This window comes from Vanellus vanellus (assembly GCF_965231255.1).
Source record: "Vanellus vanellus genome assembly, chromosome: 22".
Lineage (NCBI taxonomy): Eukaryota > Metazoa > Chordata > Aves > Charadriiformes > Charadriidae > Vanellus > Vanellus vanellus.
This window is the reverse complement of record NC_138927.1, coordinates 1,554,677-1,615,624: the sequence shown is the minus strand read 5'-3', so window position 1 is coordinate 1,615,624 and position 60,948 is coordinate 1,554,677. Positions and strand designations below refer to the sequence as shown.

The 60,948-nt window shown below is 47.6% G+C and overlaps 1 protein-coding gene across 1 annotated transcript; it reads left to right on the top strand.

Moving 5' to 3' along the window:
• Nucleotides 1–23,677: 23,677 nt before the first annotated feature.
• On the top strand, nucleotides 23,678–27,601 carry EDN2 (endothelin 2). The gene is made up of 5 exons (XM_082494261.1): nucleotides 23,678–23,942; nucleotides 24,224–24,356; nucleotides 25,535–25,654; nucleotides 26,450–26,554; nucleotides 27,306–27,601. Exons 1-5 carry the CDS (start codon nucleotides 23,879–23,881, stop codon nucleotides 27,415–27,417), a joined length of 534 nt encoding a protein of 177 aa, XP_082350387.1. The 5' UTR covers nucleotides 23,678–23,878; the 3' UTR covers nucleotides 27,418–27,601.
• Nucleotides 27,602–60,948: the final 33,347 nt, after the last annotated feature.

Below are 60,948 nucleotides of genomic sequence, written 5' to 3'. Positions count from 1 at the left end.
CCCATATACATACAGTGTTGTTTCTGATATTTTAAAAATATATAGCAGAATAACTGCTACACTGAATTATTCTGCCTGTTCTAGAAGTGTGGCGGATGGCTGATGTATTGTGGCTGTTGAGAGAGGTAAGAGTTGACAAAAAAGGCATTCCCCTTCCACCCCCTATTTGTGCTCATGGTCTGGTTGACCAAAGTCTGAAAAATCAGAAAAAAAACCTAATCAGTTATCAATATCTATTGTCAAATTTGACCCCAAATTTATATTTTCTTTTAAAATAAAAGAGTAAAGGTGGGGCTGTCAGAGTGGTGTTATATCTGCTACCTTTTGTGGGTCCAGTGAGTCCTTCTGTCAGGATGCCAGTCCTAGATAGCATTAATCATATTTTACTCATTCCTTAGTCAAATCACCACCCTCAAATGACTTGTCTGAGAAAAAGCTGAGTAAAGCCCTGAGAAGCTGACAGTGTAAAACGGTAGGTACCTAGCTATGTCCCTAGCTTTACCTGCTCACTCATCATCAGGATATCCGAAAAAGCCCACATCTGCATCGTCGCTACACCCAAGAATGCCTGCTTGCAGCGTCAGACCCAAGGTATGGCTGTGTGGCAACAGGGGCTGTCCATGATGTGGCTTGGTAAGGCTTTGGAGGGTTGATCCAGGTCAACACGAGTTGTCTCCTCGGTGGCATTTCACTGTTCTGCCTCCTACCCAGGATGGCCCCATGCAAGGGAGAGAGAGAGAAAGGCTTCATTGAATCTCAAACGCAGTTGGAGGTTTGGATTCCCAAATGGGATCGCTGAGCTTGGAAACATTTAGCTTGGCTCTGTTTTTTGTCTCCATACTTTTGGCTGCTAGCGGTCTCTCTTATTTGCTGTAATTCATCCACAGATAGTCCTGGTGCCTGGAGGAGCCTCGCTGTGAAAAGGCTCCGTGTTTATTCACTGGTTCAGCCTGTTGCTCCACTCAGGCAGTTCCTGCTCATGTTTCTCTTGTAGGGGAAGAAAAGAGCAGTTGTTTAATTTATTCCAAGTGAGTTCCCCTTCTCAATGAGGCTAATGATAACAACACCGTGGACCACGGCTGATAGAGGAGCACAGCCACATACTGCAGGTGTGAGTCCCCGCCAACCTACCACCACCCCTACTTTGGGACATGCTAGCGGTGTCTTAAAAGGTCGTGACCTGAAATGATTGTCTGTTCTTAAAATTACACCAGGAGCAATTGGTCAGTCGGATATCACAATCAAAGGGAATATATCCTGGCTGCTGAGATTTCTTTTGGGATTAAGGACTTCATGGTGTACTCCATCCATGGTGGGCCCAGAGCCATTGCCATGGTCCACCGTTGTCTCTCCAGGAGAGTTGGGCTCACGGGTGGGGTTTGTATTTGAGGCTGGCTCAGGCTGTTGGGCACATGCCATAACCTGACACACTGTTTATCTAAAACATATTCCAACTTGGACCAGTCTGTTCTCAAGAGACCTTGGCCACAGCCAACATGGAAGCAGCAAAGGGGCCTCTTTGGGAATTTGGCCCAAACAGAGTCAAAGCTGTTGGTGGCAATCCAAGAATTTTAATTGATTTTGCCAACACACACACACCCTCAGCACTCGAAGGGGCTCAGTGTTGGCCCGTGTGCATGAAATTTTGCCCCGGGGGCCTCCCAATGTTATGAACTGTTGGCATGCTCAGCACCCGGCACCAGGGCTTAGATGGGACCGTGGTGGAGGGGCCCTGCTTGGCACCAGCTGCCAACGACTGGTCCTGTGGGGAGACCATCCACACAGTAGAGCATCCAGACGGGATCTGCAGAGAACAGTCACAGCAAGGCCACCATTGTCTTTGCCTCTGTGCGAGTGGTGGCATGCAACCTTCGCTCACCCATGGGACCACTGGATGGGGAAAGCTGCTCCCAGACCTACAGAGAACCAAATCACCAGAAGCAGCTAATTAACATCTACAGCCCTTTTACAACAGCATTCTCAGGACCTTATGAGTGCAAATGAGTGTTGCAACTGGCATGTGCAACAGGGACCTGGTACTCTAAACTCAGCACAGGGACGCTTTGCGGCCATTTTGCATTGGCATAGATGACACAGAGAAAGATCAGCCCCCAGGCTGCCCGGTCGTCTCTCCTAATTGAGGTGGGGATGAGGGAATGGAGCACCGGGCCCAGATTTGCTATCTCTAATTAACTTCCTTGACTCATCCCTGCTTGCTGGTGTGAAGCTCCAGTTGCTGCAGCACTTGCTGCCCCTCAAAAAGTGCAGGAAGAAAGCAACTCCATCCGAGGGCTGCTTGGTTGAGGGAATAAAGCAGCTCGGAGGGAAAATAGATATTGCTAATCTGTATGAAGGGGGCATATTTATACTGGGTTGGTACAAGCAGGCTCTGTGCAGAGGATATTTTTCTCCAGTCTCCCCCGAGAGAGCTGGGATCCGGTGAGCTCGATGGTGCTATTTGAACAGCCTTTGTCATGTTGATTCTGGTGCCAGTCCAGAATGCAGAGAAATGAAAAAGAACAGGAAAACTAACCAAATTTCTGAAAAACCTCTGATTGATAGGCTTTTGCTTGACAGGGGGCACAGGCTGCTTTCCCCCAGCGCAATTTTGCCAGTCTCCCACTGCTTCTCTTCTTGCACGTGAACCACAGCTGGACCAGACAGATGGGGAAACAGCTTGGAAACTGCCCAACTTTCCATGGAGGATTGCCTGGAGCTCTGCTCCCTGTCCTGAGGCTGTGATACCCTAGAGTGTCAACGCTTCAGGTAGCTCCTAACTGGAGCCTGTAGCTCTGGCATGTTGAAGCCGTGCAGCATTGCAGCCTCTTTTAGCCTGCCTTACATCACCACGATAGGGCAAGCAAACAAAACACATGTAATCAAGAGAGGCGAACGTGACAAGAGCGATAACTCACATGCCACTCTGCTTGCTCACCCAGAGTAAGTTAGGCAGAAGCTATATATAGAAGTGAGATTGCTAATAACTGGCACGGGAAAGCCTTCAGCGTCTCCATTCAATTCATTTACACCTCCCACAAAGAAGACAAAGAAAGCCTCTTTGAAGGACTGCCAACCTGTTGCCATCTGAGTCAGTCACTCTCAGCCACAGCCTCTTGTGCAGCCTCCGCTACGCCATGTCATGCACGTCGAGGGCCGGATTCGCAGCTCGGTTACCTCCAGGCGAACTGCTGAACCAAGGTCATGCTAGTGTTGCTAAAATCAGCATCTGGCCTCTCCGACCCACCAACCCATTATCAAGACCCCCAGTTCCTCTGGCTCAGCCAGAAGCTGGCACGGGAGAAGATCATTTACCTTTGATTTTGGAGCTCCCTTTGCTGGTCAGACTTCACAGGCTTCTTGGTAAAGGTGACCAGCAGTGAGATAACCCCAGCAACAAGCTGCACATGGACTTAACGCTGAAAAGTTTTGCTGACGTCAAAAAGGGAGACATGTTTTGATCATTTGGGTATTTTCTGCATGGCAGTATTTTAATTGGTGTATAAATAATAAATGTTGTGTGTTATAATAGTTTTCTGTAGTTGATAGGTAGTAAATGAATGTTTGAGACAGGATGCTTTAAGAATAAACAGCCCCACCTGAGTTTTACCCATACACTGTCCTCCATGGGACCTCTGGAGATGTCAGTGCAAAGCTCAGGCTGGGTATTATAGAATCATAGAATCGTTGACGTTGGAAGGGACCTTTAAGATCATCAAGTCCAACCATTACCCTCCCCTGACAAAACCACTTCTAAACCATGTCCCTAAGTACCACCTCTACCCTTTTTTTAAACACCTCCAGGGATGGCGAATCCACCCCCTCCCTGGGCAGCCTCTTCCAATGTCTGATAACCCTTTCAGTGAAAAAAAATTTCCTAATATCCAATCTAAACCTCCCCTGACATAGCTTGAACCCATTTCCTCTCGTCCTATCACCTGTCACTGGTGAGAAGAGGTCAGCCCCCACCTCTCTACACCCTCCTTTCTGGTAGTTGTAGAGAGCGATAAGGTCTCCCCTCAGTCTCTTTTTCTCCAGGCTGAACACCCCCAGTTCCCTCAGTCGTTCCTCATAAGACTTGGCCTACAGACCTCTCACCAGCTTCGTTGCCCTCGTTATGTCAGGTATGTCAAAGGTTTTGCATCTTTCTGCCAATGTGTTTTTCCAGGCTCTTTGTCATGGCTTTTACTGGGACAGGAGAGCTTGGCTGAAGATGTACGGCCACCCTGTGACAGCCACGACGTGCACTGCAGTGGTGACAGGCAAACCAAGCTGCGATGCCCTGATTATGGATCAGCAGTCAGATGTGAAAAATTTTTGATCCTTAAGAACAAGGATGGGTTCAAACCTAGTGACATAAAAACAACAGGTCTATCCTGATAGCACTGCTGCAGCCACTGCCTTGCAAGGCAATAAGGAGACAAATGTGAATTATCTCTGGTGCTGCGCCTATTAGGAAGGCCATTCCCATCGGAGCTGTGAGCAGTGCTGGCCACACGTGTCCTGGTGATTTCGGGCAAGTCACACCAGACCTGAACTGCAAAGGGAACTGCAGTTTGCCCAATTCGGGCGTCTCATTCAAGTGTTATTATCTGGAAATTTTGCATGCCTGGCATCAGCGATGGTCAAGAGAGATGGATGGCCTGGAGTAACTGTGTCAGCCAGAGGAGAGGCCGTTGTCTTGGAGAATCTGCAGAAACTGAGTCAAGCAGTCCAATTCTGATATTCCTCTCTCTGTGCACAGCATATTGCCTAAGTGATTCCAGAAGTGTCCACCTCCCCACTGAGAATATAAGGATGCTACTGGAAACGACAGTTGTCTTCATCAGCTGGGAGCCAGCCTTGCTCCTGTTTGAGGACGGTGGGCGGCAGGGTGGGTGCTGGCCACCTTGTACGTCGTCATCTCTCCAGTCACACATTTGGGGGAAACCTTCTGTTGCAGCCCTTCTGCCTGCTTTTTTTTTTTTTTTTCCCTTTGCATGAAAGAAAAATAAACAAAATAAATGCATTTTCTGCAGCTGGGATTGGATGCAGCTCTGATCCCATGCAGAAGAGTGCTGTAACCACAGGGCAGCCAGAGCCCTCTCCTCCTACCCCAACACTTGCTGATGAGTTCCCAGCAGCTCAGCAACACCAGTCTGAGGGCAAATGGGGAATGCCCCCTCCGCTGGGAAAGCATGGCCTGCTGAGGAAGAGAAGGCACCTTCCTGGGGAAGTGCTCTTGTTACAGGGCTGTTACCCCAAACACTCTCCAACCGGATCCTCGGAGAAAGAAGGAACCCAACTTTCCCCACTGTATTGTCAGTGGAAAGGCAGACATCACTGGTGAGGAACCCATCACTACTTGGACATGGGGAAGCTGCAGGACATGGGGTGCCCTGGTTTCTATCCTGAACCGCTTGTTGGTTTCAGTGGGGAAGCAAGTGCTTCAATAGGAGTTCAGTGCCAATTTGTGTGGATCTGGACCATTACTTGTCACACCTTTGCTCCTCAACTACGAAATGAAGGTGTTGGGCCTGCCGTCCTTCATAGGTGTGTAAAGATAGATCCACCACAGCCCCTCAGACACACAGATACTGCAGAAAGTTTGCAGGAGTACTCTAGGCAGGTCAGCTATGATCCCCCTATGTTAAATCTTGTTAACATCTGTGGTGTGGCTTTCATTTTGTGCATCAATACAATGGGTGAGGTAGAGCTGTTCTGACCAGGCTGTGCATACGGCAGATGCCATTAGGATCTTGAATCTGTGATGGTTAATCTTCTCCAAGCAGAGCTTGTTTTCCAACTCCTACATGGAAAGACAAGGCAAGATGATGCAGTCCAACTGCAAGACAAGTCGTGGTTTAACCTCCTGAAAGGCAGCTGCCCAGGCTAGCCTGAGTCAAGGATGTGGGTGCAGTGTGCTGTGCATCTGGGACGTTGAAGACTCTTCTGCCCTACTGTCTTCCCCAATGGTCCATGGCTCCATATCACCCCAAAGGATCCTCTCTGGCTTCATTTGTGGATGCCAAGTGATGGCAAGTCAACCCTTTCCTGCAACAACATTCCAGGGATGAACTGTGCTCCCTCTAAAAGCCCTGTACCTTGTTTACAGACATGGCCATAACTTCTCTGAGGTGCTGATTTGAGGAATGGTTACAGTGCCAGCCCATGTACAGGTGAGAGGAGATGCTGATGGTGATCGATTGAGGCGATGAGGGCAATGCTGGAGAGAAGGAAGTGTTGACAAGACAAAACTGAAATTTCTCCAGAACCTAACAAAGGTGTGAGGCTGGAGCTGCTCCAAGGAGCCATGGGAGAGGCCACTGGGTTGAACATTGTTTTCTCTGACCCTTTGCCAATACATTTCCCAGATCGTGACAGATGATTTGGGTTTTTAGTTGCGGCACGCACTTTTTCTCTCCTGCCTGGTCCCTCACACTTCCACACCTGACTGACCAGACTGAGGCGAGCAGCGTGCCAATCGGTATCTTGGCAAGGCGGCTCGCTTGAGGAAAAAAGTGTGACCACATTCCAGGGCACAACGACTGTCCCAACAGCAGTCTGCAAATAGGAGCAAAGAAAACATTGGGCATGCATTTATGAGAGTCCCAGTAGGCCTTGGCCTCCTTTGGGCATCCCCTGGGGACTGATATTTATCTTCATGAGATTCCTTCAGCTATAGCTGCTGTTCTGAGCTTCTCATGACTCCAGGCATTAATGAGGCTTGGACTCAAGTGGGTCACATTTATCAGCCTCCAAAGAATTCCCCCCTACTCTAATTCAATGAGCTGAAGAGAAGTGGTGTCTCAAGAGAGCACGGCTGATTCATACCCCACAGTTTGCATTCCAGCGGCCAGGGAAGCCCCCACACAGTGCCCATGTGAGACAGGAATACCCTCAGGAAAATGGCTTTCATCTTGGGGTGAGTGTGGGAAGGAGGAAATCTGACATGTCCAGAAAGCCTGCTTGTGCCATGGCAGGAGCCCAAGCCCCATAACATTCTCCTCCCCAGCCTGGAGAGTTATCAGGTACGGGATTAATCTGCTTGAGCCTGTGTTCTCAAAAACCAGATGTCTATGCCCAAGCTAGTCAGCCTTTGTTTCAGTGGTGTGCAGGAGACATCTTCAGAGGGTGGAGGAAGGTCAGAAGCACATAGAGTCTCATGGACTCAGCAGATGTAACGGTCTGATCTCATCTAAAGGGGATAACCTAACCGGCCTTCACGTTTTGAACATTTATAATGGTGGCTGCTGCTGGACTAAGAGGACAGGAGGGCACAGGAATTCCAGGCCTGGGAACCTTCTTACCAAGGTAGAACAGGCACAGCAAAAGCAAACAGCAAAGGTGTTTTATGCACATGGCATTATCCACATTGAAAATAGGGAAAAGATGCTGGATGAGAATAAGAACCAGGTTGAGATTTGCTACTCTGTGCAAGGCTAAAGCTGGACAGTGATGATTAAAATGGTCCCTTCTGACATCAATAAATGGGAAAGGAGATCACTGTTCCCTTCCCCCCTCCACTAAACTTCTGCTGTCCATGATCATGGATAATTTATTGCTGGTTGTATTACTTTTGTGCTCCAGATCCTCATCTCCCAGGACTCTTGCACACTTTTTCACATAAATGAGCCATCTACTAAGGAGCTGAAGCCGCTACCAGAGGTAGAAATGTTCATTGGCACCCATGTATGAGAGCATGCACTGGGAGGAGGGTGGTTTTGGCTATTCCAGGCCATGTGAATGGAAGCGGGTTCGCAGATGGCTTCCAGGGGTACAAGCTGAGAGGTGAGCATCCTGATGTCCCTGCTGACACTGAGACTGATCACAACAACTAATTTTCAAAGCTCAGTGTAGGCAACAGATACAAACCCCATAAGACATGCAGGCCAATGGCCATCCCTGTTTTGGTTACATTTCCATCTGACATCCTCACCACTCTCCCTGTGCCCCGTGGGAAGGGGCAGTGCTATGATCCCCTCTTTGAAGCTGGGGATGTGGCAGACCAGAGAGGTGAAACTCAGTGCTCTGATTTCCTGGGCAATCTTTACTGATGTCAGTAGAGATAACCATGAATAAAACCCAGATATGTACATTCCCAGACCTGGAAGCTCGTTTTACAGGGACTGTAGAGAACAGACTGTGGAGCAACAGCCACAAGTGATTAATACCCGTTTAGGAAACAAGTCTGATCTGTTACTCATTCTTTGTGAGAACAGCAAACAAAACCTTTAAGTCAGGGTGATAACAATAGTGTCCTGCCTTCCAGCCTCCCGGGCACTCATTGCTGTAGGGACATGACTCTTCATGTCCTTGTGTGCTGCCCATTGCACGGCAGCGGAGGCAAGTCCTTCATGCAGTCACAGGCCTGTGTCTTCTGCAATCCACTGAGATCGTCCTGGCCTTTGAGCAGGTATTGTTCTGGCCGTGCATTCACTTTCAGTTTGAAGTATTTAGGCTAAAATCATTTCCACAGACCTCTTGATCTTTGACAGTCTCCACGGCCTGGGATGGGAGGCTCCACGTGCAATGTGGCTGCCTGACTGAAGCAAGCAGAGGGTTTTGCTTATGTATCAGTCATTCATCTGGTCATCAAAAGCAGCACTATGTCAGATAGGTGACACGGATACAATTAGTTGAACCTAATTCAGGTGCAAGTTCATTTCCATGCCTTGTTTGACAGCTCCACGCTATAACCCAACATCCCACAGCACACAGTGGTGCCATGTCACCCTCCTTCTACCTCCTTGTGACCCCACCAGGCTCTGGCATAGGCAGGTCAATGGTGGTATTTAGGCACTGTGACCACTGTGTGTTGTAACCTCAAGCATTTAGGTGCTTGGATCCTGCCATGGAGCTGAGGGGTTGAAGACTGCTTGGAGACAACCATTGGGGAAATGGAGAACGTGTCTCAACTCTTGCTGCTCACTGACCATAGGGGTGTGGGAAGGCTACATGGAAATTCCTCTTCCCAAAGGCACAGCTCTGCCCTGAAATTAGCCAGACACCGTTTATTTCAAATCTAGAACCAGGGCTGCTTTTGGACAGGACTTTGTGAAGAGCTATTTTGCAGCATTAGGAAGTAACTCAGAGCTTTGAAGACTTGCTTAAGCACTTGGTGACCAGGAGGGGAATTCACATCTCTTCCATCCCTAACAGCAGACTACAACCTGGGTTAAAACTAGGGGGCGATTCCTCCTGCACACCTCGCCTACCTGCAGACTTTGCACCTCAACAGCCTGTTTGCAAAAACCCACCTTCAGAGCCAGCCCTGCTCCTCCGAGCACCACGGAGGTGCTGAGGATCCCAGTCGAGCCCTTTGAGGGGTTTGCCTCACCGCTGCGCCGCCGTGAGCCGTGTTCAGCCAGCGTGCTGGGGAATCCACGCTGCCACAGGTGAGTGCAGCTCTGCGGGTAATCAATTATCTCAGTTGCACATTGTTTTCATTCCTTGCCTATGCGCATTTCCCAGAGAGCTGATTATGTCACTCATTAACCTTCCAGACCTCTTTATTTTCTTTATGCAAAGAGCCGGCTTTTGTCAGGCCAGCACGTTCATATTTCGGCTGAGCTTCAAGAACAAAGAGTCCCCACTAATTCCTTTCTGCTTAGTCATACCCGAGTCACGTAGAAAGCTATTACCAAAATTGGTACAGAAAGGTTGCCAACCGCAAAGCTCCAGCCCAGCTGCGTGTGGTGAGATTTGCATATCAGCGAGCTGGGGAGAAGGCTCAGTGCAGGCAGCGCTTACCGCAAAAGATGTTTTTGTTCATTTCTGTGAGTGAATGTTTGTAAAGTCAGAGCCTTTCCCAAAACAATGGCGATAATCCTCCCATCTGGCCTGTCCTCCCAGAAGCTTTTATCCTCTCTCAGCACTTATGTCAAGGCCAAACTAAGCTGGCATCTCAGTGGATTAAAATCCAGTTTTTTTGGATTGACCACATGGAGGTATTTGCTTCTTGACAGTTGAGGAACGTGGCACCGCGAAAGCATCCCACATCCCTTTTCACTCCTACGTGCTGCAAAGCATCATACTGGAACGGTGCTACTGTGCAGTTGGCTGCTCAAGATCTGCTGCATGACTGCCCAATTCTAGCCAACGTTGAGACAGGCAGCACATATTACAGCAGCACGGCAGCGGAGCTGCAAGATGGGGAGATATTCACCTCTAACAGGTCATGAACCACCCCTGCTTCATAACATATAGAGTGAATTTTCTGCAGTGGAGGTTCTAAGCCAGCAGCCACAGGTGCTCCTCGAGAAGAAAGTCAGATCACCATCTTCTCCAGGATGTATTCCCAGCCCCTCCACTAAAATCATTACAACCTCCATGTAATTAGGTTTTCCTGAGTTAGGATTTATGTTTTCCAGTTTTACCTTAGAGCTACACAGACTAAGAAAACTCCTTTCAAACCATGTAACATGAGATTCTCATGGCATCACATGACTACAGAGCCTGGGTTTTTAAGGAAGACTTCCATAAGATTTGCAATCAGACTTTTATGGCTGGTGGTAATGTATTTCTGAGGTGAGCCAGTATCCCACAAAACAGTTCCGTGCCTCAGCCTGAGCCCTTATTCTGCTTGCAGAGAGTAGCAGGTTAGTGAAGCAGAAGTGCTCCTAGTTATGCCTGATGCTGATCCAGAAGACAGTGGTGAAAAACCATGGTGACACAAGATATAACAGAGTACCGTCTCCATGACTGCAGAAATCATGACAAATGATCTCAGGGACAGAGTCACTCTCAGCCTTTGATTTGGTGGAGGGAACACATTTATGCTCCCTTAGAACATCTTGCCTTCATCACCATGTATGTAGTCTACTCTTGCTGTGGCATAACCATGGAGGAAGTACCTCCCATGGTGACATTGTGCTTGTGACTTCTGGTTGCTTTGAAATAGCCCAGGACACAAAGCACTGGGAAACAACGAAGGGCTGGGTGCAACGTGCCCTTCTCCGGCAAGCCCTTGTGCCTGTGGAAGTTTGTGCCTTAGGGTTGCTTTGCAGAGCTGGGTGGGGTACGCTCCTGGTTGCAACTTCTCCGCCTGCAGGAATGTGTGCTCTCCATGAACTGTCATCTGAATAGTTATTGTTAAAAGTGCCTAATATTAACTCAGATTTGTGTTACATCATCTGTCTGTAGCATATATACCCCTTCCTCAGGTGGCATCTGTCACCACGTAGATAAATAAGATGCCTCCCAGGGCTGCCACAACTCATAATTTTCACACCTCTCTCGTTATGCCATTAACCTAGAGCAGATCATCCTCCTAGTATTTCTGCTCATCCCTCTGACATAGCTAGACCCAAGGCTTTGCTGTATCATGTCCAGACAACCATAGCACAATGAGGCATCTGCTGCTGCGTGCAATTAGCTGTGCAAAGCAGCCCGTGTTGCTGGCACTGAATTGCAAAGGTTTGAGCCTAAAAACATGGTGATTTGAACAACTACAAAAGCAGGGCAGAGGATGGCTGAGCCAGAGCAGAGCCTCCACAGCATTTAACAGCCCCTCTCGGTTCATAACTTACCAGGGCAAATGTTAACAGCAGGTTCAAGAGCTGTTCCTGATGGACTCCTTCCCCTCTTGCTATGCACAGGCAACAGCATTAGGTCCTGCTGAGAGTGTGGTGAGAGCACGCAGAGCTCTGCTGGAAGTTGCAGGGCTATCAGTGAAAGGAATAGTTGACCTTCTGTGCTTTACATACCATGTCAGATCAAAGCGGAGTTTGGAAAGACTTTTCTGCAACTAACTTTGCACAATGGACAGATATTCAAAGGCAACAGACGTCATCCAATGTTTTGATTCTTGGGTGTCCAGTACTTTAGAGGAACATGGGTTTGGAGTGCAATGACAGATGCCTTCTAAAGGCAAGTCCCTCTAGCTCCCCACCTAGGGACACTCAAACTAATGTCAGCCAGGCTCTTCAGTCATTTTGGTGCTGTGGATAGCCTTTTGGATAGAGTCATCTTGTCCTGACTCTTGGGCCGTCTTTGACATAGGCTCTTGAGAAAGTCTTGGATTCTGAAGAGCAGCAAGCCATAACACAAATCGCTCTGTACCAGAATTTTCCCCTTCCTTTCACAGACAATACAGCTTTAGCTGACCCCAGGAACAAGATGTCCCTCACATGCCATTCCAGTGGAAGGCCTTGGCTTTTAATTTCAAAACTGTCACCTTCTGGTGGGACTGCAAAGGAGAAGATGTGCCTATCTTCCCTCCAGAAATCAACTCTAAGGAGTGGTAGCACCCAATTACCTTCATTTTGCAGTCCAACCATGCATGGCCCTCTACAAACACCAACTTCATCCTAAACATCTGATTGAGTTTTCTCGTGCATTCCCTCACAAGACTGACTTCTCCTTACTGTCTCTAACCCTGTCCCCCACAACCAACCAACCTTGCATTACACCTGCAAACACCAGCGTTCTGCTCTGTCAGCTAAAGAATTTCTTAAAGGATTTGGAAGCAAATGAGTGCTATCATGTACGGAGCTCTGTATGTGTTATGACTGTTAATGTCTACAGCGATGTTAGATTTCAATTTAGAGACACAGGCGCCAATTTATGTTCACTTCACTGCAGATTATTACAGAGGGAGCACGCGCGCGCACACACACTCACACGCTTCTCTCATGAAAACTACTTTTGTTCTTGCTTGTTTTGTTCTCTTACACAATAAAAAATCCTTCTGGCTCAAAGCACCTTTGCTCACCGTGTATAGAGAAACACACGTTTTGCCAACAACTCTCCTGAAGAGACACCCTGCAGGGATATCCTGTCTACACTTTTCCTATCATTAAGCAGAGGGTGGAAGTCTGTATTTGGGGAGCTATCAAACACCCACCCTGTTTGCCACTTTGCCAATGTTATCAGTGTTTGTCCCTTCTCTGTTATGTGTCCTTCAATGTACTGCTGAATTCCTTTCCAAAATGTCATAAAACAACGGGGACAACTCTGTTGTTTTAGGAAAGAGGAGAACAGTCTGAGCGTGGTGGAGAATGTTTACACCATGGGGATGTGCACGTACCTCGTGTAGGATGTCTGCCGCGCAGCAGCAGAAATATGAGTGTCAAAAGGCCTGGGGTGTAGACAGTTTTGTGTGCACTCCTTTGGAGGAACGTCAGCACCTAGGAACCTAAAGCACCTACAGTGTTAGGTGGCACCTCAGGTTTTAGGTTTCTCAAGGATGCCTACATGCTAGGCTTGAGCACTTAATCCCCTCTGGATTTAGCTCTTTGGACATGGTGAGCTGCTCGTGCACAAGCCCTGGAGAGACTCTTAAACTAGGCGTTCCCCACTTTCTGTTTTTTTGGCAAGACCTGATCCATTAGGCATGTGCAGAGCTTGCCAAACCCACACAAAAGACGGCAGAGACGAGCCCTCAGACATGTGTGTGTACTAGTAGACTCAAAGCCCAGTGGTTACAGCACTTTCCTGGGCAGTGGGAGAGGCCAAGTGTGAATAACTTTACCTGTTTTATACTGTGGCTATTAAAGACAGAGCCCTCGCAAGGAGACAGTGAGGTTATCCCGGATGGGATTTTCATATCGTTCCTTACATTTTTACAGCTAATTAAATACTGGCTAAACTAAAAGCTTGGATGTAAGTGGTCTGCTGGATAGAGTGAGAAGGGAGGGAAAGATCTTTTTCTTCCAGGACCTCATTTGTCATGGGAAAGACCTGACCAGTTCTTGTATTGAACTTCTGGGGAACGTTCACAGTTAACACACCTCTTGGCTGACTAACTCCCTTTGTATGTCCCGCTAATTTAGGCAGCTCTCTGCTCAGACTGGGTCTTCTCTGAGTCACGACTCCCCCTTACACATGGCAGCACTTTGTGGATTTACCATATGAGACAAAGCTCCTCTGAAAATTCATGTTTCTAAAGCATCGCCCTCTTGCCATACTGGCAGGAGAATGCCTAAAATTTTAAAATCTGTGGTTTAGCGTTTCCCAGGGCCCTAGAGGAAGCTTGCAGCAGAGAAATGGGACTGTACTCAGTTTTCCAATACAGTGAATTTGCAGTACTTCATAGTCATCAATTTAGCAAGCTTAACAACTTCTGGGGCAGACAGATGAGGATTATTGCAGAGAGGGAAATGAAGGGGTGTGGTAGCTGGAGAGGGACTTTTTACAAGGGCATGTAGTGATAGGACAAGGGGCAATGCCTTTAAATTGGAAGAGGGGAGATTTAGATTAGGTATCAGGAAGAAATGTTTCCCTGTGAGGGTGGTGAGCCCCCGGCGCAGGTTGCCCCGAGAAGCTGTGGCTGCCCCATCCCTGGAGGTGTTCAAGGCCAGGTTGGACGGGGCTTGGAGGAACCTGGGCTGGTGGAAGGTGTCCCTGCCCAGGGCAGGGGGGTTGGAATGAGATGATCTTCAAGGTCCCTTCCAACCTTTGCCTGGAAGTGGCTAAGAAGGTTTTTGGGTGTCCTTCCTCATGGTACCATGAGACCCTCTCTTCCACAGCCTCCTCGCAGGGCTGAGCTCCTCCATCAGCTGGTGAGACCCCATGACCTGCGGGTGATGCCAAGCAGGAGGAACGCGTGTCTCCACATGATTCATGCCAGAGAAAACCACCCCATAAACACAGTGGAGGCTATTTTGAGGAATTCTTGGGGTATAAATAGTAACAGCTGTGGGGGAGCTGAGTCCTCTCACCTCCTCTGCTACTCATCTGCCTTGTTTTCTCCTGGACTTTCTGTTATCTCCAGTAACAAAGGAGATGGTTTGTGGCATCCAAGGGATGTCAGACATAACTAGCGCGTGGCCTTCAGAGCAAAACCACTCAATGGCCACACTGTGCTGCACAGCTCAGCAGCTCCCGTTGGAGACCTGGCCTCTGAGCTGGGGTCAGAGAGCTCAGACCCATCACAGACAGCCAAGGAGTTTGTAGAATAAATAGACAAAACAACCAGTGGCAAGAAAAAGGACAAGATTATCTCCTCTCCTCTCCTCTCTTCTCCACCACTGAAGAATTGGGAAGCGGAGTATTAGAAATGCAAGTACTTTGGGTGAAATACAAACACAGCTAGTATTGTTAGATATCCTTTACAAATACACTGAATGTACTGAAACCACCAAATTAGCAGCAAAGCCAACAAAATTAAGCATTGTTATGAATTCACAGTGCCTCATGTCTACAGTCTTGGAATGGATTATTTTGCTATTCTGTTTAAATTTACTTTTCAAAGTGAAACCTTCGCTTTAATATACTAAAATTCTTTTTAAGAGACCAAGCAATTGTGAGTGTGTGCTCAGAATAATCTTTTTCTGCAACCTGAGATAATATTGTTTACGGGACTGTTTGTTTGTTTTTTTTTTTTTTTAAATATGAAATGCCTAACAGTTTTATGTCATTTTGGGCTGGAGAACAAAATTGCAGAATTTCTAGTGAAGCAGAAAATCTGTTTGCTACCCGCAACTCTGATCCCTCTGGACTTGCAGTCAGATACCAATAGTTATAGCATAAACCAGCCTGTAAGAATGAAGTTTCATGGCGAGCTGGTTAACCAGTAACTGAAATTATGGTTACATCTGTCCAAGGGCAGAGACATACAGCAAAAAGACACTGTTAGCAGAGACTGATCCCTTGCCAAGTTTGTGTTGTGATTCCTCAGCACCTAATTACTCCTACTTTAATTAAACTTTCTTGTAAAACTTTCGTTGTTTCCTTCCCTAAATGATCTGCTTCAGCAGACTGGAGTCTCTCATCTCCTACCAAAATTGCAAATAGAACTGGATGGAAATTATGACCTTCTTAGTTTGCTGGAAATGCTTTTGGTTGTTTTTGGTTTTTTTTGTTTTTTTGTTTTTTTTTCAAATCAAGTATTTCTGATTTCTTTTAAAAACAAGATGTTTTCAAAAGTTGCAAGTCATTAAAATGTTGCATTTTGACAGAATTTTTTTTATTACAATTTTGAGCCCTGAGTAAAGAAAATGAAATCATTTTGCAAAAAATTGCAAGACTGAGAGCTGAAATAACTTCACTGAATGTAACAAACTGTCTGATTTAAAAGCTCTGGACTTCATTTCTTACTCTACCTACAATTTTGGGGGAAAACTGAGATATTCTCAGTGTTCAAAATCTTCAGTGTTCCCACATCAGCACTTCCCATTGGAAAACATTTGTAAACTCATCAGGTACTGTCATGGATTTGTACATTGTTCAGAACAATGGGATCTGTCCTCTAGGTGGCACAAATCAATACATCAATACATCAATAAACCATATCAATAATTAATAATTAACCACATGTACAAGTGCTGGGGTTTAAAGGGCATACACTTGCATTTTCTTTGTTTTTCTTCAAACTATACTTAACTTCTGCCTTATTCTGCACGAATTTCTGTCTCTGACCGGTCTTTGCAGCTTACTTACCCCAAATACTTATCCCAAATATCTCCCCCAAAAGAATGATGTAGAAAGAGAGATCTGGAACGGACATAAGCTGCTGGCCAAATAAAAACGGGTCGCTTAAAGGGGACTTAAAGCATACGTGTCATCTGCTGGTGTCTGAACTGGCTACCGAATACTGCTGTGTCTGCAACTGGGAACACCTCGGCATTTGCAGAAAGCAGCTGCTGCAGAAAGGGATATTCGCGCCTGTCTGGGTGGTAGAAACCCCACTGAACTTGTCTCAGCTGGAAATAGTTATGTTACACAAGCTGTTCTCATGCACTTGCTGCAAAGGATTGGTATCATAAAGCCGTTAGCGATAGAAGACAGCTCCGAGGTGGTGATTAATTGCATTACACCTATTGTAATTATAAATTCCAGGTCACTCATCATTCTGGAAAGCTGAAGGAGTTCAACCATCAGGGTGGAGTAAACGCAGACATCCATACTGAAGTGTTCCAATGAACACCCAACGTACAAGGAATGTCTCCATGGGGCTGTCTAAACACACACTGCGCTTTTCTTTTCTTGCCCTTTGGGCACAGAATGTATGTAATCAGACAGGCACAAAGGACAGATTTGTAATTGTCATTCAGTTTAATGCTATAAAAAAAAACTTTCTTACCTGCAAATGTCTCCCTTCAGTGCAACTTGTCCATCCACAGAGAGAGGGTGAACATGCTTTTGCTTCCTGGGTAGTGAGGAAGAAATAGGCTGAGTTCACAGCCCTTGGACCTCTTACATTTTTTAAGGAAGAAATAGCTTGTGCTGAAGAAATGCAGCAAATTTCTTGGTGTGGGAGAGTTGCAAGTTTTCACCGGTGCCTCTCTCTGCAGCAGCTCCCACAGCAGTGTGGAAGGGAGCACATTTACTGTGACTTTAATAAAACAACGGTGAGACCAGGCTAGATCAGGTCTGTGGTCTGTGGCAGCGATCAGCAGAAGATGCTGAAGGGGAAGGTGGACAAGCCTTGCCACGAGGGATAAGGTATGGCCTGCTCCTGCTGGAGGTTTAATATAATAGGACTGCCCCGGTGCATGGAGTTGATCATCCCTCCCCAAGCTGACCACACATCCATATATTCACAATACCCCCAGTTTAGCTAGTCCCCTCCTGGATTTAATTCCAACTGGTGTCCTCTTTTATTTTACTAAAGAGCTAGTTGCTTTGCTATAAAATTAATTACACTTGTGTAACAGAGTGATACTCATCGTAGACTACAGACAGACTGCTCAGTACGTTTCAAAGGTCTCTGAGACATTCAACTCATCTTTCCCCTTTTGAAATCCCCTGAGAATCGCACTTCTCGCTCACTGCCCTTAAGTTTTCATTAACAACTTCCCGCATTGCTGCGTTGGAGGTGCCTCCTTCTGCCTGACAGACATCCCCAGGCTGTCCATCGTTGCCATAACCCCAGTGATACCAAATTTGCCCTATTCAAAGGACTTTTGAGACCTCTAGTTAAAGCACTAGAGAAGCACTGCAGAGAGGGGAACATGATTGCTCTCTTCTCACAAGTTACAACCAACAGGACAAGACGAAATAGCCTCAAGCTGCGCATGGGAAGGTTTAGGTTAGACATTAGGAAAAACTTCTACACTGAAAGAGTTATCAAAGATTGGCACAGGCTGCCCAGGGAAGTGGTGGAATCGCCATCCTTGGATGTATTTAAAAGCCATCTAGATATGGTGCTCAGGGACATGGGTTAGAAGTGGTCCTGGTAGAGTTAGATAATGGTTGGACTTGATGATCTTAAAAGTCTTTTCCAGCCATGACGATTCTATGATTCTGTGATTTTATGCCTGCCCTCCCCCTTTGCTGTCTCATAACCTCTCATGGCCACTGTAAATTTAAGCTCTCCGGCAGCAAAGTGCTATCGTGCCCTGCAGGGCAAAGCTTATGGCTTTTTCTCCTCTGCATTCAGTATGGGTCTGGATAATTTGTTCCTGTCGTTCGCTGGCAAGGATGCCGGGCAAACAGCAGCCTTATTTTAACAGGGTGGCTCAAGGCACATGCGAAGTAGGCAAAGGGCAGCATCCCGCCAGGGGGTCAGTGCTGCCGCGGGGGCAGACATGTTCTGGGTGATGCTACAACCCGGCTGGCTCTCCTGGGTGTGAGAGGTGGTCCGTGCAAAGGCCAGCCCAGCTGCTGCCGCCTGCCCACCTCCCTGAGAAGGATGGAGACAGCCCACGCTGGGGATGCAGGGCATGGTCTTCACCTTCCTGTCTGACCCCACCTTCTCCCATCACCTTCCTGGTGGGATTTCTGCCTTCGCAGTGGAGAACCCTGGTGTCTGTGATATGGGGAAATGGGGGGCAGCAGGGCAGCTCTCGCAGTTTCCCATGGCGGCGCCTGGGGCCAGGCCACCTCTGCCCACATCTGTGAGTGACACAGGGCTTCTCTGGAAATTCCTAGGATGGCAAAAAACACGCAAAGGTCTGGAAACTGAGAGCGGAGTAAACAGCCTCTCACGGTATATTCAGGCATTGATAATGCAAACCACAGACAAACATAGAACATGGACAAATCTGTTATCAGTAAACCATGCAAACACTCAGATCTTAATGCTTCTTTAGGGCTGCCATTTCATGACTGGCTTAGACTCACTGAAGTCATTTTTGCTGTTGAAAGAGTAATCCCATGTCCAGCTCAGCCAATCAGTCCTATCTCCCCATCACACTAACACCAACTTTCATGCGAAAAATAAAGGAAAGAGACAGCGCAGAGTTGGAGTGCTCTGCAGAGAAGCTGACTGGGCTCTTGCAGAGTAAATCCTGGCGAGGAGAGAGCCGTCTGGATTTTCAGTAATAGTGAGTGAAAGCCATCACAACCTGTGAGGGTTTCCTGGCTATCCCTGTCCTCCCATGGAACTAGTCCCTGTCAAAAGAAAGGAGCCACAGAAGAATTGAAGAACCGCGTCAGAAAATGCCTGGATGCTGCAAGTGAACCTCAGGTCACTCTCCACAGAGCTGACTTTAAGCCAAAACAAGAAAGAATCTGGGACCCGGAGGATGCCCTCATATTGTTCATGTCATTTAGTAGCCTTAAACTTGGTTGAAATTCTCCAAAGACCACTGTTTGTGCAAGACTGGGTCTCCTAAGCCCCTTGCCATTCTCACCACCTTTGAAACGGCAAGGACAATGCTCCACACCAATGCGGTGTAGGCTCAAAGCACTGGAGAGCTAATGAGACTCCTGTCCCCTTCCCCTTACAAGTGTCCAGACCGTTGTGTGCATCCTTCTTCACTCAGCCTCCAGGCACCACCACTGAATTTCCTCCTAGTCAGCAGAAAGCAGTGATTTATAACAACTGATGCGTTGATCTGGGGGTAGGGAAGGGGGACGATGCATCTCCCAAAGGAAGCTTCACTTGACAATGTCTCTTTCCTGCACTTCCTAACAGGGACTCCGTGGGGGATGACCAACTGTGGAAAAATTTTGCTAATGTCCCAGGACAAGAATTACGATTATTTGCCGGGCTTCCATCCACCGTGGGGAATTCTGGCCCGTGACATCACCCCATTGTTCCCGCCAGTGCCAAGAACACGCTGGGATCCCATCTTCTCAATGGTTAAAGTGCTTTCCTGTTTGCTCGTTCCTTGTTTCCAAACAGCGCATTTCATGAATGCTGCATGGGACGTCTCTGTTTCTTGAGCTGTTTTGTCCCTTTCGTCATGTCTGCCTGGAACCCTTCACAATGAAGTGAACAATGTATTCCTACAGTCAGAAACAAAAGGGAAAAAATAACTGCAGGAGGCAAAGCCCATCTTTGGTATTTAGGACCCTGTGTACGCCTTTGTTCCTTCTTTGGAAGCTGTGTTTGTGCAGCACCGACCCGTCCTGCTGCTCCAGCTTGTTGTTTTTCTTAGTGATTTTAGTGTGGTGATAGTGCCAGGAGTATCGGCCCTGGGAAGCAGTGGCTCCTGCTCTTTATCAGGGGAACAGGGACAGTTTCAGGAGCTGTGCAGCTTCTCTGTGTCTAGGAGGTGAAGGAGAACCACCGCTCCCACTCCCAGAGGAACCCCCCAGACCATAGTACAAAGTGGGATTGAACATTCAGCCTAAAATGAGTAGATACTCTTGAAACCACCAGTTAGACACCAGAATAATACTCTGTGGGGATGACTGATGCTGAGACAGCTGTTTCACCCTATGTCTGGACATTCTTCTTCGCAAGCCTAAAGGCAAATTACTTTTTAAAAAGTCTTTTTTTTTTTTTTTTTTCACGCAGAAATTCTGTAGCTCTGGACAAAGGTCTCAGAGCAGGGTCAGTTCAAAGCTGTCCTGGTCAATGCGATTCCAACCTCACCTCTTCTCTGCAGGGTTCCTACACACCTGCACCAAACGGAGACTTTCAATCATAGCCCCACATCCTTTGAGATCTTTGAAATGCTGGTGCCAAACATCCATATGTGCGCTGGTCAGGTTTGTGCCTGCTCAACACAGTAGGGTATTTCCTGGAGAAAAAAAAAAAACAAAACAACAAACTAGTTCAAACTCCATTCGGTAGGCATATATGAACAAGAGGGTGTAACGCTTGCTCCGTTTTCTGCGACAGTATAAATCTCTTGGGTTCTATGAGAAATGAAGAAAACAAGTGAGAACTCTTGGATGAAAGGTCTGTTTTGTAAAGATGTTTTTGCACCTGGCATTAAAGGCAGGCAGCTAGCAGATATCCAGGCACTTGCCTTCTTCTGGCAGCACGGTAAGAGATCTCTACACACAGTTACAGGTAGCGTCAGGCACTTCTTGGAAGGGTAAGCTAAGTGACAAAGCTATGGCCACAAAAGGCGCCTGGTTAAGGAAATAGCTTGAACCCAGATCTCCAGAACCTCAGGTTAACTTGAGACCCCTCTTCCTTCCTGGAGACATAAGAGGTCTTCATGTGACCAAGTTCTCTGCTGATCCATTCAGTGAGTGAATCCCGGAAAGCCGTATTACTGCGGCTCTGTCTCGTACTTCATGCAAACAACTGGTAGCACCTTTTCTAAGAAAGAGCCCCTTATTTAAGCAAAATGATGTCATTTATGGCCCAGCCTTTCTCCTGTGTGTGTAACTACTGCTACGTTACCTTCCCCACGTCGAGGATATCTTCTTTCACCCTGCAGTGACCAGAATGAAGACCACAGGAACTGGAGCCTAGGGAGATTTATTATATCATTGAACTGGCATCTGGAATGTCACATCGTATCCGAGCTCTGACATAACTCTGAAACTTGGCACAGCTGGAACATGGGCTGTACCAGGTAATGCTGCTATTGTATTTCCCTATTTTCTTTAAGAATGATTGCTGCATTGCTACAGAGGTTACAAACTTCCCTCTGCTTGTTTGCCTGTCACACTGAAGCTTTATTTTATGAGTTGTATCTTTGTTTTCTTATTATTTTAAAACAAAATTTGCACTGTTCCTGATTTTCTCAGCCTAACATGTCCTCTACTCTGCAATTTTAGCTCCATTCCCAGCTGTACATTTTTCATCTCCTCTGGCCTCCCGCGCCCCCTGACTTCATCCCCACTCAATAAATGGAGCTTTCGACAGTATCTGTGCTCTCCTGTGCCAGCATAGTCAGAGTTGTTTGGTGAACAGAGCAATTACGTCCCCCGAGTGTATTTTTTTGATCCCACCATGGGTTTTCCTCTGCACACATCTTCTGCCTGCGTTTTGCAGGAATACCGAGAGAGATTCACACTGCTGCTTGGTCTGAGTGAATGTTAAAGCCTGTTGTCACTTTTTGCGGGAATGCAGTCATAACCTGTTGTACTTCCATGGGATGCTATTGCTCAGATGAAAGCAGTTTGCCACACTTGGCCTCCCTGCACGTTTTCTTATTTTTCTTTCCATTCCCCATGCACGTGTCGCACTTTCCATAAGACCTGGCGCTGATTCACTGTAATTGCCATCATCTTGCCTCTGTTCATGACAACAGCGCAATAAACCCCTAAACTGTTCATCGTAAACAAATAAAAATACACTCCCTTTCCTAAGAAGCCTTTAAAAACATCTTGAGAAAGTCAAGTGCAGCAGTCCTTTGTTGGCTCTTCTAACCTGCGCGCTCTCATAGGCGCACTCCACTCCCAAGACCTACCCAAGGTTTGTGAAGCCGGGAGCTGCCTCTGTGAGTGGTGGCCCCAGGGGAGACGGGGTGCCTGGAAGCCAGTACCCATCCCTGTTGTGGTCGGTACCCAACGCTGCTCTGGAGGACCGTTTCCTACTTCTGCATGACCCACACGATGGGCAAGATGAAGCTGCTCTGCCTGCCTCCTCGTGCACGCCAGGAGGTGACTGCTCTATTTTACATCATTCGTATCCTAAAAATGTGCAGATAGTGTTGATTGTGCCATCACTGATGTCGAAGCAGAACCAGGCAGCGGCCAGACTGCTTTATTGCAAGGAATTCTAATTGCTCAACCTAGAGAAAGACTTTCAACTGATTTCATGGGGGGGAAAAAAAAAAAAAAAAGAGGGAGGGAGAAAGCATAGACTTTCATTGAAAAGTTGTATTTTCTTGAACTGAGTAATAATTTTACTTGAATTTTAACTTCTCTTGAATTCTGCCTGGTTCTCCCGCGTTAATCAGCGTTCCCGTGCAGACCTGCCCCCCTGCTCAACTCTGTAGTTTTATTTTTTTAATTTTTTTTTTTTTTGCCATGCCCGGAGGAGCAGCCTGGGGGTCCCTCCGCAGGGAGCCCCCCCCCCCCTCCTTCCTCCACGCGTGGGGCAGGGGGCCCCGGCGGGCTCCCACAGGTGCCCGCACCGCCCGCGCCCCTCCCGCTCCATCTGCCGGCGGCGGCGGCAAATTACCTCCCGCCTCTCCCCCCCCCGCACTGCCCGCAGGCTGCCGCCCCCCACCCACGGGGGGGGCAGCAGCCTCCCCCACTCGCGGGGTACAAACACGCTGCCCCCCCCCCCCCCCACGCCCGCCCCACGCTCCATCCGCTCCGCGCCACCTCCTCCCGGCGGCTTTCTCCCCACCCTCACTCCGCCCTTCCCGCCCCCTCGAACCCCGCGGAAAGGGGGGGGGGGGGGGGGCACACACACAGAGGAGGCTCCACGCGTGTTTTGCGCGGGGGGTGGGGGGGGAGTTGGGTTGAGCCGCCCGCCGGGGGCCGCCCCGTCGAGCGCCGCCGCCGCCGCCTCTCCCCCCCCCGAGCCCCGCCCTCCCCGCGCTCCACGCGTGCCCGCGCCCCGCGTGTTTCCCCCACGCGTCGGGGCGGAGCGGGGCCGTGACGCGGCGGCGGCGCGGCTATAAAGCACCTGCCGGGCGCCCGCCGGCTCCAGACGCACCGCGGCGGCTCCGGCTAAAGCAGCGCCCGGAGAAGCAGCGGGAGGGAGGGGGTGGGGGGCAGGAGGGAGAAAAAAAAAAAAAAAAAAAAAAGGAGGAAAACCAAAAACCCCCAAACCTCGGGAAAATAGGAAAAAAACCCAACCAACCAACCCCCCCCAAAGCAAAAGCCTCCAACTCTTCCCAGCCATCCCAGCCCCACGCCTGCCGGACGCGCCATGCCCAGCCACCCCGCCGCCGCCGTACTGGTGGCACTGGCCCTCGGCGCCCTCCTGGGAGATGGTGAGCCCGGCGCTGGAGGGGGGCTCGGGGGGCTGCCCCGGCCGAGGGGACACGGGGCAGTGGGGCTGCGCGGGGTGCCGGAGGGTGCGGGGGGCATTGCGGGGTGCCCTCGCTCCGTCCGCAGCTGCCAGGGCGATGCAGAGCCTTAAGGCGCCTCCTGTAAAACCGCCTGCGTATGGAAATCGCCGTAATCCTTCCCGGAGGTGTGATTGCGGAGGTGACAGACGGAGGGGCACTCCTGCGCCGAACCTGCGCTTCATCCCTCCCTCCTTCTGCTGCAGGTACGGGCCATCCGCCGCTGGAGTCCCACCTGGCCGCGCACCCCAGGACCAAGCGCTGCTCCTGCAACAGCTGGCTGGATAAGGAATGCATTTACTTCTGTCACCTGGACATCATCTGGGTCAACACACCTGGGTGAGCAGAAACCTGGCTTTCTAGGGGGGATGGGGTGGCTCTGTTGATGAGTAAGTGACTGTCCTTTGTGGTGGAGGAGGGGGCGAGGTCAGAGGAGGGGAGAAAGGGTGAGTGCTGTGAGGTTTGTGTAGCACCTGCTCCGGGGAGCGTTGGGAGTCCCGTCCTCTCCAACATCTAGAAAGGGATGAGCTGTGCTTCTGCACCGGACTGTCAGTGTAACCCACAGGGGAGGTGTTTTGGGGGGGGGGGGAGGAGGGAAGCATAGGGCACTGCTTCCTCGTGGGCTCATCTTTTTCGGAGGTTTGTACCTCCGCCCGCCGACAGCAGCGGCGAGAGGTCAGAGCTGTGAGTCGTGAAGTTGCTCTCCCCACTGTAACCCTGACCGCCGGCTGCCAGCGGCGGTAATGAGGCAGCGCTGGGCTGGCACTGCCGTCCCGTGGCTGCCAAGTCCTGCCCTCAGGAATGCTCCGGCAGCTTTCCGAGCGGTTTCAGACCAATGGCCATCACGCTGTAGCAAAACACATGTGCTCAGGTGCGGTTATAATCATGCTCGCGAACGTGCAATTACAACTCGCTGCTTGCTCGGAGAATAGTTGCAGTCGCTGCCAATCCTGAACCCTCTGGGAGAGTAGATTGCGATCAAAGATGGAGCGGGAATGTGCTAACAGCTCTGAAAGCGTGCTGCGATCGGAAGAACCTGTTGTGGCCCCAAGACATCTTGATTTGTGCTATGTCCTGGGCGTTAAAACCCACGGGGGAGGCGGAGGGTGAAGCCCTGATATCTCCGTGCCTGAGAATCCGGCTGCTGGCTGCCGGCAGAGTGGGGCAACCACACTGCTCCGGCGCTTTGCCGCCCAGGCGAGCCGCCAGCTCGCCCCAGCCCGCGCGGCGACCCTTGCACGGGCACCTGGGCTGCTGCAAGGGGAGAAAATTCCACTTGCGAGCCAGCACCCACTGGCACGGCAATCTCCCTGGGAGGGGTAGGGTGGGGAGAGGAGGAGGTGGGAGAGGAGCCGGAGTTTAAAGGCTTAAGACATATCAGTGACCTTTTCACCTTACATCTATAGATGAGTCTTTTATTATCCTGGCGCTGGCTTGGCTGCCTCCCAGGGCTGCGTTATAAACCTGTTGGCTAATAAAAACTTAGCCGCATAGCTGATTTCTTTTGCTTTTAACAGCCACACCGCTCCCTACGGCTTGGGAAGCCCTCCGAGGCGGCGCAAGAGATCGCTCAGCAGGTGCCAGTGCTCGCACTCCAGGGACAGCATCTGTGCCACCTTCTGCCAGGCGAAGCCTGGGTAAGTCGCGGGGTGGGGGGTCCTGGGGACGTCCCTGGGGGCTGCTCGGCGAGGGACAAAGCCTGGGAGCTGGGGTAACCCGACAGCCGCCCTGGGGACAGCTGCGCAGCCCTTTGCAAACAGCTGGAACCCGTCTAGTGGCTTTTGTACCCCTCCCGAGAGGCCCTGGCAAAGCGTCACCGGGGTGTTTTCGTTGTACAATAGCCTCTTTCCTGGCTGAGATGAAGCAATGTCACCTCCATCCCTCCTGCGGGCAGGCGGGCGGCTGAGGAAGGGCTGTGTGCGCTGGTGGGATGGGGGGAGCCCCGCAGCACGCGGGGAGAGGGACGAGCGGAGGGTGTGCGGCTTTGGGACAGCGGCGTCTCCTGCACGGCTGCGGGTGGGAGAGGCTGCAGGGGAGCAGGAGGGCCGAGAGCTGGGACCCAGCAGTCGAATATCTTCTGTAACCAGCTCTGTTTGTGGCGCACGTGGGCTCTCCGTCATCTCGCCTCAGCCAGCGGCAGAGGAGTGCTTGCGCCGCGGGGAGGTGGGGAGCAAAGTCGTCGGGGAGATGTGTCATTAGTTTAATATCAAGGCAATAGTTAAAATCCCCAATGGTTAAATATGACTGAATGGAGCGAGGGCAGAAGAGGACAGAAGTAAAAACGAGTTATAAATAGCTTTCAAATAGCTGCAATTAACCCTTCAAAAACACACATTAGTCTGTCACGGGTGACATTAGAGCAGCTCTCCCCCCAGTACTTACCATGGCATGGCTGGGCACGAGTGGTTCACGCATCTCCTCTTCCTCATTAGGTACCTCCAGGGTCTGAAGCTCTCAGTGAGCTCTGGAGCATCAATGAAGTCTCCGCAGGGCGGTGTCGTGAGGCCGTCCCATCATGGCCCGCTGGGAGCTCTCAGGTGAGAAATTTAAACCCACTCTGAACGTCCCTCTTAAGCACTTTATCATCTGGGGTTGTAACCTCAGGCTGCAGTTGCTACTTGGATTTGACCCGAGTTCCCCCTCTCATCTCCCTTTAAATGAGTAGCCTTGGCTGGTTCTGCGCTCTGTAGAGTTGAAGGCTAACAGTTGAGGGAACCCCCTTGTCTCCTCCAAAACTAGAGGAATGTTACATAAAATGTAATTCTCACTTGGAGCGGGAAATTCCTCTGATATGGGACAGGCAAATGGGTGATGTATAAGAAGGGGGGAGGGACAGCATCACCCAGGAAAATGATTGACTGGGCAGCAGCTTTGGACCAAAGGAAATAGCTTTTCTCACCTCACATCACTGAATTGTGGAACTCGTTGCCAGAAGAAACCGTGGACTCCAGGAGTGTACATGAGTTACAGGGAATTGGCAGATTGAAGGAAGATTGGTCCATTGGTGGTCAGTTGCAATGGGAACGAGTTCTGAAAGGCAGATGTGGGGAAGCATCACTTGGGTCATGCCCTGCTGCAGGACTCCTTGAATCCTCGGCCACCGGTGGGAAAGGGATATTGGGCTCTCCGCTGTGGCTTAATACAGCTGTAGCTGGAAATTCCTCTTCTTCCTTCCCCATCTCCTGCCTCAACATAAATCTTGATGAGGGGTAAATATCGTAACACGGGCTGTTGCTGGGTAGTAGGAGAATGGACTGGAGAATGAACATGGTGTCTCTTCTCTTACAGGGATCTTGCTGTCTCCAGTCTGCGGTTCGGCAAGCGTCAGCACCGTTCTCGGAGGAACGCGCAGCCAACGGTTTTGCCTTGGAAGAAAAACATCTGGAAGAAGAAGAGATAAGAAACAGGTGCACACCAAGTTCACCAGAAGAATTTGGAGTCCTGCGGGTGCCGCTAACTCCGCTGTCGGTAGTTAGAGCTGAAGGAAAGGCCATGAGTGGAAGGGGGAAGAAGTGGAAGTCTCCATGCTCCTGTTGCGTGAACCAGTACTGCGTGCACTTCAGAGACTGTTGTAAAGGGAAAACTGTCTCTCTATAGTCATAGATGTGTCGTGGAGCTGAATTGTGCCTTTTTGGATCAGGCAAGGGTCTTGCTGGTAGAGTCATAGCTTAACTCTGCACTGGAGTCCTAGGCAGAGGGTCAGCCTGCGCTGGGCGGTCGAATCACTTTCAAACCAGACGGCTCTGTGCGGTTCTGGACCTGGTGGCACTGAGCCCATGGCACTGGTCTGCTCTGCCTTCGGGCCGTGTTTGAGCGCGGTTCCAGCTTGGCCCCGTTCAGAGGTGGTCCGGCTGGTTGTTGTAGATGGGGATGAACTGCCTCCAGCGTGAGCCCACCTTTGCACTTTTTTCCTCTTACTTGTCAGACAGTGCGATGTGCATATGAACGAGACTTCCGTGCTAAAATCAGCTCCCGTTTCTTATTAAAAAAAATAATTCTCATCTAGAAGCCTGAAAGCCAACTGAGTAGTCAGTGGCGTTCTTTGGCTGAGAAGTTCACCAAAGAGCCGTCCTTAAGTGGCTCTTATTTAGGTGGAGGATAGCTTGCGTACACCGGAGCTTGCGTCAAAGCCCAGCATGACCCTGCCATCAGGCACGGCGGCAGCAGGGGTGGGGGGCTGCAGTGAAGCCCCACGTAGCTTGGGGGGAGGGGGGGAGCCCCGCTGGGTCCGAGGCAGAGTGGAGCTGCCAGTCCGGATGAGTTCAGTGCTGTGAGTCTGTCTCATCTCCTTGGACATACCCTTAGCCGGGTAGAGTACTTCCAGCTCTTAACCGAATATCCCAGCTTGCTTTCAGCTCTGCCTGAAAGGAGAGGCAAGGGTCAGAGGAGATGGGTGGTGGGAAAATAGCACGCCAAGGCTTGCTTGCTGCTTCGCTTAGATCAGGTCTCTGAGCTGGACCCTGTATTAAATAAATGACCAGTCTATGGATAGCATGTCACGCGGAGAAGTGTAACCTGAGTAGAGGATGCATTAGGCAAGGGGCAGCCAGGTGGGATTGATGTGGAGAAAAGGATGGCTAAGAGGAGAGCACAGCGCTGTCTGCACAGCTTTAGGAGAAAGGCTTGGGTTTCAGCCCGTGCCAGAGTCACGGCTGCTTCCCCAACAGCGCAGTGCTGGTGGCCCAGAGGAGGGAAGGAATAATTTGGAAAAAACACTGAGCCCAGGACCTAGAAACCAATCTTGTAGGCAAACACAATCTCAAGGCTCTGGAGCTATATCACAAATGCACTTTTGTTTGCCTGGGCAGATTAACTTCTGTTATAGCTCGTGGCTGCAGCTGTCATCTGGTTCGTGCAAATAATTGCTCTCCTGGAACCGCTGCTGGGTCCCCCTTGCTGCCCAATCCAGTATTACACATGAGCATTTAAAAACGCTGCTTGAAGTTGGTGGTGGACCAAAATCTGTGGCTGTTGCGAGTGTAGTCCCATTGGACATACAAAATACTTCCTTGATTTTGCTTTATGCCCTAGAGGGGGGGGGGAAATGAGACCAATTGATCGTATTGTAGATGAAACAGCAGATTAATCATTTGGTCCCCAAAGCTGCAGAGAAACTTTTTTATATTTGACCTTCTGAAGGTTTGAGTCATTCTAAAAGAAATCCTGAAAGGGTTTGTTCCAGAGGGAACTTTGCACATGATTTAATGTGAGCCTAGTAATTTAAAATAAAACTACTGCTGTAAAGTACTATGTATATCTCTTTGTGTGTCTAATGTTACTAATCTTTGTGACTTATTGCACACATGCCATATGTAGCATCCTGAAATCTGTATATTTATTTAAATCTATTGATTTTTTTTAGACAGTAATTTGCAAAATTTAATTTGTAATAAATAACAACAAAAGTCAATACTATTCTTCATCCTCATTTGACGGCTGGGGGGTGGTGGATGAAGTGAAAGAAACCCCGACGGTGAAAGTGAGAGGGACAGCAAAGCTGGGTGAGCATGGGGAGGCTGTGTAGTCTTGTGAACAGTCCTGAGCAAATTTCAGTTCAAAGTGAATCCATCTAGTTGACTTAAATGTTCCTTAACTTAGAATAAATACCTTGTTCCTTTCTAGATGTCTATGGGAATATAGATGTGAGATAATCCCCAACCTGTTGTGCTTAAGGCTGTGGATGCTGAGACCAACTTGAATCCTTGTGTCAAGGGATCCCGTTAACGTTGTCCCGTGGTTTAGTCCTTTGCCTCAAATCCTCTTAGCAGCTCCGTGGCTGTGGGTGTCAGCGTTGCAGGGACAGAGCAACCACACACCCTCTCCTGCGTCTACTGACTTTTAGGTCTTGGTTTTGCTGATTGATTTTAATTCCTTTTTTTTTTTTTTTTTTTAAGTACAGCTAAAAAGTCATTATCCATTTGACGGTCTTCTTTGCATGAAGACCACACTGTAGATTATTCTGGTGTAGCAAACTCGGTGAATCTCATGGCGCAGCTGTGAGACGGGCATAAAAAAAGAGATATTAACGTAATAGCCAGCACCGTGCTTGCTGCATATCCAGAAACCATAGCACTGCTGTGGGCGTTTCCATGGCTTCCTGGGAACAGTAGTTCATAGAGTGCTGACCCCATCCTCTCCTGTTGCCCAGCTCCTCAGCTGAGCTCCATCACCCATGGCCAAGCCTCCGCCCTGTGACTTGGTGTTAGAGCGTGTGAAAATCAGATTCCTTCAGATGTTTCTATGAAAATAAGTCATAGTTTCTATGACTTGATTGATAAAGGTCCATGATAAAAAGGAATTGCAGGTAAAAGGGAAAAAAAAAAAGGTACCCTGAAACACTGCAAATTTCCTGCGTATAGTATCTAAGGTGCAATTCTCCCCTCTTCTGCTCAACCCTGTTCCAGAACAGGCCTGAAAATTTTGCCTCTTTGGAGTCATTTCCACAGTGTCCTGCTTGAACTGATTTCAGGTGGTGTGAATGAAGAAGCTGAGGGCTGTTGGAAATTAATTCATTTCCCAGGAAGGATTTCCCCATCATCTGGAATGTCTATTGACCCAGCCTTGGGCCCAGCCTTTTATTTGTTTTTCATAAGTCACAGAAGAACTATGACCTTAGTCAGCCCTCGGAGGACAAAGCATCCCTGCTTGGGGCTCACCTACCTGTGAGAGCAATAGCACAAGCGGAGCATCGCGTTTGCTGGAGATGTGACCATAAGAAATTCTCTCCAGCCCTGCTACAGTATGTGGGCTTGAAGCAAGACCTTCAAACAAGGAGAATTTGAACTAATCCATTTTGTGCTTTTTTTTTTTCTTTTCTTTTTTTTTGTTCTTAATAGCAATGGACAGAGGAAAATTTCTGGATAGGGCTGAATGATGGAAGATCTTCCAGGGCATGCCCTCCACGTTCACTTGGGGAAACTTTGGGCTCACTGGTGAGTATTACAGAAGGAAATATTGGAAGTCAACGTATCTGGATAACCAGTTTAAAAACGGTTATCCAGATACGGATAACAGGCCAGACATCCAGAAAAGTGCCCCAAGGCCCTTATTACAAAATCTCAGAAGACCTCCCCACTAGGATTGTATTTAAGGCCCCTCAGGTGTCTCGCCCAGTGCTGAGGAGCAACCTGGGCCTGGCGGTAACCCCATGGTGTTGCCTAGAACAATGCCAGCGCATGTGCAAAGCCCAGCCCTTCGGGTACAGTTTTAATCACAACAGCTAATTAGGTTTCACCCAAGGGAAGAAGAGAAGGGAGATGTTTAAGAGCGTCTTAATTAGGGTGAAAAGGGAGAAGGGAGGACGAGCTTATTCTGAGGTTATTGAATTCAGTGATAAAAATTAGCTGAAGTAGGTTGAAGGAGGCATATTTTATAAATTCTCACATGCAACAGGGAAGAACAGAATAACAAAACTTTATTAAAGAGGAAAATGCAGGAAAGCGGGCAGCTTCCAAAGGCAGGTCTACATATCAGTGCTAGGGTATGTTTCCCAAGATACAATTTTTTGATTGAGCAGTCCTTTTTATGATTGACAATTCCCATAAAAGTGAACCTCTTGTGCCCTGCATGTGACTGGCATTTTTTTATGCAGCAGGAGTTCGTGAAGAAGAACCTTTATAGATGGCCCACGGGCAGAAAAATTTCCCTCTGTCCTGTGGGACAGTTCTGTCATCACCAGGTTAGGCAATATTTCTTTTGGCGGGATGTAGTTCATGTCTCACATTTGTTGAACTGATGGGTTCTCCTCAGAAGACATGTTGACGTAAAAATAGAAGGAGGCTTTGAGTGAGGGGTATTTGGGTGGATGCCCTTTCAAGGCCAGCCTTGGATGCTTCCATGGAAGGAAGAACCTATCCATAGCGGATATCTGCTTTGCTAGAAGATTCTGCTGCCTGGCATTTTATAATTTTGCCCTGCTTTGCTTTGGATCACCCTGCAGAAGAGTTGGGCCTTAAGAATTAAGATCTATGGTGCAACACGAAGGGAAGGGACACTGAATAATGAGTGCAGAGTGGTACTTTGCCATGGGTCAGCAGCCGGTCCCTTTGGTTTTGGCACTTCTGGCCTGAGCTACAAGGTCAGTGGGTCTGTGGAGGTTGAATATGGTCCAGCAGTATAGATCCCTGAGACAGTCCTGGTGGCGTACCCAGTGGCTGCATCTATAGGATGAATCTATATGATTCAGTCTATTACAGAAATCTTCCACTCCCGCGTGTGTCTAAAGGCAAAGCTACAAGGCACTGAGGCAGATATTCTGCAAAAGGTCTTCTCTCTGGGAAATAGCTCCTCTGAGCACTTGCGCTGTAATACCAAGGTTAGAATAATGTAGTTAAATGGAATGGAAGCTTCTCAGGGTCCTCCACCACCAAGAGGTGCTCCACTATCTTGGCCATGGTCAGGGTACGGCCCTGTGGTTTGGTTTGGACCCTTCAGACTGTGGCAGGGTACGGCATGTGTCAATGGGTAGTTCTAGGCAAGGTAATAGAGGTCTTGATTAAACTTCTGTGTTTAAAGTTTCCAAGTTTTGTCTTTTGCTCCAGTATCCTTCGTAATGAAGATTATTGATTTGACTGGTTGTCTTGAGCTGGCTGGAGTGAGGAACAAGTGGATCTACAGTGGATGTCAGCTCCCTAATTCATGCCTTCTGCCACAAGCTGGTGAGATCTCTGTGGTCAGCTGCATCCCACTTCTTCGGGGTCTCCTAGCTGTGGGGCAAGGAAAGCCATAGCCCCTTTGGATGTCATGCCCAGGTCTAAGCATCATAGGAACCGATCAGAGCCTGTCTTATCTGACCCAGGCAACAGTGAAGTATAAAACACTGAAGTCCCTCCCACGGGAACTGGGTGTCAAGTTTAATCCTTAATAACTTCCTTTAAGAAGGGATTGGTAGGAAGGCTGAGGCAGGTGGAGCTGGCATAAAACTGTTGGGTGAAACACATCACCATCTATCACACCTTCCTCTGACACTCAGCAGGAACATTATACTGCCTATGAGCCTGTTTGAAGACCTTTCCTCAACCTCAGACCTGCTCACTGATGGGTAACTGGGTGTCTCTCGCCCATTTAAGTTCTGCAACCCCTTTGAGGAGACCTTACAGACACTCCCCTGTCAAAAGGAAACAGCGTATTGCTCTTCAAAGCACTGCTCCATCAGATTGCCCTGCAAAGGCAAGATGGTTTCACTGACCTCCCTGAGGGAAAGGATTCTCGAAGAGGTGAGGTTGACTTAACAACCTGCAACAGGTCAACCCTGCACCCTTCAGTCCTCATCCCCCTTCCTTCCCTAGTACTGACTGATGCTAGACTAAATCCCGGTGGGAGAACTGAGCTGGTAGAAATCCAACTCAGGAGAAGCAAGGGAGGAGGTTTCTGGTGGTTTAGTGAATTCGGCTAGGTCAGATGAGTCCAGAGCTGAAAGGTGAAGCCCAATGAGCAGCTAAATATCTGGCTGAGGCACCGAAATGTGGAGGCCACCTGGACCATCGAGCTTTTGCAGGTGGAATTTACCATAGAAATGGCTTCTAGTGGTTTTGGTTTCTCATCTCAGTGGACAGCAGGAGGCTTGTGAGAGGGTGGAAGCTGAAGCAGAAAATTTAAATGGGCACAGTCAAATTAAGTAAACACATAGTTTAAAGCCGTATTCATTAGCTGTGCTGGGTAATGAACGCAGGCTCATGCCCCACCCTGGCAATGAGCTCCAGGTAAGTATATCCCTGATCCCACAAGGAGCTCGGTGAAGCATGGGAGGTGTGAGCAGCCGTAGCAACACACTGTGAGAGGGGAGCTGAGGCGGCCCACTCGCCCTGCAGCCAAAGCAAGCCGTCAGCAGAGCCGTGGCCCATCACTGGACGTGCACCCCCTCCAGGAGCTCAAGGCTGGTGGTTGCTTTCCCAGGCTCACCGCGTGGATTTGTTTTGAAGGAATGCAGCAGAGGGGTAACCTCCCTTTCGCCTTCTGCTGCGGTCCCAGAGGGTACGCGCTGCTGAGACATGGAGCACAGAGGGGAAAACTGCTTGTTTTCTGATTTAAACAAATTCTCTTTCTGCAGTTGTGTTGGTGAAGGGGAGGGAGAGCGCCACTGGCTCAGTCTGCACTGGAAATCATCATTCCTGGAGTGCGTTTGGAGCGAGCTGCAGTACAAGTCAGTGTGTAGTTGGCGCAGTCTGGAGGACAGGGTATGAACACCTTGCTGAGCAGCTTTCCCTTGTGAATTAATGGGAAAACACCTGAAGTGCACGTTCCAAAGGAAAGAATGGCAAGGCTGATCAGAAAGACTTCGACAAACTCCGGGATCTCTTGTCTGTGATGGGGCTGTTTCATCAATACATCTAGGAGCTGTAAGAGTCTACCAGAGGCTAGAAAATCAGCTTCCCTTTCATCCCAAAGACAGAGACCTCCCTTCAGCATATCCATGCTTTCATTTTTTTATGACCCTAATAGCACATTATTTGCAATATGTGTTAACCAATTCAATAAGTCACCCTGATGGCTTTTTTTTTTTTTTTCAGTTTTCAGTACATGCCATGAAAATCTCCAAGACTTCATTTCAGCGAGACCATAACAGTTTAGACAAGATCTTAAATGGTGAATAACCCTCTCCCTGGAGATTTGATGCAAATACGAGGTATGCCTCTGTGACTTTATTATTAAAACAGAATGATCTCCCTCCAGCTCCGTTGGAGGGGGGGGAGGAGGGAGCACACATGGAGCAATTAAGAAAAATGTCTTTGACCTTCAGCAACTTAATCAGCTGCCAGTGTTCTTTCTAATAGTGTGCTAATGGTTAAGTTCTTCTGGATGCCATAAAAAGTGCTATAACTGGAGGCTACAATAAAGTGCTGATCAACCCATCAAATGAGTCAATCCAAAAGTAATATCTGTCTTTGTAATGACTATAATAAAACCTATGCCAAAGCCAGGAGATGACGTGAATAAGAATGCTGCTTAATTATGCTGGGCTGCAATGCTGGGTGAATTCGCCACACTTCTGCTAACTTGCTCTTGGGTCACATTCCCACTCCTGCCTAGGAAAGCCAAACTTTATATTTGTGTGGCCAGTGCTCCAAGGAAAGTTCTAAGAGGTTTGAGCAGATGATATCTGCATTGAAGGCGAGTAGAGTTTTGGTGCAGAAAAGACTGTTAAGTTTGGGCTGGGGCTGTTCATCCCGGCAGTAACTGCGCTGACAAAAAGCAGGACGGAAACGTGGCTGTGATTACCTTGTTGACAGGTTGGGGCTGGGAAGAGGAGAAAAGGTGCTTATAAATTTTATGTATTCCAGTGTTAAAGATAGCCTAATATTTAATGCTGTGGTATTAAAAGTGGGTGAAAGTGGGAGCACCCAACACAGCACCATGGGGTGAGGTGGTGGAGCGCTATGCTAAAAAGGCAGAGATGTGATGAAGGACAAAGCATCCCTGGCAGAGTGAAAAGGCCTGGATGAATCATAGAGACCCTTCCTAGTGCTGGGGATGGAGCCGAGGAGCTGACAGAGGTTGAACACCGTCCCTGAGTGTTTACCACGAAGAAGGAGATGATCAAGTGCCCTTCAAAGGTATCTCATGGAATAACAGGAGCAGGGGGACTGGAGGATCCTGCCATGCATGCTGTCTTTTCTGGATGTCCCTGAGGGCACTCAGCACCCCCAGGGAACCGCTCACCTCTTGCAGGATGGAGCACAACCTACGCTGGGCTTTCTCTCTCACCCCCAGGCACTGTAAACAAACCAGGTTTTGCCTGTCGTGCCCTTTGCAAAGGCACAGGTGAATATTGGGGTCAGTGGCAGTGAGGAAACAAACAAGGGGATCTTAAATCTCCTTGCTTTGGGAATTGTCCGGCTGCCTACAGGCAGCAGGGGAATTGGATGGAGCACGAAGGGAGGGCGGGTGCCAGGAGCCGAGGCACCTGCTGCTACCGACGGAAGGATGGCAGCTCTTTTCCTACAAAACATCACCGGTGTTTTGGGATGCCTTTGAGCACAAAGCTGCTCTCCAGGATGCTAACAAGCAGGAACCGAATTCACAAACCCAGCATGGAGCTGGTGGAAAACACGCCGCAGCCTTTCAAGGAATCGCTGAGCAGATTCCTCCCCCATCAGTAAAGAAAACAGGATGCAGGCCACATTCCTGCTCACATAGACAAGGCTCTCCACACCAGCACAAACACATTTGCTCGGCTCCAATTAAACCCTGGCTTTATATCACCTTGCTGCTGATAAGGGTCTGATTAATGGAAGAATTGTCTTTTTTTTATTTATTTTTTTTTTAATAAAGTCTCTGGTGTTAATTGTTTTTTCCCTCTCCCATTTCTTGTTTAAAAGGCGCTTTCGAGGAGGGCTGCTGATTGTGCTGGAAGTTGCATGGGAACACTTAGTCTCTTCCTGGTTTTGTTTTTGGGGCTAACTGCTGCCACTGAGACTAGCAGGTCCAATAGACAAATCACCTCTGCGGATAACCGGCAAAATCCTGCCCTTGTGCCTCCCGATAAACAAGTGCAGATTCATGTGTTTGTTCATGAAACAGAAAGCGCCAGAACAATGATTTGGTGACTTTTTGCCAGTGTTGTTTCCTCTAGAGAGCCGACTTCCCTTGCGGAGCCTCAGGACCATAGCAACAGCTCAGCAAAACAAAAGCCAACCACTGCAAGGCAGTAGAAAAATATTATCCTGGTCCGAAGGGTGGGGTGCGCCTTCCCATTGGCACACTGGTGCTGGGGCCAGACCCAACGCCAAACCTTCCCGCAATGCAACCGCATGCATGCCAGGCTAATTAGCTAACCATTCTTCTCCCAGGTAAAGCTGCCGGAGCGGTATGAGAGGTGGCTTCTGCTCCAAGCCCATGGGGGACGGTGAGATGATGTGTACATGTGTCACAGCTTAAGAGAAGGGCCAGAGTCCTATTATAAAAGTGTGGTTTCTTCGGTCATCAAAGTGCCTTCGCTCTCTGCCCTCCATGGGGTAACGTCGGGTGGGAACGGCTCCATCACCATGTTTGTAGTCAGCCTTTAAGATTCAGCATCCTGAGCAGCGATGCCATCAAGGAGCCACACTGTTGCTCGTGCCTAAGCCCTGGTGCAGAAGTCAGGCCCTACAGACCCTGGCTCCTACTGAGCTGACACCAAGTCCTATCAAGGACACGTGATACTTGGCCTCTGAAGTGTCCTTGAGCATCTCTCTTGCCTGTGCTGGAGCAGTTCAGCTCTGCATTGTCACTACATCCCTGGGGAAGCTCTCTGGGAGACGGTGTTGAAATGACTGATAGGGAAGAAAAGCCTGAGACCCCGCGCTCTTCTCCTATACATGCCAGCAGAGGGGAAGCACAGACAAGGAGCTCGGAGGGACAGGGTGTGAAGGAGACCAGCAAAATCAGTGACTGATAAAGCAATTGGAAAGTGTGAACACAGAAGGAATCAGCCAGTCCGGCCCAGTGGGGCTGAAGGTATCTGAGTTAACCGGGGAAATGCTCCGCTGAGAAGACCGGTCTGGTGCGTGGCAGACTGCTGTCATGCTCTCCAGGCTGGTCTCACCTGTAGGAAACTTTCAGACCACACTGTGCTGCTGTGCCCACCTGAGCACCTGCTGTTGGGTGAAGCATTAGCTGCGTGCTTGCTGTGTGCAGGGTGCGTGTGACCCAGTCCACACCATCACATTTTCTGAAGTTGTGCAGTACTGCCTCGTGGATTGGTCCCCGACGTTGGCTGATGGATGACTGCCTTTGCCCAGTCAGGCTGGCCTTTTGCTTTCTTCTTCTACCTCCACATTTCCCTGACTGAATCTTTCCACACTTTCTCTGCACATCTTTTCCCATCTCCATCCCAGGGCTGTGATCCTCTGCTCCACTTTTCCCTCCCCTTCTTTCTTTCTTTCTTTCTTTCTTTCTTTCTTTCTTTCTTTCTTTCTTTCTTTCTTTCTTTCGTTCTTTTGTTCTTTCGTTCTTTCGTTCTTTCATTCTTTCTTTCTTTCGTTCTTCCGTTCTTTCGTTCTTTCGTTCTTTCTACTTTTTTGCTGTTATGGCTATGCCATTATTAGTTCCATCTTTTTCTTTCACCTTTTCCTCTCCGCTCTTCCTTGCTCTTCTATTTTGCTTTCCGCAGTAGATGAATTTTCAGATTTAAGTCAAAAAGAGGACATCAGGGCAATAAAAGGGATGGGTGAGAGATGTCAAGAAAAGAGACGCAGAGCAATGAAAGAAAGAGAAGTAACATGAAAGCTCAATGTCAGCTCACGCTTATGGGGCAAGCAATGAAATGAATTTGTGACAGTGTCTATAGCTAAGGACACCCACCCCACAGGCAGATTCTCATTCACTGGCCCAGTGGGGACAAGCAGCTCATAACCCACTGCATAGGGGGGTTCCTCCAGGGCACAGTGCCTGGGTCCAAACAGCTCTCAGCATGACTGTCCTCTGAGCTTTTTTGAAATATTATTGTTTTTGTAGTGGTTTCTCAGGTCACAATGATGGCTTTGTCACAGCATGATGTTTTTGTAGCACAATGCTGAAGACATGTGCTGTGTGTTTTAAAACCCAGTGGGAGGGCAGGGGGGAGAGCTCATAGGCACCCAGTCTGCTGGGAGAGATTGGGATGGAGAACAGCCTGATCTATGCTGCCTGCGGGGAGCCGTCCCTGAAGCACGTTGTCCCCAGAGCCACATCTGCTTTGCTTCCGAGAGGGTGATCTGACAGCACAGACATGGCTGGTGTAAACAAGCTGAAGACAGCACTGGAGGGATGCTCTGAGGGAGAGCCATGCATGGCAGGAGTCCCCTGAGCAGTCAGTGGAAGGTGACAGCAAGTCTGCCAGCGACCGTGCCCATCTCTGGCTGGTGTGCTGTGCACGGGAACCTGCTCACTAGAAAGGGACATCACACCTCAGCTGCAACTTCTCTAGGCTGTGGGCAGGAGACTTGGAGACATGGGCTTCTTATGGAGGAGATGTGACCAAAGTCTCCTTGAGGGAAAGATTTATGACTTGTTGGGTCCAGCATAGGGCACTGAAAGGAGCCAGGAAGGGGTCAAGTGAATTCTCCAGCCTGGACTAGACATGGTGTCAAACCAGGTAGTTCATATGGGTCCTGCCAAGCTCACAGTCTCTCAGGTGTCACTGCAAAGGCAGGTGAGAATGGAGGAGAAACTTTGGAGATGATGGAGTGAATTGGCAAAAAATCATCCCTCTTGGCTGTTGAGAGAGGCACAAGTAAGAAGATGCCACAGTGAGACTACAGGGGTCGGGGGGAGATTTCAAGGAGCAATGCAGAGCCAGGACTGTCACTGCAAAGAGTTATCCTAGTTTCTTTGGAAAACTGACAAAAACACAGCCCTTGACAGCCTTAAAGCCAGAGGGTAGTTATGTTTTTTTCACTTTGGTGTTGTCATCACCTTCCTCACAGCGTCACAGGGCAGGGAGCTTCAAGCGTTCCCCCCATGGACACTTTGGACAGGATGCTGCTGCCTTACTGGGGGAACAGCTGATGCTTCATGCTGTCTGAATGTTTTATTTTGAGAAGAGATCTTCCTTTTTCTTACCTGCTAGAGCAACAATTAGAAGATTTAGGCCTCTTGTGAAGATGGGCATAGGTAGAGCTCTCAGCTCACACCCGGAGCTGTCCTCAGGCTCATTTCGGAAGTGGATGAAGCTGTCTGCCTACACCTCTGTTCTCACTGCCAGGCAAGAGACTGGGGACATTGTTCTCTGTGTCGTGTGTACTTGGCATGTGTGGGGTACAGAAATGCTCAAACATGCTCACAAAAACATGCTTAAGGGGATGGGCGCAGAGATGCAAAAAGGTACAGCTCTAAATGCAACTGCCCCCTCCACCAACGCACTCTAAGCACAGACATGCAAAATGGGAATTGTAGCATCATCACTCTTCCTAGAGAAACTCAGTTTGTGCACAGTTGTTTCCAGTTTTAAATGCTCAGAAAGACCTTAGAATGGGGCTTTTTGTCCAGCCAGAGCTCTCCTTCACTCCCTCTTTTATCACGAGCTAATAATACCAAGGGTGCAGGAGATCATGAAAAAGCAGCACAAACAGCAAGCCAGTTTGATGGCTACCTGCCCTTCACCAAGCGTCTGAATGGAGTTGCACAAATTCCCTCGTGCAGGGAAACTGAGGCTTCTGAAAGTGCACACAAGAAACAAAGGAGGCAAAGAGCCAGAGAATGGACAGTCTAAGGGATGGGACTGGGAACCTTGCACTGGCTGTGGAGCAAGGTGGGAGTCACCATGGATCCCTGCAATGTGTAGACCTGGGGAAGGCTGCCACCAGACCTTAGAGGTGTTAGAGAGCTGGAGATGTTCAGCATGCTGGTACCGCAGTTTGTCTGCCCTTCCCTCTTTCTACCTAAATGACCTCAGGATTACATTGCTGTTGCTCCTCTGTAGTTGGATGCTGTTGTTAAGCCAATAAACAGAAATGGATATCCAGCTGCTCTTCTTGCAGGACCACATCCAAATGCCGAACACTGGAAGATCATCCCGCATGGATGGTGCACACACAGGCAGAGATGGATGTGACAGACAGAAGTTCCTTGGACAGAGGGGTATCCATTGTACGTCCATATGGATTCTGCCCCTTGAGTTGTTCCCTCCCAGCGTGTTGTAAAATCCCAAAGTAAAAGGTATTAAGCAAATACCGAACATGTATGAACATCTCGTAAATGAGGAGAGGAAATATCCCTCTCCATTGCCATGGGACTGCATCAACTCTTAGGCTAGACATAGCAGTGCAAGTGGGACTACGCACCCCCTGAAGGGTATACGAAGGTATGCTGCTTCCCTTGCACCTTGCTTGTAAAAAGAGAAGCCAAAGAGATTACTGGTGTTACCCCTTTGCAGCATCCTCCTTCTGCCTTTCTCCTCAACTATATTTTAAGTTGCTCTTGAAAGCTCACATCAGATTGGCTTCTGAGAAATGAGCCGGAGGGCTGCAGTGGGGGCGACTGGAGAGTTTTTGGGGACATGAATCAATGGTGCAGGCATGAAGCTTGAAGAAAGGTATGGAAATTGGGAAAAAAAATGAAGTGCAGTCTACTTAAGTAAAGGAGATTGGAAAAGTTTTAGGTACTAAGAAGTACACAGTTCAACTACTATTTTATTGGTCATATCCCTAGAGGGGTTAGTACAGTACTTTTTCACTAAGCTCAGAAATTTAAAAGATCATGAAGCTGTACAAAAATGACTTTAGTGTAACACTGACTTCAACATCTGGCTGTATAGAAGAATGTCAGTGTGGGTCTTTTTTTAATTGCTTTTTTGATGTTGAGCCAGCAAATGTCATGTTTGAAGTGTGCTTTTCAACAGAGGAACTAGGAGCATACTTTAATCTTTGTGAAAAGAACAGAGTCTCACATCACACCATGACTCTAGGAGTTGGGGATTTAAGGAAGATGTCAAATACAAGTTGTAACACCGATCGCTACATCCTGGTCTTGGGGAAGGATCCCACTTTCCAGTTAGAAACCTGGAGCCTTAGTGCAACTGGGCAACTATTTGTGTACATCTTGAAAAGAAACACACTTTTCTCCCTTGTGAAGACCTTCAGGCTTGGATGTGTGTTTTGATACGCTGGATGCCCAATGGCCCACTGCCCTCTCAGATCAGGGGTAGCAGAGAGCAGGAGAGTGTGGGCAAGTTGGAACAACACCTCCAGATCTGATGCTTTCTTCAAGGGTTGCTCTCTCTGTGTCACCTTTGAATTTTAGCCAATTAGCCTCTAGAATCTGATTTAAATATTGTTGCTAATGTTTAATGTAGGGTGCGTATGTTTTGATATTTGCAGCTTGCCTGCAGGCTGGGAAGAACACTTGTCATCCAGAGAGGAGAAGGAGCAGCAGGGCCCAGAGACCTGTCGATGAAGGGTAGATGTTTGCTATGAATCAGAGGTATCCTGCTTATAGCGCTTAATCAGATGAATTGATAAGTCTGTAGTTCTCTTTCTGCAGAACACCTCGATAATGGGTGGCAGCACAGAACATCATCTCATGCACTCTGGTATGTGCTTCAAACCTGCCCTGAGGCAGCCTCTGCTAGGAGGAGAGAGCAAGACCATCCCTGTTGGTCCTGGTTTCCACTGGTGTTCTGGTCTTGGAAGAAGCCACGTGTGGCTGGCATCAGGAAGGTAGTATCTTTAGATCGTTCCACACTGTGCAGCTCTCAGTCAAAGGCCTCAGACTCTGGTTAGATCATTGACTGACTGGAGGAGCTGGGTGCCCTGAACTTCCATACACTCAAAGATGTTTAAACCTGCCTCTCCAAAGGGCCTGACCATCAGTCTGGGAAATGTTTTAGGTGGAAGGGTTTTCCACCTCTCATTTGAAGCTGGGACTCTGCTATGACTCAAGCACTGAGTGGTCCTGCTCGCAAGGTGAGTGCTGTAATGACTGCAGGTTGACACAGACTGGAGAACCAGGGACAGAGTTGCCTGTTTTCCGCACCCCACTCTGGCCTTGAGTTGTAAAGACATAGGAATGATGTTGATCATAGGCAGGAGGTGCGTAGGAAGATTTCTACCCGAAACCTTTGTCCTCTGGGATATCTCAAGGGCCTAAGATCAAGCAAAGCTTTCCTGGATCACATTCCGCATTTCCCTACCTATAACCACCCATTAGGTCCTGCCCATCAAAATTTGCATAAACTTCTGTATTTCGCTTGTTGTCTTCACCCAGGAGAAGGAGGCTGTTGAAAGCCTGGTTGGACATACTAAATCGGAACTGCCTTCTCTTCAGACTCACAGGTAGACCTATCAACTCTCTTGTGCTCAACTTCCTCTTGTGTCCATGTCTTCAGAAGCAGAAGAGGGATGCTATTGCTGGCAGTACGGGGAAGCCCGGTGCTGCTGTGTTGGAGGCAGTTCTGAAACTGATAGGACACTTCGAAACCGTGTTTTGCTTATGACTGTAATCAGCCAGGAATGAAGTGATAGTCAGCAGTATCCTTCTGTTGACCTACCTATGACACTGATTTAGAAAATTGTCTGGTATTTAATGAAGTAATTCTGAAAGCAAGGGATGGTATTTCAAGGAAATTTGTTATGGTTTATCATCAGTCAAGCATTGTAACTCTTGTCCTACTTTGAGACTGTGAATGATTAACTTGGTTTGCCTCCCTGTAGCATGAACGAGTTTTATGCATTTTTTAACTACATTTGTTACTCGAAAAGCTATGCACCTGCTTCTTAGAGTGTAGCCACCTGCTACTGCTAACAGCAAGCTGAATCGGACCTTTAACTCAACTACATAAGACTTGGCTTCTTGGCTTTTGCATGTATTGCAGAAGACCTCAATTTGAACATCATTTGCAAGCAGCAATCAACTCATTGTGGTGGAAAGCAGAACTCTGACACTTTTGAGTCCTGATCACTGACATCTACAGCATGCAGACCAGGTTGAGCCAGCCCTTCCGCACAAATGGAAAAGAACTTTAATTTCACTTGAAAAAATGCAAATGTGTTTCATGAGTCTTTCTTTTACTCTCTTAAAACCTGTGCCATCACCAAGGAAGGAGCCATCAGAGACTGTTCCCTGTAATGCTCTCCATGGCTTGACTTACTCTGAAGTAACATAAAAACATCATGCTTTTTTCGACATGGCTATTTTGTAAGTGATTTTTGGAGATCTAACTGCTCTGCGTCTAGTACTTTCACTCTAACTTATACACTCTCATAAAAACATACATATAAAGCATAGCCTCCTAGTATACGGATTATTGCAGTGCCAAGACAAGTGCATTTATTCTGTCCTGTCTGCTTGTTTTATTGATTTATGCCCACATGATTTAAAGTTCACTGAAGCATTTTAAGGCAGTTTCAAGTGTAGACAATGACACTTTTTTTTTTGTAATATACTGCTTGGCAAGAATGTTTGGCCATGTTAATGTGTATGATGGTGCTAGAGGAAGAAGGGAAAACAGAAGAAAATGAGAATTTAAACCTCTTTAAAAGGCTTTCTGCATAAATCAGAACATCATTATTTGACTGTCCCACACCTCAGCAGCGTATGCCTGAAATGAAGAGCAAGTGGTTCAGAAGCAACGGTGTTTACATGAAATATGTGCCTGAGATACTTTGAGCTTCAACCCTGCTCTCTACAGAGCCTCTTGCCATTCTGCCAGCCCAAGAAATGGGTAAAAATTGAGTGACTTCTACTTAGTGAGCAGCTAAGGACTGGAGGACTCCTGAGGACTGGAGGAAAGCCGATGTCACTCTGGTCTTCAAAAAGGGCAAGAAGGAGGACCCGGGAAACTACAGGTCAGTCAGCCTCACCTCCATCCCTGGAAAGGTGATGGAACAGCTCATCCTGGATGTCATCTCTAAGCATGTAGAAGAGAAAGGTATTGAGAGTGGTCAACATGGATTCACAAAGGGGAAATCATGCTTGACCAATCTGGTAGCCTCCTATGATGGCATGACTGGCTGGGTGGATGAGGGGAGAGCAGTGGACGTTGCCTACCTCAACTTCAGCAAGGCTTTTGACACAGTCTCGCATAACATCCTCACAGGAAAGCTTGGGAAGTGTGGGTTAGATGAGTGGACAGTGAGGTGGATTGAGAACTGGCTGAATGGCAGAACTCAGAGGATTGTGATCAGTGGCACAGAGTCCAGTTGGAGACCTGTAGCTAGTGGTGTTCGCCAGGGGTCAGTATTGGGTCCAGTCTTGTTCAAGATATTCATCAATGACCTGGATGAGGGGACAGACTGTACGCTCAGCCAGTTTGCTGATGACACAAAACTGGGATGAGAGGCTGACACAACAAAAGGCTGTGCTGCCGTTCAGGGAGACCTGGACAGGCTGGAGAGTTGGACAGAGAGGAACCTAATGAACTTCAACAAGGGCAAGTGTAGGGTCCTGCACCTGGGGAGGAAGAACCCCATACACCAGTACAGGTTAGGAGCTGACCAGCTGGAAAGCAGCTCTGCAGAGAGGGACCTGGGAGTCCTGGTGGACAGCAAGTTGCCCACGAGCCAGCAATGTGCCCTGGTGGCCAAGAAGGCCAACGGTATCCTGGAATGCATTAAAAAGAGCATGGCAAGGATGTCATCCTCCCCCTCTACTCTGCCCTGGTGAGGCCACATCTGGAGTACTGTGTCCAGTTCTGGGCTCCCCAGGTCAAGAAAGACAGAGAACTGCTGGAGATAGTCCAGCGGAGGGTACGAAGATGCTCAGGAGACTGGGACATCTCTCTGGTGAGGAAAGGCTGAGAGCCTGGGGGCTGTTCAGCCTGGAGAAGAAAAGGCTGAGAGGGGATCTCATCAATGTTCTTCAATATCTACGGGCCGAGTGTCAAGAGGATGGTGCCAGACTCTTTCGAGTGGTGCCCAGCGACAGGACAAGGGGCAATGGGCACAAACTGGAACGCGAGAAATTCCATCTCAACACGAGAAAAAACTTCTTTCCTGTGAGGGTGGCAGAGCACTGGCACAGGCTGCCCAGAGAGGCTGTGGAGTCTCCTTCTCTGGAGATATTCCAAACCTGCCTGGACGCCATCCTGTGCAACTGCTGTAGGTGACAGTTTTGGTGGAGGGGTTGGACTAGATGTTCTCCAGAGGTCCCTTCCAACCCCTGCCAGTCTGGGATTCTGTCATTCTGTAATCCGAGCCATCTACTTGCAGGACAAGGAAAACATTTCTGATGATCCCTAGTTCTGTTCTTGGTATCACAGGAAATCATGCTCTTACACCAAGAGTACCAGGTCTGCCTTGGAAGGCAGGGGGCGGAGAGTGGTGGGGAGGTTGCATGGACGTAAGAAATGCATTCCCAGTGCACAGGTTTGTGAGCTACTGAGCTTTAATCCTTTCCCAGAGTCAGGATGGAAATGCGTCAGTCATGTAATTAAGAGCAAAATGCCAGGAGCTGGGTAATCCATTTGGAGAAGAGGAGGGATCCGAAGAGAACCACTTTGGTGATATATTAAGTGGGCAACTACCTGAAACCTGCTGAAGTCTGAGATTTAAGGAGCAGTCCATATAGTGCTGAGGTTGCTGCGTGAGGCCAATAAGATGGCTACACAACTACAGCTGTAATTTTGAAGCAGACCCACTTGAGTGGCAAGGTTTGTCTGCAGGAAGGAAACGAGCCTAGCTTTGGAAAAAGGAATTTTGTCTTTGATAATCAAAGAACTGAAGGGTTGACTTGGTGCCATGAGTAGGTCCTTGAACACAAGGAGGTGTTTTACAAGAACCGCTTTTGGCCCTTATTGACAAAACGTACTGGCATTCTGTCTTTGGTTTGTGTGTTTTAAGACAGGGTGGAGATACACAACCGCTCCTGGAGGAAATGGGTTTTCTTGCTTTGTCTCTGGTAAAACAGTGGTTCTGATCTAACCTCACGCTTCAGGGCTGATCTGTAACTTGACTTTTGCTTGTGGGTTATGAATTCTGTTTTACCCCCTCTGCAGCACCCCGGATAAGATAGGATTTTGTATGAAGATGGGACAGAGACCCTCCAGCACCTCCTTACATGCACAGGGCCCCACGTTATCACCAGGTTTGGGGTAAGAAAACTGTTCTAACATTAAGTTGGCGGGTTCACAGCTTTCCTTCACTTATTCTAAAACATAAGGAGACACATCAATTTCTGGGATCCTCTCTCACCCAAGAAGTGTCCTGCTGTCAGAGAGGCATCAGGATCTTGCCCTTAGTCTTCCTAGTCTTTTCTGGGTCAGTCAGACATGCTCAGCACAGATATCTATCTAGCTGGAGTCTTTGGGTTTGCTAGGTGTCCTAATTTAGGAAATGTTGATTTAACCCTCTCAGGAATTAGCATTACTCAGGGCAGTGCTACTTTGAAGTGGTTACCAGCCTAGTTAGAAGTAAGTGCTGGGTGTGGTATGTGTCTGCAAGGCAATAGTGTCATTGCGTTTCCTGGGGACTGAACCTTTAATAAGTGGAGTTTCCCTTGTTGCAGGGGGCAGGTGTGAGGCAGCTGCTGTTTTGGGTAGCCAAGTGAGATGCAGAGTTTGGAGAACATGGTAAAATACCACCTTCTGTTAAGGCCACTTCACACATTTCATTGGCACAAAGCTAGAGGGATCCCTGCAACTCAGTAGGAGACGATCATGGTTGAGTGATTTGAGCATAAGTTTCCTGTTACTGTTTAGTACTGCAAAGCCATCTCTGGTTCCTGTTTCTAAATGGTCTGCGATGATGCTCACCTGTATCTATAGGGTCTACAAGAGTCCACAAGGGTCCTGTGATGTTAGATAAACACTTCACATGTGATGCTGAAAAGTGCACCAATGGGTTGTGCATAGAGAAATGCATAACTCAGGGTTTGCGCTGGGAACATAGAAATATTCCTGACTTTTTTTTTTCAGCCTTCCCTCACCATTACTGTACTTGGTAAAACAGCTGCCACCAGAGGTAGAGCTCTGGCTCATCCCTGTTGCAAAATACCATGCCGGTAGTGTCTAAGAGATGCTCTCAATCTGTTCTGGAGGGGGTGCTTACTCATTTTCTTGAGTGCAAAGTTGGTCCCTGGGCATTTGTGTTGGCAGCAATGCTGTAACACCTTGCCTTTTGGCATTGGTTATGTAAGGATCTAAATATGCTGGTGTGACTCACCTCGCTGTCTGAACAGAGCTGTTCGAACAAGAATAATGCAGTGATTTACGCCAGTGATGGGTGCAGAAGAATCCCAGGAGACACTTCTCCCAGCAGCACCCCCTTGGTGGCTGCTTCTGTTGAAGACCCATTTGCTTTGCATGGGACTCATTTTCTCTCTTCTTCCCCACTGCTATTTGTTAACTGATGTTAGACCTCTTCCAAATCTTATCGGTCATGCCACTGAGTCCTCTAGCAGCTGGGCTGGGTCTTTACTGGGGGACATCCCTCTTGTCTTTAGGAAACCTGCAACCCATCTCCCTTTGTTTTATTTGCTCCCTTTCCATTTCCCTGCTCGCTTTCTAAGGAAAACTTCAATCCAGAAGCCTCTGCAGTGAAGGGAGGCTGGATGCAGGTTATTCTCCTTCATTGCTGTGTGCACCGTCTCTTACTATAGCCACTTGCGGACACCATGGTGCTTAACTATTCCATCCTTCTCCACTCAACCTAGTCCCTGTGTCAGTGGCTTGTGCCCCTCTATGAAGGAGACTCAGTAAGTACCGCATATCTTCTGTCGTGAACTATTTTTTCTGATTTTTGCCCATATCTTAGCACTCCATCAGATCCAAGATAGGTCTCTGCCAAAGAGGCAAATTTGTACTTCCTGTAAGTTTTGTGGAGAATAGCTATTTCTCATTATGCCATTGCATAAGCTTTGTACCACTATCTCAAAAAGAGTGTAATTTTCGCATAAACAATGAAGACTTATAATAGTATATTACTGTATTTGCTCTAAAGTTTTCAACCCATTGTACTTCACAAACCTGAACTCTGGAGCTGCCATGTTCGCAAAGAGAAATAAGTTAAAGAGCAGTACTGGTCCCTGCTCCTGCTTCTTTCTTTCTGAGCACACTTTGTTGCTGGGCGCGTAGATGCTCGTTCCAACAAAATGGGTGGAGAGAGACCTCACCTCACACACCGTGGAGCCAGAAGGTGGAAAAACAACTGTGCTTCAGCTGGCTTGAAATAAGTGTGACACTGCAGGTGGGAAGCCTCAGCTCCAGAGGGAGCTCCAAACTCTACTGCTGGTTTGATAGAGGCAAATACCCATAGTCCTTCTGAGCTTCTGCAGGCTGGGGAGGAGACAGCCAGTTGTCCACTCTCTGTGTCATTCCCTCTTGGCTGGTATCACAACACAAGGAGATTCCAGTCAGTCCCTGTCCCAGTTCCAATCCCAGTCCCAGTCCCAATCCCAGTCCCTAGCTGTTCTCCTGCATTGGGTCTGTGACAACAGTCCCCTATGCAGCATGGGGATTTCTGCTCCTGAGGGAAACATCTGCTTCTCAGTTAACGATCTCCAACCGCTTCTGTGTGTGGAAGAGCTACAGAATTGGTCCTGGATAGAGGGACCTCAACTGACATTTTAGTCTACTGATTTCAAGCTTGATTTTCTTAGTGACCCTCAGAAGTAGTCAGTCAAACCCAGAGTAAAATCCATGTTAAAAAATGCAGGCATGGAACACAAGGAGTCACTTACCGTTTCTGGACCCAGGGACATGGAATCTAGGATGCAGGTGGTTTATACAACAGTTCAAATACCCCTAACTTCTAGTGGTTTCAATAGATGAGTGCCCACATAGCACAACATGAGCTTCAGCTTTCACAATGCTGAACTGAGCAATGTCCAAACACCTTGAAATTTGGGCTGTAGGACTAGGAATTAGTTTTACCTTGTCAGGAAGAAAGCAGAAGCACTGTCCACGCTGTGGAGGCAAGGATTACTCTCAAGGAAAACATAAAAATGCAATCCACCCACCCTACTGAAGTGCTGGTTACAGATTAAAGAGAGAAGGAGGTAGCTTGGAGGAAAGGTCAGGCACTGTGGATTAAAAAAAAAAAAAGAAAAACATAAAGAAAACATCTAAGACAAAAACTTGGAAAATTTCCTGAGAGTGGAGACACTTGAATTACCTCAGAACAAAGGCTGTAAAGCTGTTGACTTTCCTTATAAGTAGAGAAAGTCTTGTTTCTAAAACCCTAAAAGCTTGCTAAATAATTGTTTTCTTCTTTATTGATTCGTTGGAAGTTTTAAAAAGCTAAACCAGACACTTTAGAGCAAAGCAAATGTTTACTCCAGGCAAAATGAATGGATAAAATTTCCAGTTATTTCAACCATTTTGAAGTATTTTGATTCTGTAATTTATGCACTAGTCTGCACTACCAAAAAAGTTTGAAACTGGAGTAATGAAATAAGTTTTTATTCATGTTTTGAGGCCTCTTTCTTCCCGTTTCTGTGTAAACAATTTTTGAGGTAAGGATGAAATCACAATTGCCTCTCAGAGAGCCAGGTCAGTGGGCTTATGGCCACCCGGTGATGTAATGGGAAGTCTTGACACAGAAGTCATTAGGTAAAGTCTGCTTGCTCTTGTGCAGGACGAGAGGAGTGCGTCAAAACACTCTCTGGATTTTAAAACTCTGGCTCCACGAGTAAAGCTCACAAATTTAAACAGGTCATGCAAATAAAGGAGAGGTATGAATAATTGTTCAAGCCATGAATAAGAGCTTGAAACTGCTTCCTGAGGATGGGTGCTCAGGTCACTCAGAGTCCTTAGAAAGGTGATCATTTAAGGAGCCTGGTCCTATGAACACTTTTGGACAAGGCTGATGCACTAGGAGGGAGAAACAGCAGCTGGACCTGGAGAAGGGGTGTGATGGAGACTTCTACTAGCAGTAGAGACTTCTACTAGCAGGGGGATGGGCATGACTGGGAACGTAGAGCAGGATTTCATTTGGGCAGGTCCTGAAGAAGCACATGGATATTGCATCTTACGGAGTGGATAAAGGATGGCAGAAGAGAGGTTAACCCTACTGCCTTGTAGATAGGCACCTAACATAGAGAGAACGTTTCTGAGTCCTTTGGGTGAGGGGAAGCTTTGGGTTAAGGACAAATGTACAAAGGAGGGGCAGTTTTTGTTGAAGTTAAAAGTGGCACCTTGTCAATGGGCTCTAAGTAACTCAAGGAAGAACACATATATCTCCCTCTAAATCATTATGTACTAACACAAACCCTGGTTCCTTTTATGCCTTCAAAGTGTAAGGTAAAAAAAATCCCAAACACAAAAGCCAGGCAGGAATTGGGGGCTTTCACTCTCCACCACCACTCACTTTTTTTCCTTTCTTTTGATTGCATGCCCATCAAATCCACAAGAAAAGGCATTCCTGCATCCAGGGTATCTGCACATCACTTTTCCCACCAAAACCATAATAAATGTGAAGACAAGCTTAGGACCTGTTCCAGTGATTCATTAGCTGTCTAAAGTCAAGGTAATAAATCACTGGAGACAGACACCTAAACTTTTTTCCCAGAATGACTGTAGAACCACCGCAGAAGCAACACTAGAACAGCTCTCTGCAAGTGCCATCTGTCTAACCTGGTACATGTGAGATGGAAAGTGGGGCTCATGGTACAGTTCTCCAATGACTGAAATGAACAGAGGCAATCAGAGGTGCCTTATGAATGCAAAGGCATGTCTGCAAGGAAATGATAGCAGCAGGAGGGGGATAAGAAGGGGATCACTCCTGTGTCAGGAACACAGTAACTCTTAGTGTACTCAATACCTTGACCTTATGCAGAACGTTTTGGTTCAAAGGACCTCACAGCTTTTTATCCTGGGCTCTTGATCATTTTCAGGAGGAAGTGTGCTCACAGCTCTGTGCTCTGTAGCTCACTTGTACAGGGAGGACAACCTATGCCCAGCTGAAGCAGGAGGTTTTAGGTTTTAGGAGACAGTGAGTGATTAGTAGGTGGAACTGGCCCAGATGTGCAGTTAATGCACAGGTATCTGCAGAAGGGCTCTTTAATAACTGCCTTGAATCAAGTTTGCTTCGCACCCAGAAATTTGTCTACTGTTGCGACTTGCACAGAGCTGCCAACTCCACTTATTCAGCAAGTGCTCACAAGCTCTTTGGGTCAGGAACCTGGTATCTTTTTCTATATTCATCCAAAGGTTTCTGAACTGGCTCCCATTCCCAATTCCCTCATCCCTTACTATATCTCAGGACAGGGAGGTGTGAAGGCAGGAAAAACGGGGAAAGAATATAGCTAGCAAAGGAGCCTCCTCATTACCCTGCCCAGAAACAACGCTACTGCTGCTTGCTCTTGGACAGTCCTGCCAAAGTAGCCTCTATCTAGTCTTAGCTTACCATGTGTATGTCCTTGGTCCTCTCCTGGTCTCTCATCCTCTCTGTTTCTCTTGTAATTTACCGTGTTGGAGGCTTCGGATGGAGAGGCCACCAAGGTGAAGCAGTAAGTGTCATTTGTTGACTTCCTTGTGGACACGTGTTAGCAGCATCAGTAGTGCTGGCTTGAGCGCTTCCCACCAGCAGCCGGCACATTTCTGCAGGCTCAGGTCTGGTTGATCATTTATGTTGAGCTCAAAGCCCAGCTACCTTCCCAAACGGCAATGAAAATGATCTTTGGCCAAGCAGCAGGGTTGCAAATGGAGAACCTGTGCATGCCCATGAGCTGCTGAGAGGGTATCACGTCTTTCCTCTTGCTCCCTGGAGGTCCTGGGAACTCAGTGAGCACATGTACCACACACACCATGATCTGCTGCCTTCAGGGTGGATCAAGAAGACTGTTGTGTTGGTCAGCCTGTCTCCATCCCACCCTGCCTGTCCACCTGCAGGGCTGTCGTTGCCCTGGAACCTGCTCTGTGCACCTGGAGACAGTTCTCTTGGGTTTCATCTGCCCCTTTCCAGAAACTCTGAAGCAGTTGTCATTATGTGTCTTACAGCTGAGTCTGTCTCAAATTTGGGAAATTTAATAGCTCCAAAGTTCTGTGTGGATGCATGTTTTAAAGGTTGCAATGTTAATATTTTCCTTTCCCTTTTCTACATTTTCTGTAATATAATATAACCTTGTTTCATTTTGCTGGAGTTAACATAAATATGTTCGATCAACTGATCTGAATGCTTTTGTTCCTGGCAACAGTGTCCCATCAGGCACAGAGAGCAGTGCTGCTTTTGTTGTATTGCCACTAGTCTCCCACCGCCAGGTTTGTACAGAACCTCTCTTCTCGCCTCCAGTGCACCCAGGTTTGTGCCACCATCCCCAGTGGGTCAGCTGGGAGACCAATGCCATCATAGGGTGAACCCCAAATTGCCAATCTGAAAAAGAAAAACTACCTCGATGGTTAAGAGTGGTGAGAGGGACAGTAAACAACAGTGAGAGCATGAACCAGGACTCAGCAAAACACTGCTTTACGATCACAATACACGATATATTTGCACACTTAAGCAAGCTGTAAATTTTTGGAACCTTTACAAGCTCCACAGAAACCTGCCAGGCTCGTGAACTGCTGCAGAGAACTGTCAGGAGAACAGGAGCTCCCGACGGCGGTGAAAATGGCTCAAGGACATGATCACAAGGACATCCCTCCACGAACGTGCTGACTCTACCCTTCCATGGCACAATGTCACCTCTATCTTGGTCTATGCAGCTCCATTAATGTAGTGTTAATGCAAGTCTTTTATATGCTGATATTCTTCCACTTTCAGGGAATAAAGTAAACCATTAACCAAAAGACCCCTAAATAATTGATAAAATAAAGGATGACTGTTATATTATTCAAACACATGCTTTTATTTTTAAACTTCCTATGTTGGCTCTATATGTGGACATAATTTACGTTTTGGGTGAATGCCATTTTGCATTTAACTCATGAGTCTGACACCGTCCTAGGCGGCATCGCATATGATCTTGAAAAGAAAGTGAACAATGAAAGATTTGCAGATCACACAGAATTATTTAGGTCAGTCAAGACCTCAGAAGAATGGGAAAAAGTCCAGGTGGACCTGCCAAAGGCAGGTGAATGAGTAGACTGGTGTCGGATGAAATGTAAGATGGATAACCACCAGATTAGGAGGAATAACTTGAGCTTTTTATGTATGAGGCTGGGCAAGGAAAAGCCGCGTGTGGTCAGTTACAAGACACCTCAACTGAAAGCTTGGTGGTAGCAGAGAAGAATGAATGAATGTGATGATGGCTGTATAAAGAATGAGACAGAAAAATGATTCTGAAAATATGCTAATATTATTGGATAAATCAATGCTGCTCTCTCACTGGCAATATGCTGTGCAGTTTGTCAGCTTATTTAAGGAGAAAAAAAAAAGTAGTGATTTCAGAGACAAGCAATGAAGATAAGTGACCTGCAGAAATTTCTGCAAGAGGAAATGTTGAAAAGCCCCTTCCCTACCTCTCTCTGATATGTGCCACAGTCTCCATTTATCTTTTCCTTTTGCCTGCAAGTCATTTTGTTCTCCTTCTGCTTTCCATTATTTTGATTAAGCACTTTTGGGGGCTCTGATGTATGAAGGACTATATGTGAAGTGCACTGGACCAGTATTGCCCCTTCAGTTCCTGCTTTGCCTTAATTGTACTCTTAGCCCTTTGTTTGAGTATCCACTTATTTCATTTATCAGGATGTTGGAAAGCAGCCTTTTCTTTGAAAATTTTTTTCAGCTAATTTTAGTTTGTTTTATTACATGCACATTGTCCAAGAAAGTGATTAATAATACTGCATTGCCTTCATGGCTTGCTGAAATGCTTTGGCTGAAATTTTTTTTGACAAAAAAAAAAAAAAAGCCTTCCCCAGAAGTAGTAGCTTTCTTCAAAAGTTTGTTGTTTTGGTTGTTTGTTTTTGTTTTTTTTTTTTTTAGTTCAAAAAGAAAGTGTCTGAAAACTGCAAGCTTTCTTTTAATTTGGAAATACTGTTATTTTAATACCTTAAATAGATTGTAACTTGGTCTTTCATGTCTCTGGTGTCTTCTGTGTAAGATTCCACAGACGGGTTTTCGCATCCCCTAAAATTAAAAGTCATCACTGACTGTTTAATCCAACCCATTTGCAGCTACCTCCAGCTGACTTTAGCAACTGCTGCATCCTGTGTCAGTGTGAATGGATTTCACATGGTGCAAGTGCTCTCTTAACCATCCTCTTCCATCATCTTCACAATGAGTTCTCCTTACCTCCAGGGTAGTTTCCAAGTGGCTCTAATGAACACTTTTAGAACACTCCAGCACTGCTCGATTCCTCATTTAGGTGTATCAATTAAAGGATATGAAGAACTTTAAGGATACACCATGTTTTAAGTCCAAGAAGATAAAAATCATCTAGCCTCCAGCATAACGGACCACAGGACCTCATCCTGTAGCCCCTGCCTCCAGAACCACAGTCTGTGGCTGAATAGCTGTAGGGTCTCGATTCGGTTGTCCATTTGAGATGTCTTAGGGCAGGTGAACACCTGCACGGTGCTGGTAAACCTGAGATGGGGCAGGTCAGAGCTCTGCCTGGCTGGAGCAGCAGCTCAAAGGCAGACGTGACAGTGCTGTGCATCTCTAGTGGTACAGGACATTGTGTGGGGTGACTGAAAGGGGCTTTGAAGTGGGATCCTGGTTGCACATAATAATACAAGTGCCTCCATGTGAGCTGGGCATCTCTGCTCCCACCACAGCTAGTGGAGAGCAAACCAGTACAGATGGTGGAAGCTGGAGAGCAATCCTACTCATGTCATGTAGGATCTACTGAGGGTGTGCCGAGCCCCTTTCTAGCTTTCCACTGATTGATCAGATGTTCAGTGACTGTAATGGGAACCAAGATACCCACGTATAGACAACAACACGTAGCTTTCTTAATCTGTACCTGAATCTCCTTCTAAATGAAGCAGGACTTACCATATCTCTGGGATATTTGATCAGGTACCTGTTAGATCTAATGCAGGTTTTCTCCTACATTGCAATCCACGTCCCATTTTTTTTTTTCTTTGGTTATTTGTATATTTAGCTGGAGGGAAACACTGTTTTATCTGTGGTAAATAACGTATATGATAGTGGGAGAAATATGTCCACTTCCAACTTGGTTTGTAAACTTTCTACTCAACAGTTTTCTACATTTGCTCCTGATGAATGCATTTTCCACTGAAATGATAAGCTTTTTCACTGTTTCCCATCACTGAGTGGCCCAAGGTCATGCAGGGTCAGCAGTGGAAAGAGCAGTCTTGATGTATACATGAATTGATACTTTTTTCCATTAAATTTCAGAGGCTCTGAAAACAGGTTATAAGATTTGGGATCAAAGAGAAAAGCAGTTACTTGTGCTGTTACTTCCCCAATGAGAACCAAAGTAAAAGAATGGAGAATGAGGCTGGCAGGTGGTGGGCAGAGTAGGGATCCATATTTATTTACATGTCGCTTAATATCAGAGGTCAGATCACTCCCTGTTGGTGTTTCAGTTTGCCTTCCTATATAAATGCAAAGGATGGTGATAGTGAGAAAAACAGTTGCGTCATACATGCTGATCTAGAGTCAGGCACACTGAAAACAGGGGCGAAGTTCATTTATTATTTCCCCTAAGGGCAATTTTGATCTTCAGTGGTGTTCATTGCCTAGGATCTTAAGATGACCTCTTCTGGGCCTGGTTTCAGTGCTGCCTACCCTCAGCTTTTGATCTGGCCTTAGCAGTTCCTGTGGAAGGGCTACAGACCCGCTGTGAACATTGACTGAGACTTGCCTGTTGCCTATGGGATATGTTGCAGCTGACTGCTGGCTCAGGGAATGCAAAGTATGTCTTATGCTATTCCCCGAACTCAACCTGCCCTGGGGTTTCTTTCCTTCCCACTTGCCTCAGCTCTGGCCTTTTTAGTTCTTAAACACAAAGGCATGGAGGGGATGGAGTGGGCAGATCCACACGCACCTCTTGTAGGCAAGAGGAAAACCACTCAGGAATCACAGAATCACAGAATGGTCAGGGTTGGAAGGGACCTCTGGAGATCATCTAGTCCAACCCCCCTGCCGGAGCAGGGTCCCCTATAGCAGGTTGCACAAGATTGCGTCCAGGCGGGTTTTGAATGTCTCCAGAGTGGGAGACTCCATCACCTCTCTGGGCAGCCTGTTCCAGTGCTCTGCCACCCTCAAAGTAAAGAAGTTCCTCCTCATGTTAAGATGGAACTTCCTATGTTTGAGTTTGTGCCCATTACCTCTTTTTCTGAATACTCAGGAAAAAATTACTGAAAAATGTGGAGGTCCTTCAGAAGGGATCAGCTCCACAAACTCATCCTGGCTCCAGCTGCTCTCCCTCATACTGTAACAAGAGAGTACTGAGACCCATGCAACCAGCTCCTCATGTCTGGAGGCAGCCAGCATCAGACTACAAAGAAAGGCCCAAGAACTGTTCAGAAGAGGATGATCTGCTCTCCTTGTCCCCATATTCAAAAGAGTGGTCCAAACATCTGAACCTGACTGCAGGTTTTGGCTTCACATGAGCTAGCAGGAGAAGTTCCTTCATCATCCTCCTCCTAAAAGGAGGAATCTGCAGTTTATCCAAAAATATTTTTTGCCAGCACTGTTTGTCCTCCACCAGCAGGTGAGGAGTCTCTGTGACCCTGGCTCCACAGGCTCTGTACAAGTCTTGGTCAAGCCTTGTTGGGAAGGTGACCTGCACGTCCCTTCTGATGGAGGGAGGCTGTAATCCCACTCCAGCACGAATGCCTGTCACGGTCTGGGGTTTGCCTTCCTTGCAGAGTGCCTTTCTACTGACTCCATCACACCTGGAATGTGACAAATCCAAGCCTGGCCCTGACCTTGCAGCTTGGCCCACCATAATCCACAGCTTCAGGCAGATCCAAACTGGTGTCAGGTCCCAGGCATCCCAGGACACACACTGCTTTGTTTGGATGCATTGTCTCAGAAAATGTAATGCTGATCCAGATTTCATAGCTTCACCTAGGCTTGCCTTTAATACCAGACATGCTTAAGGGTGAAAACAAGTTTATTCTGGCATAACAAGAGTTTAAATTCCTAATGATAAAGTTTGAAAGTATATTGCAAAAGAGAAAATAAAACACAATTCTAGATCACGCAAAACAACAGGATTCCTTCTCACCCCTGGTATCTCTCACCTGAAATCTCTTGGGCGTGTTGCAGCTGTACGCGCGCACATGACAGAGTGGCTTTGGCTTTCGGACGGGGATTGGGAGAGAGGTGGGTCTAGATCTGAGGCTGGCTGACAGCAAAAACTACAGGGGTTCTTTTAACAAAGTGGTAGTTTGTCTGACAGGCTGGCACGTTAATGGGAAATTTCAGCAGGAGCACTCGAGAGGCCAGACGGGGCATAATAAGTGAAACTGGTGAAATCCAAGTTTGTACAGTGGTGCTGGGAGGAAGCAGGGTAAACAAGAGGAACTTGGAGTCACAGCCAGCACAGCGACTGCTTTGACATCAAAGGCAGCGAGAGCCCCCAAGTCTGGAGCGGAGGCGGGGAGAACAACGGCTTGTTTGGGAAAGGCAGGCGAGGGGGACAGAAGCACTCTTTGGAAGAGTGATAGCCCATAGACTTGTTCAAAACCCAGCAAAAGTTAAAGTCAGATTTGTATAATGTGTTTGGATGGAAATAAGAGACAAATAACAAATGCACGGTTATAGGAGCCAGTTTGCAGGAGCACAATTTAATGACGAACTGCTCAAACACAAGTTAATGAGGAACACCTGAAGGAGAAGGAAGAAACTGCCTTAGAGACAAAGGGCAAAAATCCTGGTGGAGAAGGAAGACAGAAGTAACGAGATTATCATTATGGAGTCCTTTAAACAAAGATGAAAGTAAAAAAACATTAAGAGACACAAATCATTAACAAGGAGTGAGGGTAAAGCACATGGTGATAATGTCAGAAACCCTTAGACCAAGGTGCGATATGGTTAGCAAGAGGCAAGTGGTCTTCTTCCTTGTTTAGCACGATAAATGTAGAGAAAAGAAAATTTTGTTAGGCTTCAGTATTCAATGACTTCTTTGCTTCTGCCTTCATGAAAATCCTGCTAACATAATTAATTGTAAGAGCAATCAGATGGGCAGATCAGAATGGGGAAAGAAGCAGCTTGAGAATATCTAGGAAAAAGGATGACTCAGGGCACGGAGACGTTGGGAGGTTTAGCACAGAGCGCAGCAGGAACTAGTTCACGGCAATCCCTGAAACCAATTCTCTTCAAGCAGTGACGGAGGATGCTTAAGGTCCAAGAGGACTGAAAAATGGCAGACACAGAAGGATCTGCCTTTAAAAACAGGAAAGGAGGACTTGAGAGCTGCACATGAGAATAATCTAACTTGTGCAGCAGAAGGATGCAAGAACAAATTATTAAATAATCAGTTTAAAGGTGCCAAGAGGATAATAAGGTGATAAAGAAAAACGGACATGGATTTATGAAGAATAAATCTTGTCTAACTACTTTTATGTATTTCTTCCATTTAGTGGATATGGGAAAAGCAATAAGTAAAATAAATCTTTGGCAAAGCCTTTGAGAGTTTTCTTTGACAGGAACAGCAGTTTGATAACCATTGTCCAGCTCATAGATCTTGTTACGAAGAAGGCAGTGATGAACTGTTTTTCATCTCTGCTTGGGAAAGAAAAATAGAAATCTGATTAATTTGCAATAAAGAGGATTTAGGTTAGATGCTAAGACAAAACATCTTAGCTAAAAAGGATGTGGAGTACCAGGAGAAGCCACACAGGGAAGCTGTGGAGCCTCCATCCTCAGAAGATTCAGTGAACATCTAATGGTCTTGGAACTCCTCAGGCAGCATCTTTGTGAGGAGCGGTCTGTGGGACTCCTTGGCATCTCTTCCCAGCTTCTCCTTTTCATCCAAAGGCAAATGGCATTATGCCACATGGTAAGGCCTTGCAGGTTGTATTTTGAGTGTCACTTTTGACCTCCACATTTTTCTGCTGTAGCTCTGTGTATGCTCTGCAGCTTGTTTGGAGAGAAGTGGAGACACTTATTCTGGTTACAAATGTTTAATTTCTTCTTACTGTCTTTACCACTCTGGTTGCTGAAAGCCTGTCCCCTAGGTGTGCTCTCATGACCTGGGTTCTGAGTATTTGATCTAGGTGAACTTTTAAGAGGTTTTAAGAGGTGAGTGTTGAGACTTGGGAGTGGGATAACAGACTGGAGATGATCTCTCATATATACCTTGTAATGGACATGGAAAGGGTAGAAAGGCTGGAACATGGCAGGGGACAACCTCATTTCGGCAATCACACAAGAACCATCTCTGACAAGGTCTGTGTTAATGATGTAGGCAGCCCTGGGAGCAGCAGGTACATCCTCCAGTGTCACACATGAGCTCCACTTCTGTTCAGAACATCTAAAAGATGGTTACTACAGTTGCTTAGCCAATAGGGCAACTTCCATTGATGCTGTATCTGTTACTGCTAGCATTGTTCCAAGAAGGACTAACCATGACCCTAGGCCTCCCTGGGCTGTGCTGTATAGAAACACAGAACAAAAAGATGAAGCCCAGAAGCTCTGGAGTGGCCTTATGGCTTGGCTGTGCTGTTCTCTCTGTTGGGAGATCAAATGTGGAGATGCCAGACCACACTGGGTGAGCATATTGCTGCGGAGGTCTGTGTAGACATGAACAGCTGGGGAAACCAAGGGTCAGGCTCTTCTTGTCTCGTATCCCATGTTTTCACACAAGTGCAATGTGCTCCCAGGTCTTTGCACAGTAGTTTGCATGAGTATAGCTGGCAAACCACAGTCCAAGTCTGTGGGAAATTAACATCCTGTGACCATACTTCCCAGTATGGTCCCTGTACTGTCCGAGTGATGGAGTTACTTTTGTGTAGATGTACGTGTTCAGGAGCAACAACTGATCAGGGCAACTGAGGGGACCTATTCTCAGCTGTTAGGAGCTTGTTCTGAGTTATCCCTAAGGGGAGCCTGACACTTTGGAAAGACTCCCAGTGGAGGCTGTTCAGGTCCCAGAGAGTCTAGCACTGTGTGCTCAGATCACCCCACTGTCACTCATCACCCAACCATGTAAATGAGGCCAAAATCTCCTGTCTGAGCAAAGGGGAGGGCAGGCAGGAGACTTCATGTGCAGGCAGTTTGCAGGCACAGACGTGGTGTAGCTGGCAGAGGAGTTGCCATCCATGCCACTCCGTGCAGCCTCCCCAGCCATTACAAAGCCCTCCCCTGGGGACTGCCAGACACAGGCTGCGTGCTTCAACACAGCAGACTGCTCTGGGCATAAATACTGCCACTTGCCTCCACATTTAATTTTCCCTAGAGCAGAAAGCAGGCCATTTAGGCAGTTTGTATTTTTAAATGTGAAATGGATGGTATCAAGCTGAGCTGTTTGGATAATAATTCTTGTAAGATCTGTATGAAAATGTTCTGACTGACTCAGCTGTCACTGGCTGGGAGTTTGCAGGTACTCAATATGATTGTCATATATTGCAAGACCAGCTCTCACCACCATGTATTGAACTGTCTAGCAAAAGAGATTCATTCTCTGTGCACTGCATATTTAAATACCTAATGGCAGTAATATCATTGGAGACCAGCCATGTCGA

What these genes read in the sequence shown, in the direction of transcription:
- EDN2 (XM_082494261.1), top strand. Translation starts at nt 23,879, where the DNA reads ATGCCCAGCCACCCCGCCGCCGCCGTACTGGTGGCACTGGCCCTCGGC. An exon ending in TTCTGCCAGGCGAAGCCTGG is followed by an intron (nt 25,655 to 26,449) that starts GTAAGTCGCGGG and finishes CTTCCTCATTAG; the next exon opens with GTACCTCCAGGGTCTGAAGC. An exon ending in GGCCCGCTGGGAGCTCTCAG is followed by an intron (nt 26,555 to 27,305) that starts GTGAGAAATTTA and finishes CTTCTCTTACAG; the next exon opens with GGATCTTGCTGTCTCCAGTC.